At 37.4% G+C, this 62,487-nt stretch overlaps 2 protein-coding genes across 2 annotated transcripts; one reads left to right on the forward strand and one right to left on the reverse strand.

The window, feature by feature from the left end:
- Positions 1-897: 897 nt before the first annotated feature.
- On the reverse strand, positions 898-5,156 carry LOC120631794 (trypsin CFT-1-like). The gene is made up of 5 exons (XM_039901474.1): positions 5,108-5,156; positions 3,950-4,115; positions 2,212-2,473; positions 1,642-1,726; positions 898-1,103 (listed from the first exon to the last, which is right to left on the reverse strand). The coding sequence occupies exons 1-5, from the start codon at positions 5,154-5,156 to the stop codon at positions 898-900; spliced, it is 768 nt and encodes a 255-aa protein (XP_039757408.1).
- Positions 5,157-28,118: 22,962 nt separating this feature from the next.
- LOC120631796 (putative mediator of RNA polymerase II transcription subunit 26) lies at positions 28,119-50,346 on the forward strand. The gene is given in 7 exon segments (XM_039901475.1): positions 28,119-28,130; positions 30,098-30,236; positions 31,114-31,187; positions 47,309-47,434; positions 48,617-49,021; positions 49,719-50,243; positions 50,245-50,346. Coding segments are annotated over 7 exon segments (1,383 nt in total).
- The last annotated feature ends 12,141 nt before the right edge of the window (positions 50,347-62,487 follow it).

Below are 62,487 nucleotides of genomic sequence, written 5' to 3' on the forward strand. Positions count from 1 at the left end.
ATTTGTTTTTTTTTTCTTATACTTCCCACAGATAAAAATATTAGGAAATACAGAAACGACTGCTGTATAAGAAAACCCCCACTAAGATGTCACTAAAGTAAATTTTTAAAGTGGTATTCATCAATAATAGAAGATTACAAAATAACGAATTCAATCATTTTTAAACAAAAGTATCTCTTATATATAAAATAACACTTATTTAAAAATAGACTAGTTCATTTCAATATTTGGACACTATAAATTTTTAAACAACAGCAAATCTTAAATTTTTATTTTGATCAGCGTTTTATTAATTGGAGTTAAGAGACAGGCATTTTGCGACTTTGTGTACCAGGAATATAAATTCCAGTTGATGGGTTACAATTTTTTAAGCACCCTCTACATACTATTCAGCGTACGTCAAAAGTAAGTAAGTTTGTCAACGCGCCCTATTTTGTAGAATAAGGTAAATTTATTATGATTGCGTATTATGATTACTTTTGTGAATGGCGTGTGAAGTTCGCTATGGGGCCCGAGGAGGTGGTTTTATTAACTCTTTCGGGGTAAATAAATAAGACGTTATTAGGGACAAGTATAGTATTTGGTGAAAAGCGATAGTAGCCTTTGGAGTGGGAATTTATAAAATTTGTGAAACAAGTATTTCTTTATTTTAAATCGAAAACCTAAAATCAAAGTTTCATGGATGTAACTTGAAAAATTAATAATGAAGGATTTTATACAAACTTATATCCCCCATATAACCCTCTTTGTAATTTTGTTTTTATTTATTACAAGACATTTGTTTTTCTTCTGTGTTCAAGCATACTTTAGAGTAAAAAGTAATGAGAGATTGTTTCCATAATTACACAAATTTGAAAAAAGTTTTGGAGGATAGATAGTTCAGTTGTAACGATTTGCTTAAGCGTGGTTCCGGATCCAGGCCACGTAGCGCGACACCCTGGCGTACACGGTGGGCCAGTGGGCCGAGGCGCACCGGCTGCCCACGAAGCTGGCGATGCCCACCACCGTGCCGCGGAACACCAGGCCCGTGCCCGAGTCGCCAAAGCAGGCGCCGCGCCCGTCCACGTGCCAGCCCGCACACAGCATGTTGGCGTTGATGAAACCTGGTAAAAATGTATAAATAAAGAAATTAAAAGTCCCCCGACTATAGTGTACATTATTCTACTAGTCAAGCCCTTTCGTATTATGTATAATATCTAATCCGCCATTAGTTAGCCGGACAACTTGGACCGATTTTCATCAAACATAGCTAAATCACTGCCGACTACTTCAACTTTCAAACAAGTGAAAACAAAATTAAAATCGGTGCAACGGTTCGAGAACTACAATGCAAAAGACAGACACACACACACACACACACACATTGATACGAATAAATTGCAATACTATAAAATATGTATTATAGTATCCAATTTATTGCTCACTTTTTGGCTATAATGTCTTCCTCATAAAATAGCGAATGTGGGCGCTCCATCATCTACTATTAGTCAATGACGTAAATGGAACAAAAAAACTTTCAGCGATTATGAAGATTTACAACACAAACCCTTGACTTACATATATCGGGAGTAGAGCTTAGCTTATGAGGCGTACAATGGGTGAAACTGTGGAAGACAATAAACATTTTGACCAGATACTCACCTCCGAAGGCGCTATTGCATCTACTTTGGTTGACCGTCCGAAGTCCGACATGGCGTAGCTGTTCCGAAGTCGTTTGTGCATGTTGCTGCAGAGCATGAATAAGGAAACTTCATTTAAAAATGTAAACACAAAAATGTAAACTAATGGGCACGGATCTCCTCCCACCATGACAAGGGCTAGGTATATCAAGCAATTTAAATTAAATTAGTGTAATATGTTTTTGTATATATAGGTACAAAAATATATTTATATGCACCATTGGTTGCCTGAAAGAGATCGCTATGTAGCGATAAGGCCTCCAAAGCGTTACATTTTTTTTATATACAACTTTTCTGTATGTTTATGTGGTCTACGATAAAAGTGTATTTATTCATTCATTAAAGGTCGACTCTCCAAACCACGTATCGCCAAGTTATTCTATTGCGGGTCGTCGAAATTTCATTTTGAGCGGTTCTTATGTCCTTTGACATTATTGACATCCAGGTTTTTTTGCCTGTTCAATTTGCGTTTTGTCGCTTATACTAAGGGATCGATATATACCATGAAGCTGACATGTGATCGGGTACTCACGCTCGTAACTCCCCAGCCGATGGCGATGACGTCGGAGTTGTCTGGGATGTTGATGTTAGCGGAGGCGATTGAAGCGGCGCGCACGCTCGCGGAGCCGAGCTGGATGGCCGTGGCCATTCGGATGATGCCCACGTCGTTGTTGTGTGTGTTCATGTTGTGCTGCGGGTGGCTGACTAGCTGCGCCACGTTGTGCAGGCGCCCACCGCTGCTGGCGTTGGGCGAGCCGACGCGCACGCGGTACCGGTTCGCGGTGGGCGCGCGGCTGCGATCATTTTGTTACCTTTTTTTTATGTCGTGGTTGAAAAGCGTTATGGCTATCTCTGTCCTTTTGGGGAGGACAGAGGTTATGTGGGACTCGTGTACCCAAACTAAAAGCCACCACGCCATGTCCCTCTCGTTGGTTTTAGTAGACGTCCGGGGAAGTAGGGACTAACACCATTCATATTTCAGCCGCCAAGCAGCATGATGTTTCGGTCTGAAGGGCGTGTAGGTGCCGGTGTAAATACAGGCACATGGGGCTTAGCACCAACGCCTCAGGTTGATGGACAAAAGGCGGCAGGGTGCAGGACGTGTTCCTCGCATGCCCTGCAAAGTGTTGCCCTGTTTATGATGATGTTTTTTTTGGATAGGTGGGCCATATTCTTGGTCCGTCAATTATAACTATAAAAAAAATTAGGAAAACGGTTGACCTAAAGGGCATCTCTGCATGCAACTTCCTACTACTAAATATATTACATCATCGAAAGTCTGATAGAAGTTTCATAAAACACTATTTTTTAATTCTCTAATTGCTATAACTTTTGAACAAATCATCCGATTTTCACGTGGTTGGCGGCATTCGACGCAGCTTATTATGTTCTATGAAGCATTTTAGATCAAAAATCATTCAGACGAAAATTTTTAAAATTATTCTAACAAAACACTTATTTCGGAATTTTTGTTTTTGATATCTCTCAAAATTCAAAATTCAAAATTCAAAATTCATTTATTTCAAGTAGGCCTAATACAAGCACTTTTGAAACGTCAAGTCTGTCCGTGTGTAGTGACTCTACCACCGGTTCGGAAGGCAGATTCTACCGAGAAGAAGCCGGCAAGAAACTCAGCAGTTGCTCTTTTCCAACATCAAAAATTTACATTTTATATTTTAACATTCATTTATCTATCTTGTGAGAGATGAAAGCGGAGCCGGATGCTTCCAAGCAACCTTGTCATTAAGAAACTCATCAATAGTATAATAATCTCGCTGTAATAAATGTGTTTTAACACATTCTTTAAACTTATGGATTGGTAGGTCCAAAATTACCTTAGGAATCATATTATAAAAACGTATACTCAATCCCACAAAAAAAACGTATACTCAATCTCAAACGGATAAACCGATTTTGACCGGACTGGCAGCGATCGACGGGGTTTATCAAGCTTAAGAGTTGATTAGTTTTTGGCATCGATCGGTAAAGCCATATAAAAGTTATTCTAAAAAAACAGTTTTCAAAATTGTTATTTATGAGATTTCTCGGAATCTATCGGTCCGAATCGATCTAGAATTTGTAGAAAAGCTAAGTTTAGCCCTTTCGAATGCCGCCAAACGCGATCCAATCGATCGAGCCGTTCAAAAGTTATGAGAGGTTTACATACACACACACACGCATACATACAGACATGATGGCACCATCGCGAGAATAGTCTTTTAGATCGTTCCATTTTAAACAGGATAAAAGAGATATTATAGTTGCCTTACAACCAACAGTGAGCCGCTGAGAGGATGGCCCGGTTATTGAGGATGGTACCGCCGCACTGGTGCCGGAAGCTGACGCTGTTCTGAGTTATCTGGAGGCTGGCGGCGAACGGGTAGTTGTTGATCGAGGTTACAGAGCCCCCGATGATCCTCGTCTGCTGCGGCAGCGCTGCCATCATAGAAATCTTAGTAACAAGACACTGGAAATGTTCTTTACGCGTCACCTTGTCGCTTAACGAGTATAAATATACGATACGATAATTTTGCCTGTTCCGGGAATCGAACCCGAGACCTGAACTTAAAACCACCACCAACGATGCGCCAGGGTGGACTTCGAAATGCAGTTCTCTTCTCTTTGTAGCCTGATCTAATAAAACTTATGTCTCGAGATTATACTTAGTTCTTGACAGTTAAACCAATTTCTTTGAACTCACGAGATATTACTTTTATTTTTAATACAAAAAAAACACATTAAAACAGTACACTTTTAGGTAGCAAGTATATCCCAGTTACATTTTTTTAATCATTAAGAGATAAATTTAAAGAAGTTAAATAATGACGGTGCATAGTCTGTACATATATGAAAATTTCATTTATGTCCATAAAAATATAACAAAATTTAAAAAGAAAATGGACTGTAACTATATTAATATTGGAAGCAAAGATAAACTCGTTGGGCAATTGTATATTAAAATAATATACATATAACAGATTACCGAATGAAATCATTGAGATGTCTCTCAATAAGTTCAAAGTTTATATAAAACGTAAGCTTACAGAAAATTCATATTATAATGTTAAGGATTACTTAAACGATAAAAAAGCTTGGGTGTGAATTGCTCTTCATAGCTTAATATAAATTTACTGTGAGATGGTGATGACAAAAAAAAAATACTCGGCCAAGTTTGTTGTGGGCTCTTCTTAGACCAGAGCGCGTTTGGAACCCTCGTAGCTTTAGGTTTAAGTTGGCGCACAAAATTATCACCATCCCCTTACAATTATGTGAACATATATGTATGAACGCTTCATAAGAGTTTGTGATGGGCCTACATGACTAAAGAAAATTTGAATTTGAATTTAATCATTTATAACTTCAGCGTAATGTAAGTTTCATGGATAACTTAGTGTACTGGCAAAGCAAAACATAACGGTATAACTCACAAGCAACTGCTGTAAGGCATATTGCCAGTAAAGCGACGATTGTCTTCATTGTTCCAGGGTGTATCGCTTACTGAATTTTCACAGTAACTTGTTAATAATATAGCTTCGTTATATTAATAGAGATATAGGTAATAAACCTATATCTGTATTAATATAACTAGATTAGATAAGTTATAAATATTTGCATAGCAAACGATTTACTGTAGCAATATTTTTAAAACATAAATCATTGCATTTAAAGGTTTTAGATTAATTAAAACCGTCCACCCGCATTAGAGTAGCGTAGTGGGTCTAAGCTCTTAATCGCTTTCATTGATAAACAGAACATTATCACTCTTTGGGGCGTGACCGCTAAACTCAGTGTACATATTTAAATAGTATATTATGTACAAGCGAGGATGTAATATGTGCGCGAACCTCAGTCGGGCGCGATAAAAGAGCCGGGAGCGCAATAAATATTGTGAGTTTAAATAATAAATAATCATTGTTATCCTAAATTAAAGTAGCTATTCCTAAAATTTTTAATAGCCCAGTGGGCAGGACTTCGATTTCACTTACGGGGGACCGAGTTCGATTCCCAGAACGCACTTATAACATTTCGAAATATGTGCGTTTTAAGCAATTAAAATATCACAAACTTTAATGGTGAAGGAAAACATCGTGAGGAAACCTGCATGCCTGAGAGTTCTTCATGATGTTCTCAAAAGGTGTGTGGAGTCCACCAAACCGTACTGGGCCAGCAGGCCAGGTGGTGGATTACGGCCTTAACCCCTTCTCAATGTGGGAGGAGACCCGTGCCCTTTAGTGGGTCGGTAATGGGTTGATATGATGATGATGATGACAACTAAGATAGATTAATAACACATCTTAAAATAAAATCCATTTTATTCAAGTAGGCCTTCTTTATAAGCACTTTTCGAAGATAAATTTGTCTGTTTCTATCTGCAGTGACTCTACAACCGGGTTGGAACACAGATCTCACTGAGATACCACCAAGAAACTCAGCAGTTACTATTTTCTATAACATTTACTTTTTTCTATCTTAGAGGAGATATATATTTCGAGACAACACCAATGGCAATGACCAGTTGAAAGAGTTCAACTTGGCCCGATTATATCATCATCATTCACCGATTGACGTCCATTGCTGGAGTAGGTATTTTATACAGAGTTCCAAAACCCTCGGTCCTGGATTGGCCCCATTTGGCCCCTGGTTTCCAGCGGCTCTCAGCGACTCGCTTGAGCTCCTCTGTCAACACTTTTGGGGGTCGACCAAGGTTGACTTTTCCGGTACGGTCGCCATTCTAGCACCTTGCTACTTCAGCTTTACGACTAGTTGACTAGTCCTACGGATCTCTTCATCTGATACGATCACGTAGATATACCTAGTGTAACTCTCTTCATCGCCCGCTAAGTGACTCTTAATCTACTAATGAAGCCTATAATTAGCAACCACGTTTCAGAACCTTGAGTCATGACTGGCAACACGCACCGTTCCTACTTCTTCAAGCACTGAGGGATTTCGTAAAAAAAGATAATAATAATAATAATAATAATAATATCTTTATTTTATCAAAATAAACGTATACATTTCATGAGTGTGAAGCCCTGTCTCCTGCGGTAGTTAAAACTGTGTTACAGGAGACAGTGTCTTCCCTATATCTATGGTCTTATTAACAAACGTTTGACAATTTACAGGGAAAATTATATAAAGGAAAGAAAAGAAATAAATAAATGAAAAAAAATAAAATAAAAGAGAATTATGTAAATTTTTGAGGCGGGTGCTTAGGTAGGTACATTTGATTTGTTTGTGGGTGTGCGCGTGTTTGTATGCGTGTGTGTGAGCGTGTTTGTATGCGTGTGTGTGTGCGTGTTTATATGCGTGTGTGTGCCTGTGTGTTTGTGTTTAATTTGTAATTTGTTTTATTTAAATTAGATATTCTTATGAAATATTTTCTCTGTACCCTCATAGTCGTAATCTTTTAGCCAAGATTTAATGTATGTCTTAATTTCTCTATTGGTCATGTCTTTTAAGGTACCTTTTTTTAAAAGGTTGTATAAGCAGGGTGCAAGGAAGTTATAGTGCTTACGTGCAAAACTACTTTTTATAATAGGAATTGGGCATCTATCAATTCTCTTTGAACAGGTGGGTAGAAAGGGAACCGTTTTGCTATGGTATCTTCGCAATGTTTGAAATATATACAATTTCCTTACTGACAGCACATCACATTTTTCATATAAGCGAGTCGTGGGAAAGGTAAATGGATAGCACATAATAACTTTAAGTAAAGCGCGTTGAGCCCGCTCAACCTCCAGCATTAAAGTTTTAGAGGCACAACCCCATGCGCAGATACAGTAACTAAGAATACATTCACCGAGGGTTTTATAAAGTTTAATTAGCATATCAGTATTGCAAACGGTACGTAAGATTTTAAATATGTATATGAGTCTCCTAATACGCATACTGGTGTTAGATATATGTGAAGCCCAAGTCATGTTGTCGTCAATTGTTACGCCAAGGTATTTAACTGTGTTCGCTTGCATTAATGAACTGCAATCACAAGGAACGTTCAGAGTCTGATTACATGGGTAGCAATGTGCTCGTATTCCAAAGTCAGTTGGGGGTCTTCCACTTTTTGTTTTGCTGAAGCATAGATATTTAGTTTTACCAGTGTTGAGTGCAAGGAGACTATGTTCTAACCATGAAATAATAATTCTAAGACCCGCATCAGCATGTCTATTAATCTCTTCCCACGTAGAGCCATGAAACAAGAGAACTGTATCATCAGCGAACATTATAATATCACAATTACTAATTTGTTTATTACACAGTTCGTTAATGTAAATTAGAAACAGTGTAGGTCCTAAGGTGCTACCCTGTGGGACTCCATAGGAGCAATAATATGTATCGCTTATGGATCCTTCAACTCTCACTTGTTGAGTTCTATTGGTCAAGTAGTCTGAAAACCAATTACGTGACAAACCTCTTATTCCACAGTTCTCCAAACGAGACAGCAAAATTGAAATAGAAACAGTATCAAAGGCTTTCTGTATATCCAGGAATACGCCTACTACCTTTTTGTTTCGATCTAAATGTTGCGTGATGGAAGAAGTTAATTTTAACACAGCATCTTCGGTTGATTTATTTGTTCGAAATCCGTATTGATTTATTGAAAGCAGTTGGTTCTTTTCGAGATACAGCATTAACCTTTTGTTTACTAATTTTTCTAGAATCTTTGCCACAACTGGCAGAAGGGAGATAGGTCTATAATTAGATGGTACATTTTTATCACCTGTTTTAAAAATTGGAGTTACGATTGCCTTTTTAAATGGTTTGGGAAAGATGCCGGTACTAAGACTTTGGTTGCATAAATAAGCAATGGGATGCGCTAGTGAGTTGCCACATAGCTTGATGATGTCAGCAGTGATACTATCCCAACCTGGTGCACTATTACTCTTAAGACCAGATATTATGTTTTTAATTTCTAAATAATCTGTTAAGTATAGTGAGAATGAGTAACATGGGGAGACTGAAAGGTTAGCAGCCCTGTTTGCTAGATCAGATTCTGACATTTTTAGATTATTAATTATATTTCCAGCTACCTCACCTCCTACAGATGTAAAGTAGTTATTCACTTCGTTAAGCGACTCTGCACATGTCGGTTTAGTTTTAAGTAGAGGATCGGAGGAAATTCTATTATTACTATAACACAGTTCTTTAATAATGTTCCAAGTTTTTAACATGTTGCCGTTACTACATGATAATTTCGATTTATAATAATTTATTTTTAGTGATTTTATAATTCTATTACATATGTTTCTGTACTTTAAGTACTTCGTTTTAAGCTCGAAATTGTTGGGTAAAGACTTATGTTGCCTATGCATCTTGTTTCGTTTCCGTATGCACCGCACAACACTGACTGTTATCCAAGGTTTGAGGGGCAGCTTATTACTAGGGACTTTCCTAGTGACTTTATTATTCTGGATCAGTTCTTGCAAAGTACCAATAAATGTTTCCGTTGTGGAATTGACGTCAGTTATTGTATATAGCTCATCCCAAGATATATCAATCAAGCACTTTATAATAGCATTTTTATTTGTAATCGATTTGTGGAGTTGTGTACTTTTTTTATGAATTTTGGTATTTACAATATAAAGTAATATTGGCGAGTGATCAGTAAGCTGCTCAAATACCAAAGTCTGCCATTTTCCTATTGTTTTGACCATGAAGTGGTCTATGGAAGTGTTTATTCTAGTCGGTATATTTATACCTTGTTCTAGGCCATAGGATGCCATCAAATTTAGGTATTCGGACGGGTATCCTTTCACATTACAAGGCAAAATATCGATATTAACATCACCAGTAAGAATAATATTTTGTTTGAATTTTAAATTATGTATAATATTGTCCAAAGAATTTATGTAGTTAGTCGGGTTTGTAAAACAGGGAGGGCGGTATGTACATATAATTGAATAAAATTCACTAACTTCGAGTATTAAACAATTACCGTCTAATATAAATGGTTCGAATGCGTTTACCGCAAGATTATTCTTCACAAAGGCAACAATCCCATCATTTTGATTAATACTATTTTTGGTCTAATATGAAGTATAATTATTAATTGTTGACGGATTAAAATATTTGTTAGTCCAACATTCGGTCAAAACAAGAATGTCTAGGGTCAGATTTAAACTACTGACAAAAGCTAAGAGTAAGTCTAGATTACTGTTTATGCTTCTGATATTTATAGTAAGTATAGCTAAAGTATTTGCGTCGTTTTGTTTGTAGTTTTTTAGAAACCGGGTGCAATACGATGGATCATCACAATATGAACAGAACGTCGTTAACCTATGGTCAAGATCGATTAGAATATGCTTTGAATCTATACTAGTCACTGTGAATTAAAAAAAAGTAGATTTGATCCAGAAATGTGAATCTGAGGGTAGTCAGATAATGTATCGCAAATAAAAACAGAGTACTCTTCCCAGTTAAACGACCTGTGGCTGGGTTGAACATTGCTTTGTACGTTTATGTAATCGATAAAGAACCTGTCCTAGAATTTGCGTAGGAACATTAACATGATTTTTTTTAGTAGGGTTATAATATTTTGAGGCGATATCTTGTATGGATAGTATAAAGTAGACGGATTTGTGTAGAGTGTATATGTGTATAAAAATTTTGTTAATGTAATCAAGAAATAGGTTCTATACATTAACAGCAAAAAATATAGAAAACATGCAAAAACTTAATTAAAGTTAGATTAAAAATCCTTTTTTTACTTGAACATGGAGGACGACTAAATTTGAATTTATGTAGTCATTGACTTAGTAATATTTTCTCGAAATCATGTTCACTGTTTACAAGTATTTGTGGTGATCCTTCAGATCTTCTTAAATATACTTTACCGAAGGATGTCCAACAAAAAGTAAAGGCATTATTACGGCCAAATTCGCGGGCTTGGAAAAATAACTTCCGTGTCTTTTCTGTTAGGTTTTCCGAGATGTAGATGCGTTTCGGGGGCCCTTCGATTTTTAGTTTTGTTGTGTTAAATTTTTCTTTTGTGTTTTGTTGGTTATACTTTTTAAAACAGCTGATAAATTTATCTTTCATTGCAACAGTGGTAAAATCAGCTATTATCGGTTTTGTAGTGGATTTTGTATTAATTCTAAAAATATTCTTAATATCTGATGTTTGTACCGGTATATTCAAAGTACTACCAATTTTCAAGGTAATTTCAGTTAAAGCCACCTTAGATTCCTTCGGTTTCTGAGGAATATTTCTAATTTCCACACTTGTAATGCGGGTGTTTCGTTCAAGAGCCTCTATTTTATTTTCCAAGCCATTTATATTTTTTCTATAATCTTTTCTTTCCGCTTCTAAAAATGAAAGTCTTTCCAACATCTCATCGTATTTAAGAGACATAAATTCGACTGACTGTTTAATTTCTAAGTTTTGTTCCTTAAGTTCGTTTAAAGACTCTAGTTATGTCGAGAATTTTGTGTCTTGTTCGACTTGCCACCTTGTGATGAGAGCTTTAAACTCTTTGTTTGTCAAAATTACATCTTCTGTGTTCAGATGTCACGAAGTTTCCCGAACGCGAGTTGGATTCTTAGTTCATCTAATTCTCAAAATAGGATTTACCTAACTGGGTCATGAGTCCTAGGTATATAAACTTGTCTACAACCCTGAGTTCAGATTCTATAACATGGCTTCTCATGCCACTAACAGAAGCCGAAAGAGACAATTCAGTTCGAGATCTCACTAGACCACTATCTTCATTAATTAAGAAACGACCATAGAGAGAACAATCGAAATAACCACTGTAGAAGATTCAAGTACCCGGGAGGGGCCACCGATTAGCCGGATGATAATGATAAGTACTTTTATTATAGAAGAACATAACAAATTTACTTGTGAATTCGATACTCAGATAAATCCATTAGAAATCCTTAATTGATAACATGAATAATCTACTTAATCCATGCCAAATGCTATCGATCTCTTTAAATACAAATAAAGCTTCTATTTAATACTTTTATTTAGCCACGGTCCCGATTAGAATTTCTTTGACGTCAGCAGAGTTCAATACATCAATTAGATATAGGCTGTAACACTTCTAGACTAAAGGGGTTTGCTCATAATCACTACGCTGGGCTGAAGGGGAGGTGATCGCAGTTGACGGTAGTAGTAGTTCAGAGGACGCTGCTGCCTGTTGCATGAAGCAAACTCTTGAGCCCGCGAAACCTAATGATTTAACATGCCGTGGTATGATAAAATAGTGCAAGAAATTAGTTTAGTAGCACAGCTTCTGGTTACACAGCTCGTCCATGCTTGCACCAAGCATGGCATTGCTGTGTTCTGGTCTGAAGAGCTTGGCCATGGACATTCTACAAAGTCCCACGCCCTTAGATTCACGGGTCGAGCCACTAAATACCTAGGTGGGTGTATTTGTTATGAAAGCACACTAAGCCATCGGTTCCGATTATTATCACGAACAAGTGTTAGTTAGTAATCGTTTAAGTCTACAACCCTGCATACTAGAAAGGTGGTGAGTTTGTAATCTAAATCCCTCTCGTAATCGTTAAAAGCAGTGGGTTATTAATAGATTTAAGATTATGGAAAAAACATTTACTTCTAGCTATTGCCCGCGACTTCGTCTGCGTTTGATTTTGATTTTTGATGTGGCATTCAATTTAGTTGTAGTTCTTAAAAAAAATTAAAGTATTCAGTATCGCTAAGCCTTAAATGAGGGGTTTGCTGCTGCCCGTTGAGGAGTTCTGTCCTCTATCTCCAACCACATTCATCAGATCTACACGAAGTTTGGGCAAAATTAAACACATTATAATCTCTATAGTACAAAAATAATTATTTAAATCGGTTATAATTTGTCGGAGTTATGGTGTAAAATCGTCAAACACTTTCATCCCCTCTCCCAAAGGAACCGAGCTTAATGTACCGGGATAAAAGTTTAAGCTATCAGTTAAGCAGTTTTTGCGTGAAAGCGTAACAAACAAACTTAAATTGACATTTATAATATTAGTACGGATATTCAATTGGTTTCGTCGAAAAAACATTATTTTTCAGTATTGACATCTACAATTAGTCGATAGACAATAAGTACATTTTTTGTAGTTCTTATTGACTTTGCGGTTATGAGGGCCAGTCTCCTCAAGTCTATACAAGCACTGCTGCTGGCTTCAGACGTCTGATTCGTTCCAGAGTCAGTAGGTCGAAAACATACATAACTAAAAATAGTTTTAACATAAATCGAATTCGATACTGTTGTTACTGTGTTGGTCGCTTAAATAAAGAGTCCCAGAGTCACTCAGCTGGCGATGGCGGAGAGCTATGTTCACACAAGACACGAGGAGATCAGTGGAAGAACTAGAGTAACCAACATAGCTGAACGCGGTCGCAAAGCTGAAGTGGCAATGGGCGGGGCACATAGCTCGGAGAACCGATGAACGTTGCGGGCCCATGGTGTCAACGAATCACTGGGAGCCGCTGGAAACAAGCGGCCCAGGACTCCCTGCAAAAGACGCACTGGACGTCAATCGGTTGTTGATGCTCACTTGGAAAAATAAAAGTCCTTTGCCCAATTCTGGTCTTTAAAAAATAATAGTTAAGTATACGTAATGGCCTGTCTACTTAATTCCAGTCCTTAGCTATGCGAAGAGATTTAATGGAGATATTTAGTAACATTGCCTTCTAATTTTATAATCTATTTTAAGGATTTAAATTATCATTTCTACCCGTTATTACCGTTATTTATTATCATAGACTTCATAGTTCTTCAATTCCTTTATAAATTGAAATTACCGGACTTTTATGAAGTATGAATGTGGAATGCATTGCTACATTTCAATATACCACTTTATTATTTAACCCTCCTATGAACATAGGCCTTCTCATTTTATCGAGACAATTCAGTGCCATATTACAACTGAACAGATTTAAACGAATGTATATCTAAGTGATCAAATCAGGAATTTGGAGATCCGTGGAAAAACCGAAGTTACCGACATAGCTCAAAGAGTCGCGAATCTAAAGTGGCAATTTGTGAAACTATAATTTTAGAATTTTCTCTGCTCTGGTCTGGTGGGAGGCTTTGGCCGTGGCTAGTAACCACCCTACTGACAAAACTTGCCGCTAAGCGATTTAGTGTTCCAGTGCGATGTCGCGTAGAAACCGATTAGGAATATGACTATCATACTCCCAAACAGGTTGGCCCGCTACCATCTTAGACTGCATCATCATTTACCACCAGGTGAGATTAAATTCAAGGGCTAGCTCGAAGAAGAATACAAAAGTCTGCTTTATTGCAACTGGAGTAATGTGAATCAGCCATAACAAACATCAATATATGTAACAATTTAATATCGGCCGGAAGCCGGGCATTTTTCTCTTAACATTTGGAGATGAGTGACGTAACACGGCACCTGTGGCTACTTACTTGCGGCTCGAAGTGAAAGTTGATCTTATTCGGACGAGCATGGACTTTTATACTAGCGCTGAAAATATCGAGCGTTTTATAAACACCGTAGCACTAAACGCTAACGCCGTAAACTGGAGACAGAAATAGAAGATCTATATAAATCGTGTGATACGCCTTTTAACGTCCCACTGCTGGGACTGCTGGCATCCTCTCTCATAGGAGAGACGGGTTTAGAGCATAGACCCACCCCACCACGCTATTGGGGATAAGCCCCATCAATTGCCTAGTTCCGGAATGGTACTAAAAATTCTATAACAAAAATAAAATACCTAACAGTTTTTAGCCCGACCTGAGATTTGAACCCCTGACCGAGGTCCATCCGTAGATGAACATGCTTACCACTTTCCAAAATTTAAAGGCCAAACAAAATATATAATTCCAAAATAATAAATGTGTTGAGTAAGAGACTGTTGTCTTTTTCGTTATAAAATAACCTATGAGTAGCCAGATTATGTCATAAAAAAGCGATAACTGTTGTTTGCGTAGAATTATTTTACGAAGCAGTGAAAAAATAATTAATCGTAACATTCTTTACGTCTACTTGCCAGTATGCTACTGCCAGGATTTATGCAACTGAGCCGGTTTTAACCCGCTAGTGTAATACAGTTAATTTAAAAAGTAATCCAGCGTATGACCTATGAGCCACAAGCAGTCTCGTTACGTGCTGTTACGCAAGCGCAGTGTGTCCGCCCGGAGCGCCGGAGCCCGCCGCGCCACTGTAAGATAGACAGTTGGGTCAGTTCCCTACATTTTTACATTTTGTTTTACAGTTCAAAATCTTCACAAGTACGTTTAACATATTAGCCTGCCTATAATCGTACCCGGAACTTCACAAATTCTTAAAGACACAGGCACCCGCTGCGCCATCAAGATGACCTCTCTGAGTGGGAGATGTTTAACCATCAGTTTCTGGTCACCAAAATCCTATAACACTGCCGGACTGAAGGCCTCTCACAACGGGCGGGTTCGCTGTTCGCGATGGTTTTCAGTTTGGATATACCCCTACGCCCAAGGGTCGGAGGTAGCAAAAAGTTTTCCCCGTTATCTAAATCAGCACTTACCACTATTGGTGTAGCAGTTGTAGAGGAAAAAAAAAATGATTACTTCTTGACCTTGATAACTGGATAATCTGAAATATCTCGTTCGAAATACTCGTTGCTATGTAACTTGAACTCGTAATCGAACCCGGCATCTCGTCTTACGGAGAGCATGTCGTCCAAAATAAATGACAGCAATAACGAGTTTATGTTAAAATAATTAATATGGAATCTGCTCGTTCCAATTTTTGTTCAATTTCATCAAAACTAGTTTCCCATAAAGTGACAAGCCCGCAATAACGAGATGATTATTTGTGATAAGTGCCCATAATTTTTATTTCAAAACGACATGTTTAGATTAAGTTTAATAATTAGGCCCCATGTACACATCAATGATAAAGAAGTCTGGGAAATGTGAAGTTATTGTTCTCAGTAAGATACCTTACCTAATTTAAGTGACATTGTGAGATTGTAATAAACCAAAGAACAACCAACTAAAAATGTTCTGTCCTCATCATTATTACATTAAAAATAAAAACAACCCACTATCCGCGGTCTACTACAGGACTCCTCGAAGACTGAGACGGGTATAGGCAATTGTTCAACACGCTGGAAAAGTGCCTATTGGTAGACTTCACACATCTTTACACGTCTTCTTCTTCTTCTGTTCCTGGGCCTTTTCCGCACTTGGTTGGTCTGGAACCGTCCGTTGTACGTATGGTCACTGATGCGGCTCCCCGCTGGATCACTCCAGCCCGCCGAGCTCACTCCAGAAGTTTAGCAGGCCGCCCAGGTCACCGAGTGCTTCCTGGAGTCATGCTGAGGAGCCAAGGTAAGAGGTCTTTAAAAAGGTTCAGAAAAACTCTTAGGCATGCGGGTTCGTCACGATATTTTTCTTCTCCGTTAAAGCAAGAGGATCGAAGTCAGTCCGAAAGCAAGGCCGCAGCTTTGACCACTAGACTATCACCGTTCTAAACTAACAATTTGTTGCGGGCTTCTATTTAGAGCGGCGCGTTTTATACTCGTAGCTTAAGTTTTAAGTTTAGAGGAGTTAGAAGAACGGAGAAGCGGGCTTCGGCTTACCTTTCGTGAAGACGGAGTTCGAACCCCGGCACGCACCACTGACTTTTCGGAGTTACGTGCGTTTTTAATTTGAGCAATTTAAATATCACTGGCTTAAAACGGTGGAGGAAAAACATCGATAGGAAACCTTCGCGCCTAAACGTTGTCCATAATGTGCTCACTTAGCCTGCCTTGTAGTGGGCCGGTAATGCATTGATGAGAATTATCATGAAAGAAATAGGAAAATATGAGGCTTCTTATATAGAGGGTGATGATAATAATAATAATAATCATTTATTTGCACGAACGTTTGTACAATATCAAGATTGTTGGTAAACAATATAGTCAGTTTAGAGAGCATAACATTCTACTAAATTAATAGTGTGCAAAGTTGTGCATGGATATTAAATATACGGTAGGACATCATGGACAATTAAAATAAATAAATAAATATATTACGACAGTACACACATCGCCTTCTAGCCCCAAAGTAAGCGTAGCTTGTGTCATTGGTACAATATACATAGATACTGATAATATACAGATGAACATTCATGTTCGTCACACAAACATTTTCCAGTTGTGGGAATCGATCCCACGGCCGTGGACTTAGAAAGCAGGGTCGCTGCCCACTGCGCCAGTCGGCCATTATTTGAAGAAGTAGACTTAACAAACGTGTAAAATTTTAAAAACCAACCTTTACCTTTAAATCGATGGATACAGCAATAATACAGCAATGTACCTAGTTAGTTGCTACTGAGTAAATAATGTGTGCACACAGCTTTAAAAGGTCTTAGTAAACCCTGTACTTTATGTAACTATGCGGCAATCGCATTAATATAATTAACCTTTTTAAAATCTAGACGTCTAAGGAAATATTTACTTGGCGCTAATTTTCCTCGTAGAGATTTACATGTCACTAGGTCCAGGTTTCGAATCCCGGGTAATTGAACTAAATAAATAAATATACTACGACAATACACACATCGCCATATAGCCCCGAAATATAGCTTGTGTTATGGGTACTAGGATGACTGATGATTATTTTTATGAATAATTTACTTAGATACTAATAATATACGGATAAACACCCAGACACTGAAAAACAGTCAAGTTCATCACACAACCCTTTTTCCGTTGTAGGAATCGTACCGACAGCCTTGGACTCAGAAAGCAGGGTCGCTGCACACTGCGCCAATTGGCTGTCAAAACTGCCTCGTTGGTATATAGTGGCTAGCATGTTCAACAAAGATCACGAGTTCTTAGGCTTAAACCCCGTGTCGGACCTAAAATTGGTAGAAATTGTGTATCGAAGTTTAAATAACTTAAGTAGAGGCTTGGAGTAACAAATTGGCGGTGTGAACCCCGTAAAAGCCCACCAACCCGCATTTCTGGAGTGTGGTGGGTCTATGCTCTAAAACCGTCTTACCTATATAAGAGAGTGGCCAGCAGTGGGACGCTAATCGTCTGCGGATGATGACTGTGGAAGGAAGATACGAGTACCAGGCGTCCATAATCATGCAATAGAAAATCTAGGCCCAAAAGGTAAATGCCGTCCGATAGAAAAGCGCAGACTTGGAAAGGGTGTGGTAGTTTAATAAATCTGCTCGTAGGTAGGTTTATCCGTAATTGGTAGCGTTGAATCGCTTTGCGGTATCTGCCGGTAAGAACGTAACAAGCCTCGGCCGAAGTACAGATACGTCCATCCTTAGTATCTTAATCTAATTTGGTACTAACAAAAGATTCTTAAAGTTTCAATAAGAGAAAACACTTCCGCATGTCTGAGGGGACCCAGTTCAAATTTTAAGCAAGTTAATATAATTTTCTTTAACGGTGAAGGAAAACATCGTAAGAAAACCTTGCGAAGTCTACCAATCCACTCTTGCACATATTTTGCCTTGTGTTGACGGTAGATAAGAATACAGTTGTCACCACCCAACTCTTCCTGCCGGTATCGTACGAGGTGACTAATGGAATATAACAGATTCTTCTGTGCTACTTCTACCATCTACTGCGATCACCAACCCGTCTGCCCAGCGTGGTGACTATGGGCCCCCGATTGTCCAGTCCATCCTCTCATTCCAGCAGTGTACTGTTGACCGTGGCAAAATGATACTGACATATATTGAATATGTTAGATAGACATATATTCCAAAAACGCTCCTGAAAACGGCCACATTGTATTTAAATAAAAAGACGTATCTATACTTATGTACACGCGTTAAAAGTTATATCTACTTAAAACTACTACAAGAAAAAATCTTCCAAAATGTCATCTTTCGCCAATAGAAAAAAAGGTATTTAATACATTGAAAGTTTAATTTTAACGCATTATCTAGTATTTTCAGACCACCAAGTCTTACTCAACATTAAAATTCGAGATTTTTGTATAGTTGAATCAATTAAATCACAGGAATGAGCCCGCAGACTTTATAATTAAAGTGTACACTGTTAGATCCTTTTTAGAAAAACTAAAATGTTGACCATAGCTAACTTCATGGTGTCGGTTTTTTGTGACGGTGTGCGCGCACATCGTAACAATTTACACTCATCATTTTTCCCTAACTCGCTAAAAGAAGTATAACTTCAAAAAAACCTATACACAACTTTTCTTACAAACCGGTCTTTGCCAAATTTAGCATGGAACTGCTGGCATTATGCAGTCGACGAGACAAAAAATATTTTAAATTTTGGGAAAATTATCGGTCCCCTTAGTATTTTAAAGAAACCGACAAAACGCGGACGAAATCGAAGGCAATAGTAGTGCCATTCACATGACATTTTAGTCGGGTCGAATTCTACCTATGTCTATCAAAATCGCAAGTCACACACGCTCGATGTCGAAACCCATCAAAGTTCAAACTACACACGTCAGTCAAGTCCAGTAACTGGAGCAAGTGAATAGAATGCACCTAGGTTGCCGGCGGAGCGGAAAGTGTCGCAACTTGATACGTTGCCACCGGAGTGACCGGTGACCCGTGGGGCTGCCAACTTTGAAGGAAAACATCCTTGCTTACTGGTTTCAAGTTAACTTGATATGTTTACGACGTGAGAAAATAAAAATTGTACAACTTTACTGTTAAATCTATACAAATTTGTCTATTACAAATGAGAATAAATAACATCCATGCATCTGGACTTTTCGTTTACTTATTTCATTCAACTTTTAATGTTTAACTAACTCGTAATGTTTTCTAATATAAGATATCTAGCGTAGCGTTGGGCGATGGTTGATTAGTGAACGGCCTCGTTGCATAGTGGTTGGCATGTTCAATTTCGGATCACGAAGTCCTGGGTTGAAATCGTAGGTCGGACCAAAAGTCGTACCAGCCCGAAGTTAGGAAATTGGCAGTGTTAAAGTAGAGCACGTTAAGCCTGCATCTTCATCACCACTTTTTTTTTTCTTTTTTATATACTACGACAATACACACATCGCCATCTAGCCCCAAAGTAAGCGTAGCTTGTGTTATGGGTACTAAGTTAGCTGATGAATATTTTTTTTATGAATATAATACACATACATACTTATAATATATAGATAAACAGCCAGACACTGAAAAGCATTCATGTTCATCACACAAACATTTTAAACTTACACCACAAGGTAAGATTGCAGTCAGGGGCTAACCTTTAGTGGAAAAATAAAAATAAATAAAATTACCTTAAAGGTACATACTAGAAAAAAATCATCAAAAGCCCATATCAGTCCACTGCTGCATTAAAGGATTAAAGGCGTCTCCTAGCAAGTCGGTTTGCCCGTAATGCCACGCTGGGCAGACGGGTTGCTTATAGCAGTAGAAGCTAGAAGTTGCACAGAGGACGCTACTACCCGTTATCGGTAACATTCCCTTAGTCAACTCATACGATTAGTAGAAATACCCAACTTCTAAAAATTCTTTTGCTAAACCAGGAATCGAATCGATACAAAAGCTCGTGATTCGTTTCCAAATACTGTGCGTTCCGATGCACTATGAACCTTCATAGTAGACTTTGAGCATTCCTGTGATAAAGGGTTTTACGTGCTCTTACTTACAAACCATCTTATTGTTAGTATTTAACTGTTGTGCAGATAGATAAATCTACTGTGTTACTCAAAGCAAGCACCGTTTCAAAATATACGTAAAGACATTTGAAATACATATCTTGAAGCTTCCCACAATGGTCAACGTTTTCATAATCATTAACTTAGACGAGTTAGTAAATACGAATGTTGGAATTTGTCACCGTCGTTTGTATTATTTGAAAGCAGCCATTCTTCTCACAAAAAGTATCCATAAATCATTAGGTAATTTCAAATCGTCATAAATATAAAAGCGGTAAATGATTTTTGTTATTTCGTAATCCCATGAGCTATGTCTGCATAAAAAAGCTTCTGGAGTATCGACATTGCGATGGCAAATTTCAGTTTGTTCAGGTCAAAGTCAAAGTCAAAAATGTCTTTATTCAAGTAGGCCCTTTATATTAGGCCCAACAGGTGGCACTTTTGATGCGTACATAAGAATTACACGGCAGTGAGATGATGGCGATAACCACATTCGTAAACTTAAAACCAAACCTACGAGGTCTCCAAACGCGTCCTGATCTAGAAGAAGCCCACAACAAACGTAGCCGGGTGTTTTTTTTCTTGTTATCACCATCTCACAATGTAATTTAATATTATTAGTTTTTTAACCGACGTAAAAAAGGAGAAGGTTCTCAATTCGTCGGAATCTTTTTTTTTGTGTTTTTACCTGTGTGTTAACCTGAGGCGTAGGTATGAAGCCTCTTGTGCCTTCAGTGTTGATGTAGCTCACGGAAAGCGTTCGGTAACGATGACATCAGTTCCGTGATATTTGTTCACCCGAAAAGATCTCAACGCGCCTAAGGAAATTTCCACTTCAAAAACACCGACGCGTGAAGCCAGGGCCACAACTAGTAAAGAATTTTTGCATTTGATTATCTAGTAGTTTTATCATTGGTCCAGTTAATGGTGATTACTTCGCAATGCTATTAACAGTTCCAGCGCACTCTCAAAAAAGACAATCTGCCGATCATTTGCGTTGCGTAACCCAATAACGCACCGCATTCACCTCGACATTCGCTCACAGATTGCATCAATTCTATTAACGAAAAGATACTTATTATATGCATATAAACAGGAAGTTTGCAATAACTTATTATAGTGCTTCTTATAAAGTTTTGCGTTTTTTTTGTGTTCTAGGTCTCCTCGACTAGCATGTAGATAACAGCGCCTGAGTCTAAGTGCCAAAGGAACAATGAGCTGGCCGTAGCCTGTAAGGAGTACTTCATTGCTGGTCTCATACTGTACCTATCTTAGTCCAACCAGGGCAGTTAACTCGTCCACTACAAATTCTAGTGCAGATTGTGACGGACCTCTCAAACTCTCGACCCATGGTAATATACCTCGATAAAGTCTTAACTATGCTACCTTAACTCTTCTTAACTTGTAGCAAGGTCACTATTACTGTACGGGAGCTATGGTAATACACGAGCTGGTGTTCGTGCTCGGGGACTGAGGTCCAACCATTCATCTTTGTTTATATATATTATGGCCAGGTTTTATATATGGCCAATTGGTTAACACTTCGTTAGCGCGATGCAGGATCTTTGTGGCGCCATCTACTTTTGTAATGTGGAGAACGCTACAATAACCAAAGCGTTAAAAAACTTCAAGTGCTGTAAATATGACATCAAGACATTTCGTCAGTGATACCTCAACTAGAGTCAATAGCGTCAGTTCTACACATGACAGATTATACAGAGACGATATTTTTTATAATTTACCCGATAACCTATCTCCATCATCCTATAGTCCCACGACAGAATAGAAAGATAAAAATATAAATATAACTATAGATAAGTTGCAGACAACATGTTATAAATGCGAAAGTGCGTCTGTTCGTTTATTTATCTGTATTGATAAATAATAAAATATCTATGTGCTTTTGGCTGAATTGCTCCACTGATATTGATTATAACTACTACTACGTTACTTTTCGTAAGTACGACTTAGCCCAACCACAACGAAAAGATTGCTGGGTATAAGCTTCACCAGCAGTTGCAAACCTGGACTCAGCAGTGGGTAAGGTGATGATGAAATACGACTTAACAGCAAAATCAATCGTAATTAAATTTTACCTAAACAATTTGCATGCATGTGTCCGCCGAATATTACCTATTTTAAGGCTCGAGAAAACACAAGGCTCCTACAGGATCTTGAATAACCCAAAACAACATGGGCGAAGTTGCGGACATCAGTTAGTTGAAAATCATGTAAAACATTAGTGTTATAATATGACCTTAGTCTCCGGTGCACAATGGAGTTCCGCGCGAACGGGTTTCATTAAGAAAGCGTCTCAGGCTGTTACGGCAATCGTTAACCCACTAATTACCACCCATCACCCACCAGCCGACCACTTGTTATGTGTCGGGCCATCTCGAATCAATCAAACAATCATTATTCTAGTTACAAAGCTTTTTGTTTGTAACACATTGAACCTCTTAATAGTATTAGTAGTGCTGTTTGTGACAGAGCTCGTCCACAAACGAGCCACATTTCTGCAAACTCCCGCTAATTTCGTGCTTATTTTGTTCGTCGAGCTCAAAAGTCTGACAGAAGAAGAAGAAGTTTCATAAAGCAACAAACTCTCAGTTCCGGTTGTTACCAATAATATGTGAACGTGGGTGTATCCTCTAAAACCCTGTTTCCTATGAGCATTTTATGATGAAATTGTGACTTTCTATCATCGTTTTTCGTTTCTATTTCGTTTCTATTTCGTTTTTCGTCATGAAACAGTAATTCTAAGAAATATAATTTTCAAGACAATGTTTTTTTCAGTCAAGACAAATTCAGTCGCATAGCACTTTTCGTAAAGTTATCACCAGTAACTTAATCATTAGTCAGTCATCCCGAGTTGAATAGGATACTTTCTGTTATTTTATATTTATACTAGCTGTTGCCCGCGACTTCGTCTGCGTTTGATTTTGTTTTAGTTGTATGTCTAAAAAAGTTTAAAGTATTCAGTATCGCTAAGCCTTAAATGAAGGGTTTGCTGCTGTCCGCTGAGGAGTTCCGTCCTCTATCTCCAACCACATTCAGATCTACACAAAGTTTGGGCAAAATTAAACATAGATTATAACCTACAATATATAGTACAAAAATAATTATTTAAATCGGTTATAATTTGTCGGAGTTATGGTGTAAAATCGTCAAACAATTTCATCCCCTCTCCCAAAGGAACCAAGCTTAATTACGGGATAAAAAGTAACCAATATTACTTCTAACACTTCCAAGAATATGTGTACAAAGTTTCATGAGGATCGGTTAAGTAGTTTTTGCGTGAAAGCGTAACAAACAGACTTACATTGACATTTATAATATTAGTAGGGATAGGGATTTTAGTAACTTCTATTTCTTAGTCATTGTTTACTGTACTATAATTAGTACCTTTAGTTTAGATGTAGCTTAGTTAATCATAGTTGTCATTTAAAATTTAAATTTAAACAACTTACTTTTATAATCATAATTTGTTATCTCCGTTATTGTTGTTCTCTTTATGATTATTTACTGACTTTGAAAACTTCATAAATGAAATAAGCATGTAGTGTTTATCTTTAAATGGTTTTGCCTTCCCCAATGTAATTTATATGTAATAAGGAAAACTATTTTTATTTATGTAAAATCGATGGTATACCCAAAAAAAAAAAATGTTATATAGATAAACCTTACAGCATGATTTTTGTCGTTTAGGAGATAATGAACATTTTTTTACGTACGGTATATGAATAAGAATTCACATAGTCAATATAACATTACATTACGACCTTACGTTAAAGCGGGTGAAACCGCGGGGACAGCTAGTGCTATAAAATAAGCTTACATAATATAGGTTACCTGATAAAAAGTCAGTCTGCAATTTAAATTTCATTTCTTTGTATCGTTACGCGATTAAACAAAAAACAAAGTTAAGTTGAACTGACTCTTGAAAAAATAATAACAGGAAACAACTGTTAATTCTCTCTACTCGTTGGTCTAGTGATTTGAGTTTTCGACTATGGATCTCGAAGCCTGAGTTCGATTCCCGAGTTATAACAGTAATTGTTAAATATTGAGTTTTTTAACAAGAAATTATCATACCAATGTCAAAAGTCAAAGTCAAATATTTCTTTATTCAAATAGGCACATAGATGGCACTTTTAATGCGTACATAACATGTAAAATATGACATAGGAGTGAGTTAATGGCGATAAATAAATTCGTCAACTTAAAACTAAAGCTACGAGGGTTCCAAACGCGCCCTGATCTAAGAAGAAGCCCACAACAAACTTAGCAACACATTGTCATTTAAAAACTATTAAAGAAGCAACCTGGTTAGAGCAATAATTTACACCTATACATTTTTATCGTTGACGTAGTCCTTAATACTATAAAGGGAAGCGGTCGGATCGATGAGGGGGTGCTAAGAATCTCCGGGTAAAAGCCGGCTACCAAAAACAACTGACCTTGGCGACGTACAACGGAAGGACACTAAGGCTCGATGAAAGCATCGCAGAACTCGAGGAAGAACTGAAAAATGTAAGATGGCATATTCTGGGGTTAAGTGAAGTCCGTAGAGAGGGGGAGGATAATACAACTCTAGAATCAGGACACGTGTTCTACTATCGACAAGGAGACAGCCCATCTCATGGTGGCGTCGGATTCCTCGTCAATAAGGTCCTCATTGATAACGTTGTAGAGATATCCAGTGTATCGTCAAGGGTAGCGTATCTTATAATTAGACTCACCAAAAGATACTCTTTGAAGGTTGTACAAGTGTACGCTCCAACTTCATCACACTCGGATACCGAAGTCGAAATTATGTACGATGATATTTATAAAGCCTTAAACCACACTACTAAGGCCCACTTCAGCGTTATAATGGGAGACTTTAATGCAAAAGTCGGCACACAGAGCGGTCCCGAATTTGTTTTGGGTCAGCATGGGTATGGGAGCAGAAACCACAGGGGCCAGATGCTGGTAAATTTTCTTGAGATGAACAGTTTGTTCTTGATGAACTCGTTTTTCAAGAAAAGGCCACACAGAAAGTGGACTTGGAAAAGCCCGGATAACATAACCAAAAATGAAATAGACTTCATTATAACGGATAAACGCTATATATTTAGAGATGTTTCTGTGATCAGTAGGTTTAATACAGGAAGCGATCACCGACTTGTTCGAGGCACTCTAAATATCGATTATAAGCTGGAAAGGAAACGTTTGATGAAGTCTTCACTCCGGCCTACAATGTTTCAGACCCAGGCTGGCTCAGATCGCTTTCAGATGGAACTAACAAACAGATTTCAAGCTCTGGAACCTTTAAGCAATATTGACGAGGATTTTGAAACAGTTGCAAATATCATACGGGAAGAAGGCTATAAGTTCTGTGGTACAAGGCGTATGGGCAAAAAGTCTAAGCTCTCAGATGAGACTCTTCAGCTTATGAAAGAGAGGCGTGGAAATGTATTTAAAAGTCAGGCAGAACAACGAGCCATTAATAGAAAAACAAAAAAATCTATACGTAGAGATCTCCGGTGCCTAAATACTCAAAACATACAAAAAGCTATAGAGGAAAACAGGGGGTCCAAGGTATTTACACAAAGTCTTGGAAGAAGCCAAATGACTAAGCTGAAGACTTCAAGTAGTAGAATTGTTAGCACTAAGCCAGATATACTTGCTGAGATAGAAGACTTTTACGGTCGACTATATGAGTCCCAAGTTCCTCAGCCAGAGGAATGCAACCAAGATCCCAGAGCCAAGCTAACCCGCCACTTTACTGACGATCTTCCCGAGGTAAGTTTGGATGAGATCGTTTTGGCCCTGAAACAACAAAAAAATGGAAAAGCCCCAGGTGAAGATGGAATCACCTCAGAGCTAATAAAAGCTGGAGGTACGCCATTACTTAAGGAGCTACAGAGGCTTTTTGATTCTGTTATTCAGAATGGGAGAACTCCGAAGGCGTGGAATAGGAGCATAGTAGTTTTGTTTTTTAAAAAGGGTGACAAAACACTCCTCAAGAACTACCGTCCTATCTCGCTCCTAAGCCACATCTATAAGTTGTTTTCAAGGGTCATCACGAACCGGTTGTCACGTAGGCTCGATGATTTCCAGCCGCCGGAGCAGGCAGGGTTTCGGAGTGGATACAGTACTCTAGACCACATACACACGTTGAGGCAAATTCTACAGAAGTCCAACGAGTACAACCAGCCTCTGTGTCTTGCATTCGTGGATTATGAGAAAGCGTTTGACTCAATCGAAACATGGGCAATTGTGGAATCCCTGCAGCGATCCCAAGTAGACTGGCGTTACATCGAGGTGCTGAAATGCTTGTATAGCGCAGCTGTTATGTCTGTCCAAGTACAAGGCGCGTTTACAAGACCTATCCAATTGCATCGCGGGGTGAGACAAGGAGATATCCTGTCTCCAAAGCTATTTTCAAATGCTTTGGAAGATGTCTTCAAAACGCTAGATTGGAAAGGACATGGCATAAATATAAATGGTGAGCTTATTTCACATCTTCGATTTGCAGATGATATCGTTATCATCGCGGGTTCGCTGCAGGAGCTTCAACAAATGATCGATGGCCTTCATGCTGCCTCGCTAAATGTCGGCCTCCGGATGAACTTGGACAAGACCAAGATTATGCTTAATAATCTGATCGTTCCGGGGCAAGTCACTGTCGATGGGTCTATTCTCGAAACTGTTAAAGAATATACATATCTTGGACAAATCGTTCAGTTGGATAGAAACAGTTTCGAGAAGGAGATCGATAGAAGAATACAGCTGGGCTGGGGAGCGTTCGGCAAACTCCGCCGAGTCTTCTCGTCACCCATACCGCAATGCCTGAAGACAAAAGTTTTCGATCAGTGCGTCCTGCCGGTCATGACTTACGGTGCCGAAACGTGGACACTGACAGCGAGGCTAATTCACAAACTTCAAGTCGCTCAGCGTGCTATGGAAAGAGCTATGCTTGGTATTTCTTTGAGGGATAAGATCCGTAACGAAGTGATTCGCCAAAGAACTAAAGTAACTGACATAGCCTTTCGTGTTAGCGTACTAAAGTGGCAGTGGGCTGGTCACGTTTGTCGGAGGACCGATGGACGTTGGAGTCGAAAGGTTCTCGAGTGGAGACCGCGTGTCGGTAAACGGAGTGTCGGACGCCCCCCTACTAGATGGAGCGACGACCTCCGAAAAGTGGCAGGCATCGACTGGATGAGGAAAGCCGAAAATAGGAAAAGTTGGCGCTGCTTGAAAGAGGCCTATGTTCAGCAGTGGACGCACAATGGCTGATGATGATGATGATGGTCGGATCGATGGTCAATCCGGCTATCATTACCTACTCGTTATTACTGTGATCAACGCAATAACGGTTCTCTTTACGGGTCTACTCTCAGAATGAGAAATATTTAGGCCGTAGTCCACCACGCTGACCAAATATCTGTAATTATGTATATTATCATCTGTAAGTGTTTAAGTGACTTACCTTCATGCAGTCAAAATCTGCTAAATCTAAAAAGCTCCGTTTTTATGAATACACTTTTAGTGTACACCACAGAGAAAATTTTACAAAAAAAAATTAATATAATCGAGCGGTATGGAAGAATTTGGCGGTCATCGCAACATAGCGATCTCTTCCCCGAGACAAAAAGCGTTATAAGATGTTTTTATGTGTATAGAATGTTTTTAGCAGTCCTACCTATGTATAATATAAATCCTATATTGAGATTATGTTGATAAGTGAGTCCTCATTACTTGTACCCGCTGCACCGCCTCGCTCTACGAGCATATAAGCTCCGGATCGCCGACCGGCTGCGCATACGCAGGCTAGGAGTAAAAGCTGCGCGAACTTGCGCGTACATACTGACAGTGCAATAGTGATCATGAAGTTAGCGGTTAGTTCCACTGTGTTTATAAAGTGTAGTTGTTAATTTTAATTCATAATGTGTGTAAAATATGTGACCTATTATCATCAACAGCCCAATAACGTCCCACTGTTGGGCACAGGCTTTCATAGCAGACAGGGATTCGAGCTTAGACCTACCACGCTGCTCCAATACTAGTTCGTAAGCTCGCAGTGTTACCGATAGTTTAAAAAAAATTACCCTGATCGGTAAATAGATGGCTCACCGGACTTTTGAGGTCCCTTAAAAGGCTGTACCAAGAGTATTTTTACTATATATTGAGACATGTTATTTAATAGCTGTTTAGAAAGAAGATTTTAAAACAACTTGTTTCTAAAATAACTGTTTGATTTAGGTCTTAATAAATTTTTATAGCTCCTCGCGATAGCTTCTAATGACTCTACGATTTTATTGAAAATTAATTAAATGAAACTTCCTGATAACTTTCTTTTGGTAAAGGAATATATAGTTGAAATCAGTCCAGAACTTTCAGAGCCAATTCGTTAAAAACAAACAAACAAAAAAATCTTTCCTTTTTATAATATTAGTACAGATGTATGTGAAAGCAGAGATAGCCTAGTGATCGGGACTTCGGGCTCCCTTTTGGAGGTTAACGAGTTCCAAAATTCTGTATAAAGTTCTCTGGACTACGGTCTAATCACTTCTCTGGCCGGTACTGGTTTGATGACGATTATGATATATATGTTAAAAACTATTCAGAGCTTTACATATTATATTAGGTCTGTTCGATTAACAAGTTGGTAGGCAAGATTTTTTTATGTTTCTGAGGAGTAGAAACACGATTAAATGCAGTTTTAAGAATAGGATATTGTTTGTTTTGTGCATAAAAAAGAACAAGTTTGCTTTACTTGATAATCACAATTATTGAAATAAAAATCTAAAATATTTTTAAAACTTTAAGGCATATCTTTCATTTGCGGTTGATGGTAAAGTCTAGTCGACAAGTGGCGGGAAAAACTTTTTTTGCAAATCGATTAATATCTTGTATTATTAAAAGAAAAAATGATAAAGAGAAAAAAAAAATTACAACATTACTATGATTTTTCAGTTTTTGTTCAAGTAATAAAATTATTATAAACAAAGTTTAAATATTTTACTTTTATGGCACGATCTTGTTATGTATGTAAGTAAGAAAGACTCTACAAAGAGAAATTTATTTAAAAAAAATTTTTCACTTACAATTAAAACGGAAGTTCCAGAAAATTTTGGTAGTTAACATTTGTTTAACTTATTGAAAAATTAACTTTATACAACAATTTAAGAGCAGTATCTCTATTTTGTACCATTTACAACTGGTCGACTAGACTAGTACAAAAATATAGGTTTAGGTTTAAATACATTTATTCCCATAAAAAGACCGAAGTCACTTACATAGGAAACTTAATTTTCTATAATAAATTAATACACTTCGCCATTAGACTAAACTAAATTCAATTTTACTATTATCTACTCATTCAACGTATTCGGCTTTAAATTTATTGGTATTACTTAATATATAAGAAGCTAATTTAGTTTTGAATACATTGATGAGTTTACATTTTTTATAGGTATAGGTATTTTACTCTAAAATTTGGCACCTTCAAAAGTAAGGGATTTTTTACCATAATTTGTTCTAGTTCTAGGTAAGGTAAGGAAACAGGCTCGACGAGTTTTATTTTTCTTTTTTGTGAAAGTGATATTAGTGTGGATTGTTTTGTTTATTGATTTTCTAATAAAGATGCACGTGCTATATATATAATTGATGAATGTTAAATATATAGTCGTGAATTGAAAACTATGAACTATGAGGTTCAAAAGTATCTTAGTCTGAAACGCGAACAAACTAATCAGTCGAGAATTATTTTTAGTATCACCATCCACATAAAAACTAAGTACAAACCTAACCAGAGCAGTTAATTGCCAAGCTTGTTGATTAATCTATAACATTTTTGTGTTAGGTGTTAATAATTCTGGCGGCAGCGAGCCACGCAGCCAAAGTTGGTGCGAAAAATAAGAAGATAGAAGAGAAAACGGACAAACGGGAGCTTTCAGAGGGGAATGCTGGCTTGGAAAAGAGAGCGCCAATTTTACCAACAGGTAAAACGTTTTTACGGTGTGGTTTCTTAAGTGCGCCGGCGGAACTCTATTACTAAACGTTCACAGCCCGTATGTCGGTCTGTATCTCATGGGCCGTAAATTTGTTAGTTTTAGCGTTTGCATAAGCATAGTTTTTTCTATTGTTGTACTCTAATAGAGATAACTATCTTTGTCTACATCTTTTCTTCTTTATGATTATGTCACTCCATTTGGTTAATAGCTAATTTAAATAAGTACATTTCAAGATTAAGTACTTCTTTATTTAATTATTCTCCGTTTTAGATATTAGGTATTCGTCTTCCCCGATACCTATAATCTGGGTAAGGTACCCAAAGGTCCACCCAGAGGTAAGGTCAAGAGTAAATAGGCATCTTCTAGGCAAGCGCGCCCTATCTTAGGCTGCATGATCACTTACCATCAGGTGTGATTGCAGTGAAGCACTAGTCTATGTAATAAGCATACAATTCTGGTGGCAAGACCCATTATAAAACCATAGTAAAACAACACATCATAAATCAGTTGGCATGAGGCACTTTTCTTATTCCTCATTATTTTATAATAAATAAATAAACTACGGCCACCTAGCCCCAAAGTAAGCGTAGCTTGTGTTATGGGTATTAAGATAACTGATGAATATTTTAATGAATAATATACATAAATACTTAGAATATACACATAAACACCCAGACACTGAAAAGCATTCATGCTCATCACCCAAACATTTTTCCCGTAGTGGGAATCGAACCCACGGCCTTGGACTCAGAAAGCAGGGTCGCTGCAAACTGTGCCAATCTGCCTTCTGCCGTATTTAATAACGATATACATTAAAGTTAATGGATATTTATAAAGCGCATATTTATTTTCGTAAAATTTTCAGCATCTTCTACCCTAACCGGTGGAGTACAGTATGCAGAAACCAACAACGCTTTATCAGACCAATCTCCAACACAGGTGAGTTAACAATTATTTATCTAGTCATCATCATCATATCAACCTGTTACCGGCCCACTACAGAGCACGGGTCTCCTCCCACAATGAGAAGGGGTTAAGGCCATAGTCCACCACGCTGGCCCAGTGCGGATTGGTGGACTTCACAAACCTTTGAGAACATTATGGAGAACTCGCAGGTATGCAGGTTTCCGTACGATGTTTTCCTTCACCGTGTAAGCAAGTGATATTTAAATTGCTTAAAACGTACATTACTCAGAATAGTTAGAGGTGCGTGCTGGGATTCGAACTTTGACTTCACTTTCAAATTCAATCAATCAATCAATTTTTTAATTTGCTTGAATATCATAATTTCTTTATTCATGTAGGCCTATCACGGGCACTTATGAAGCGTTTATACATATATGTTTACAAAATTGTAAGGGTATGGTGATAACTTCGTTCGTCAACTTAAACGTAAAGCTACGAGGATTCCAAACACGCCCTGGTCTAAAGAAGAGCCCACAACAAACTCAGCCGGGGGGGCGCCCCGAAAGTGAAGTCGAAGTCTGGAGTATCACCGCTTCCATCTATCCAGTAACTGAACTAACAGTCAAGTTAAATTAAATGATACATGAAAGAAAGAATATTCTTTTTCCCAGTATAGCCCAGTGGGCAGGCGCTCGACTTCACTTTCGTGGGGCCAAGTTCGAATCCCAGCAAGCACCTGCAACGTTTCTAAGTTATGTGCTAAGTTATGTGTGCATCGTGAGAAAACATGAATGCCTGAGAGTTCTCAAAAGTGTGTTGATTTCACCAATCCGCACTGGGCCACTGGGCCAGGCCGTGGTAGACTACGGCGTTAACCTCTTCTCATTGCGGGAGGAGACCCGTGCCCCGTAGTTAGCCGGCAATGGGTTGATATGATGATAGATAATTTTTTCTTGATTTGTGAAAAAATACTGTATTATCTTAAAATACAGTTTTGTACACGTAAACCACTTCAACTCAACAAAAAAATTCAATAAGCAGTGTAGATACCTACTAATTATTTTTAATTAACTAATTATATATCTACACTAGGTCCATACGAGATTCTAAACAAAAGTCTATAAGAAATCCACTTTATAAACAAAAAAATTTGTATGTACTAGAAATGAATATGAGAAAACCTTATTAAGACAGTTTTGTCTCGCTTCCCTGTATCAACCGTACACTATGCTAAGGCCAGAAGTCCGAACTGAAGAACATCGTCTTTGCAGCTGGCCGGAACTGTATAAAGCACGTAGTAGTCACAGAATTATTAACATACAGAACCCTCATTCAACCATTATTGTATGTAACCACTATGTCCAGTGAAAACGCCCCGCGCAGATCTCACTTCACACCCTCGAAATGATACCAGCTCACAAACTTTTCCCATTTTCCATAAATAACTTTTTTAAATAATAACTTACAACTGCTAAATAGAATGTAGTAACTAACTGCCTGATTGGGAGACATTACTAAAGTGGAGTGGTCTTTGATGCTTCAATATTACCGTGAACTCGGTTTCTGTACGTTCTTTATTCTGTGGTAGTAGTTAAAGTTTATATTACTGACGGTACTGTCCGTGTACTCGTAGTTAAACTGAAATAGTTTACCCCACAAGTACCTTCCTTCTGCAGCTGAATCCAGACGATACAATTAATAAAATAAAGCACAATAATATTTCCCTTCGCATCCAAAGTGTAAAGCTTGTTTAATTGCCGGTCGAGAAACTTCGGATGAGAATCTTATAAACAGCTATTTTGAAGCTTTATGTACTGATTTTAGGCAAGTGGAAGTCGTACTTTGAATTAAAACTTGATAATTAACTAAGAAGCGGTGAAAGCCTAGTGGCTAAGAGATCGGCTTCACTATCTGGTTGACCGAGTTCAAAGCCCGGCCGCACCTCAAACTATTAAAAGTTATGTGCGTTTTAAGCAATTAAGGATATCTTTTTAACGGTGAAGGAAATTATCGTGGGAAAACTTGCATGCCTGATAGTTCTTCATAATGTTATTAAAGGCGTGTGAACGCCAGAAATCCGAACTTCGCCAGCGTGGTGGATTATAGACTAAACTAGACGGCCGACTGGCACAGTGGGCAGCGACCCTGCTTTCTGAGTCAAAGGCCGTCGGTTCGATTCCCACAACTCTAAAATGTTGGTGTGATGAACATGAATGTTTTTCAGTGTCTGGGTGTTTATCTGTTTATTATAAGTATTCAAAATTCAAAATTAATTTATTTCAAGTAGGCCCAGTTTACAAGCACTTTTTAAACGTCAAGTAAGTCTGTTTGTAGTGACTCTACCACCGATTCCGAAGGCAGATTCCATCGAGAAGAGCCGGCAATAAACTCAGCAGATTACTCTTTTTCAACATAATTTTACAGTTTACAAATAAATATATGTATAAAAATATTAATCAGTCATCTTAGTACCCATAACACAAGCTATGCTTACTTTGGGGCTAGATGGCAATGTGTATTGTCGCAGTATATATTTATTTATTATTTATATAAAAAAAACTCATTCTTCTCATTCTTGGAGGAGAACCGTACCCTGTAGTGGGCAGGTAATTGGTTGATATTATGATGAAGGAATGAAATCAATTCCTAAATTGTTCCTTCATTACTGCCTGACTGCGTATACTGCTACAGTTGCCTGTTGAGAGCGCTAAATTCCTCAGTGCGTTAACACCCCTCAATTTATTTGCGACATGCCTAACCTTTCAGAATGTATAGCGTAATATTTCACGCGATATGTATTAAATTTTTTCAACCCTCCCAATCTCATGTGAAAAAGGATATCCCTTTTAAGTCAGCGTGTTTACTTAGACGCGTCCGGAATATATTCGTACAAGCTTAACCCCTCAAAGTCCATGTTTATAGCACAATAATTCATTTTTCGATATCAGTATTAAGGATAAACAAACTGCAAGTTTTCTAGCTTATTTTAAGAACAAATCTTTATTAACGCTAGTCGTCTATGCAGACTTAAATTAGAATTGGAGTTATTTAGTCATTAGGACTTAGTTACAATTGTAAATTATATAAGTGGCCTAATCAAGCCTAAGAGTCTTTCACTTTTCTATTTTCCCCGTGGCTTCGCTAAAGTACATTTAAATCAAATTTAAATCCCCTATTTGGTAGCGTAAAAGGAGGAGTTTGAAAAATTCCTTTCTTAGCGGACGCCTATGTTATAATAAATATACTACAACAGTAAAAACATCGCCATCTAGCCCCGAAGTTTTACGGATACTAAGATGACTGATAAATATTTTTTTATTAATAATAAAAATAAATACTTATAATATACAGATAAACACCCAGACACTGAAAAACTTTCATGTTCATCACACAAACATTTTCCAGTTGTGGGAATCGAACCCACGGCCTTGGACTCAGAAAGCAGGATCGCTGCGCCAATCGGCTGTCAAATAGCTATCTGTATGCCTAATTTTAGCCGGATCTGTCGGTCAATCAATCATTATATATGCAGGGTAATACGCAAGAAAACGATAGTCGTTCTGCCCCGAGTAGTAGTATAGTTTTTGCCGCTTAGTCGCTGCACTAAGACCTAGGTAATAGAATTGGACAGGTGACACAGAACCGTCCTAGAGCAGGAAAATGTTACATGCGCTGACGTAACGGACAAACATGGACTATATGTTACATCTCGTCCGCTTAGCACTCACCGGCAACTTGTCGATGTAAGTGAACGAGTTAACTTAACTGAGGTTATGTAACATAATGTTATTTATATACCTTCTATTTCTATGTTGTTTATATACACTCAGTATGAATATGTAAAACTATTTGTGGGGATGGATATATGATTTCATAACATGATACCGACAGTAATATTACATCTACTTTTACCTAAGTTTAAACAATATATTAAAACACATTTAACCAACCGTGGTTACTACACGACCAATGAATTCCTTAACGAGAAGGCTGCTTGAAAGCAGGCCAATCCGCTCTCATCTCTCATAAAACAAAAAAAATCTAAAGATTTTTAAACTATAAAATGATGTTGGAAAAGAGCAATCTGCTGAGTTTTTTGACGGCTCTTCTTAGTGGAATCTGTCTTCCGAACCGGCGCGGCTGTAAAGTCACTACAAACAGAGTGACTTAACGTTTCAAAATTGCTCATAAACTAGGCCTACTTGAAATAAATTAATTTTGATTTTATTTACAATTTTTGTAGGACAAGCTAACAACATATTTGGTCGGGCAAGATCACTATCGTCAACTCCTATCAAATCACAGCCTATTTTTTTATTTTTTATTTTAAGAAACAGTTTCACTTAATCAGAAATTAAAATTAACATAAAGAAGTGGTAATAAATTAAATAGACAGTGTGATATAAAACTGACTGTAGACGATTGTATAGTAGTTCTCCCTCAACCTGTATAGTTTTACTGCCATACTTAATTTTAGTCTTGGGTAATCTTAATTTATGAATATTTCCTGTATTTAGATGTGATTTCGTTTTAAAAGTAATTTGTGTATGTACTTACTTCGGTAAGTATTTTTCTAAGTAGTATGAATCAACTAGAATCAAAAAACCCCAGCTGTTATCCGAGTTTCAAGACAGAGATCAATAGTGTACGTTGACTTTGCTTAGAGTTAAGATAAAGTTATAAACGATAAAAAGTTATGATATAAGTCTCGCTTTAACATTTAGTATAGCTAATGACAATGAAAAATCTAGTACAGTCTGAGTACAGACAAAGTATTCTCTATAGATCTTAGCCAGGTAGATACTATCATTCATTGCTCAAGAGCAGCCTCCAGGGCCTTCAACCTCCCGGAAACGGTCCACTAGCAATGCACTCAAACCGAGGCAAATTTATCGAATTCCGAAATTACTTTAAAATGACCGTAGTCCCGGTGCAGTTATGTCATTATGTTTATTTTCCGCCGTCAGCATAGTTTATTAAGTTTATCGGAATGGAGTGAATGCGAGTAAATTCGATAAATTACTCGCTCACTCGCTCCCGCCGTATAGGGTTGCCAAGCGTCCCGAATTGTACCGTAGTCCCGATTTTGGAAAAAAATTTGCGTTGCTTATTTTTTCATCATTGTATACGATTTCTTAAATAAAAATGTCTGTTTTGCAATACTTGAGATCCAATATATAATTTATTTTTAGATAAATAGAGGTAATTTTTTCTTTAAAGTTAACTGTTGCAACTGCCAATAGTCTTTGAAGCTATTAGTTTTCCTGAATTAGAGAATATGTTCTATCCGGAGTTCAAGGCAGAAAAGTCGAAGACCAGCTTATATTTATCAAATCCTTCTAAAATAAACGCTATGTACTTTCTCCGTTGACACAGTAACCTAAAGAGAACTATTGTCTCTTTATTTATTGTTATTGTTTTTTTCTTTTTTTTATCTCAACTCTTTTTTACTTATAATATTGTATTACTTAGAGGTAATCTCAGATGCGGGTAAAGGCCTCCCCCATTTCTTTCAATTTTTTTTTTTGTAGCTAGGCGTATTTGTGACCATCTATATACCATTCGGTAACTCAGACCTACATAAACAGTCAGTAGATCATTGACACTGGCGCAATCGTAAAACCCCTTCCGTGCCTGGAATTTACGTCACGCCTACCATCCCTGGCGATCGCCAACCGACACGGCGTGAAATAATCTGCGGAATTTTATGAGCCGGTGCGGAATATAGATTTAAATAACTGCACGAGAATGCTGTCGGCTTTGTCAATGGACTTTTTGGTCGGACTGTTTCATGAATCGTTTATATTGTCTGTGGTGTTTATTCAGATAAAATGCCCGTTTTGACTTTGCTTGTTTTAGTGACATTTAATAATTTTTAATTGGCTAAGAGAAAGCGAGCCATTTCACTAAAGCGTTTTATATTAGTCACAATTTTACATATTTTTTTATATACGATCTAGCCCTCACACCAGGCAAGCCCAGAGAAAATTCTGAAATCATGAATTCCCAAAACTTTCCCCTGTTGTGAAAAAAGACGTCAAAATCAAAAATTTAATATAACACTGCTATTGAAAATTAAACTTAAAGTTCAAGTTGAACTTACAATTTAAGATTGTCCTAAGAAAGCTAGTAGCTAGCTTCTAAATAAAACATAATAATTTAAAAAAAGTGCAAAAATCTAAATGACTGTATTTAAAGTTCGATAAAGCTTTTGTTCGTTAAAGATTTTTTGAATTTTAGCCTCCAAATGGTCTTTTGAATCATCTCATTTTGTTATCCGAACCGGTGGTAGAGTCACACCGGACAGACATACTTGCCGTTTAAAATGAAGTTTAGAATTTTGTTTTTTTTGGTCTGACAAGAACTGTAAATTTCACAATTATCTACATTAATTATTATTAACAAATCGCTCACCGTCTCTTGAGCTATAAAATCTGAATCACCAATTAATTTTATTTGTTTTTGCGCAAATGCATAACAACCGGCCACGGTAATCAGGTTCTATTAAATAATCAAACAACGTAATACGTGATTGCGAAACAACTATGTAAACAGTTCTGCACATCAAAAATGGTTCGCGACATCGATGTACTTACTTATATACATCGATGTAAATACTTACTAATCTTTGAAGAGTATACTTTCGTAGTAGTCACATTGTCACCACATTCTGATCTAATGAAGGGATACCAAGGAAAAGGAGGGAAATTTCATAGCCACGTGTCATCATCATCATCGTATTATCACCCCGCAGGCTTCATCTTTCACAGAAGTGACGAGGCCACCACGTTCCAGAAATGTAGGTGGGGGGGCGGGCTTTAACGACTAATACCACAAGAAAGTGATAATAACCGGGACCGGTGGCTGGCGTGCTGGCTGGGCGTGGGCTGACACCGCCAATTTCCTAACTCCAGGGTAGTATTGAAAATTCTTAAACCGATAATACACAACACCTTATAACTTTTGTCCCGACCCAGACTCAGACTCATCGGGTACCACAAGATCTCTCTATCGCTCGCTGAATGACTATGAAGCATTAGAACCAGTTACTAACCAGCCTAGCTAGTAAAGGACATATTTAAAGTATCAGCAGCATCTTTTAGTTCATCCTGTCAGAAAAAGAGGAGGAAGTGACAAATCAATTCATTTTTAAAGAGGGTTTTTCTGTTTGCGTAATTGAGATTGTTCTTAGCTATAAATTATGCATTCTGATGTTTGAAACTCATAAGCTTATTTCCTACGTGACAAAACATTCTACAGTTTCTCGATCAGTATTTCTAAGACTTTGAGATGATACTACAGTACGAAGTAGTCTGCGGGATCTCCAAATCCTCAAGAACTTACAGCAGATATACCGTATTTGAGCTTATTAGAAAGGTCTAAATAGTGTTAGATAGATAATGTAATTTTCCTTTTATGGAAAAACAGTTATGAGCCCAGTTATGAGTACTGTGCTCATAACACAACACAATTACCTTATAATTAATTGATAATTTGACTCAGGGCGTAATAAACAGCGCGAGCGAAAGGCGCTAATGTTGCAATTTGGAAGCTTCACTCAAAACGAAAGTGAAGTCTCTAATAAGATCGTATCAGCCGGTAATAGCCGGTTAACGCGCTTGATTACATTGTGGTGGGTCTCTTTCTTGCCTTCGTAACCAGCGTTATCTTACAGGTAATTAATATCTTTAGGTTACTCAACATATCCGGTAAATATTGAGAATGGTGTTGCCAGCTGCCATAATTAGAAACTTAAATTTTATTATTATTTATTTATTCAAATAAAAATATATACTTTTTTAAATAAACATAATAATGCATATTACGGCGTAACAAAAAATCCAATCGGGTTTATACCCTACACCGGTATTCAGCGATATTATGAGTAGGTAAATATTTTTAAAGCTACATGCAAAATACTATGGATGACTGAGAGTAGTTCTAAAAAATAATGATTGCGTTGCAACTAGCACTATTCATAAAACCACTTCCGCATATCGCACATCATCGTTTGAGTAAACTTTACATAAGAGGATGTTCCGGATATATATTATTATATTTTTTGCTTTGATAGAAAACATTCTTAAGTTTCCCTTTTTTGTTTTTGGTGTTAATTTCCTGCCTTAGTTTGTAAATCAATCATCATAAAATCAAATAAACCCAATGCTGAAGCCTCAGCTTGAGGAAACGTGGTCGCTTACCATTGGCACCAGAGTCACACAGCGGGCGTTGGGGAAAGAGTATCTTAACGTGATCATAAGAAGATCTGTAGAAGAACTAGACATGCATATATACTCGTAACTTAACGTTGGAGTCCTATGTTGTTTAAATGGCGACCCCCGCACCGATAAACGCAACGTTGATCGTTCTCAAACGTCATCACACAACATCAAACAAGTCGCAGGGAGCCTCTGGAAACAAGTGGCCCAGGACCATGGCTTTTGGAACTCCCTAAAAAGATCTGCGTCCAGTATTAGACGTAAATTGGTTGAAGTGATGATGGAGCTACATACAATTTTTAGTAAATATCTTCCCCGTGCTTGTCGAATAAACTCGGAGCACATCGTAAAAAGCGTAACGGGCTTATTATGCAGACGAGTCGCGATGAAACACTGCGTCCACACAAAAAGATTTAACCAGACGACAATTAGAAGCTTGAGGCACGAATTTGAATAACAAATTGCTGCACTAATAAAATTAACAAAGTAAACACTAAAAAGAAATAATATGAACATCAAGCTTAATTTGCTATATACCAAAGCAGAAGAATCTGTATGGTGTAATTAATAATTTCTTTCATCTTCATACTCAACACCAAACTGATCCGCAATGTACACGTTTCACTGCGAAATCGGTGCATCTTCAGGGGATGTTGACTTTACTATAATGAATCATTTTAATATGAAGATTTAAGAAATTATAAATAACACCATACAAATTCTCCTGCTTTTCGCGGAGTATGTTTTCAAATGTGAGTGCTACCGCAATCTGCACTCGGCCTGTTTGGTGGACTACGGCCTAGTAACTATCCACGACCCTAATCCTCCCACCAGACCAGACAAGAGAAAATTCTGAAATTATAAATTCCCAAATTGCCCCTGGGAATCGAACCCGGGAACTCCTAGTTAAATTCACATCGCTCACGTTGCGACAGGGAGGTTATTGTACCCATAACACAAGCTACGCTTTCTTTGGGGCTAGACGGCGATGTGTTTTTACTTATTTATTATTATTTCTATGAAAAGAAGATCAAATGGTAACTGATTACTGACCCCTACCATCTTCAAAGTCAAAGACAAAAATATCTTTATATTTTTGTTATCACCAGCTCACATTGTCATTTAGAAGAGCAACCTGGTTATAGCAATCATTCACAGCCATGTTTTTTTATCGATAACGTAGTCCTTTATACAGGATAGGAACTTCGTGAAACTTATGTCATAGGCTAGCTTGCAGTGTAATAAAAAAAAGGAAACTTATTAACAACTAAAGCTAGTTACGAAGTGTTCGCGCAACCTATTTAGAATGTACAAAGACCCGTTTAATTTCTCGCGACCCGTTAAATTTTCCGGTCCCGCGTCGTTCATCGCGAGGCAATTTGCTCGGCATAAATTAAAAAGAATTGACTATTTCAGTATTTCGGTGGTAGTTATCTTACGTTGGACGTTGGACAATTTGGCTAGCTAAATGATTCATTAGATAACAAAGTTACTGACGAGTTTATAATTATAACACAACTAATTATTTAACTAGTGTAAAATTTGAATTAATCTGCATTTCTGTGCCTGAGATTTGATTTAACTAAGAAATAGCCTCATCATCAAAGTAAATGTCAAAACTATCTTTGTTCAAGTAGGCCCATAGATGGCACTATTGATTCGTACATTACATAAAAAATCTGTACATGGTTGTGAGAAGATTAGACCAGGGTCGATAATTTTTAAAACCAAAAAAAATAATAGTATGATTAAACCCATTAGAAAAGGAGGGGAATATTAAAAAAATTAAAGGAAAAATAATTTACGGGCGATCTGAGGTCGGGAAGGGGATGGGGGTGAGTTTTTAAAACGACAAAACTAAAAGTCCTACCGAAAAAAGTTAAATGGCAAAGTTGTAGGTAATAAAAAGATCTAAAACTTTTGTAATTTTCACTTTTTTCACATAACCTCAAAATTTATGTGAAAAATTCAAAAAACCAAGATTTTGGATTTTAATTTTTATCTTTTACAATTTTTTTTTTAACGAAATTTGGTGAAAACTTACCTTTTTATCTCCCAAATACGCTATAATTTATTTGATAAAAAAAATATTTATTTTTTCACCTTATTTTGAATGAATATCGAAAAAGCACCCTAATTTTTTTTCACTATTTACTATTTTTAAAGGCTTATACGCTGGTCTAGATAGCGATAATCGGATTTGTAAACTTAAAACTAAACGCGGGTTCCAATCGCGCCCTGGTCTAAGAAGAAGCCTACAGCAAACTTAACTGGGTGTTCTTGTTGCTATCACCATCTCACAAGTCACATTGTCATTTAAAATTATTGAAAAAGCAACCTGGTTAGAGCAATAATTCACGTCCAAGCTTTTTTATCGATTACGTAGTCCTTTATACTATAATAGGACTTTTCTATAAGTTTAGGTTTAATACAAACTTTGAACTTTTTAGAGACAGCCTAGTATATTGCTCTGCATCATCATCATGATCACATCATTCGTACGACGTCCACTCATCATGGATCATTTTATTTTATTTATTCCACTACAAATTGCTCTTGACTTGACTGATGATCTCACCCGGATGATGAAATCTAACATGGTAGCGGGCTAATCTGTTAGGGCCTAGGGGTACGGCAGTTATACCCAGTCGCGTGCATTGCATATATGCAAATAAGCAGTGCATACCCTACCCTCAGGGTCTTAAAGAGCCTTCAGATAGGAACATTAAAGATTTGTAATTAAAAAAAACCCCTAAGTAAAAAATATATGAAAGCGCCATCTAGTAAAGAGCGGTCAAACTTTTAGGTCAATTGTCGCTAGAGCGCAACCAGCGCGCGCGAGGCGTATAGCGTACAAAATAAAATCTTCTACTTCGTATTTTAATTTTTAACCGTAAACGCTAAACATTTACTTTTTAAAACACGTAAAAATACCTATATTATTATTTAAATCTCATGTTATCGATTGCAGGGTAAATCAATTATTATGAACACCCGACATATGACGCCCTCTACTGTTGCATAGAAATATCAAATAAAATAAGCACGCCTAAAGAAATCGTTCTGCTAGATATGTGCGTGCAAGTTAGTAGTGTGTGTCGTGTAATGTTATAATCGTGCGCTTGTACTTACAAGATTAGCATCGAACAGTTTCATTCATAAATTCCTTAAGTGTGGGTGTCTATAAGGACTGCTTACGGAAGTGGATAATCAATTACGTGTTTGATTTTTTTATGAATAAAATGATTTGCTTGATTCGTTATTGTTGTTAACGGTCAGTATTCTTTTTTTAGAATGAAAAACATTATTCACAAATGTAAATACCTCGTAGTGTCTTTTAAGAAAATTAAGGAACTAATATTATCGAATTAGTTTTTCGTTTTAAAAATAAGTTGTGAAACCAAACGCTGTCTAAATTTTGAAAAATAAATACTGGGTCCAAGGGCTATACACGCCACTGGTTATACCCCAGTTCTATCTAGCGTCGTTGAAATGTCACATTTCCAAATTTCCCCCGTCGTGCATCGCACCTGGGACCTCTTACTTATAATTCCATAGCTCTCACCTCTGAGCCTGGGTCCTCGTATTTTGGTTATCATCTCAGTTTTACTTTATATAACAGACTACTTCAAATACCGGAAACATTCTAAGATTCCGCATCCTGGTATTTCGACAGGTATTTACGCGAAACTATAGTACAGTTTCGTGTTTATCAAACTAACATGAAGTTTGTTTGTTTGAAACCTGAGTAAATCCATTATTAACCCCCAGCTGTATAAACGTCAACTACAAACTCAACCAGTCAACCGATAAGGCGACCGATAAATCGTCCGACGCGTTTAACCCCGTATTTAATTGTAATCAAAAAGAAATTAAGAGATCCTCTGGCACACGTGACATTGATATATTGTTGCCAAGATGGCGATTTATTCTTTGGTTTTTCGTTTCAGTTGTTTGGCTTTCCGCAGCCGTAATCTGATTTAGGTTTACCGAAATAAAGAAAAATAAATAAATACGAATATAAATTTATAAATCGATACAAAGAATGAACATTAAAATGTATCTGTATGTTTTTGTGTACCTAATACAATTTCGAAATAACTGTCTTTCATTAGGCTCATAATATTATGATTATTAGAAGCTGGTTTATCCAATTATTCGTTTGTAGGTTTATAATAATGTTACAAGTAGCGAACTAGCATGGGAAACAATTAATTACAAGTAAAGTACTTTGCACACTACTCGTTTGATAATTTCTTATTACAAGACCTGATATCCAAAGGACTGTAAAAGTTTATTTTTTCTTTTATTGATCAAAAATGTGTAATATACATACCTTACCATACTACATACATACATACATAAACGAATACAATGCGCCATGCTTAGAAGCATAGCGAGGTGGTTGCATCTATAATCCTGAGTGTAGCGAGGATTTTAGGGGCGCCCAAAACGAAGGCAGCTTTAATCCGAGTTGAATACTCTAATTTTCACACCTCACGTGGCAATAAAATAAATTTTTGCAGGGATTTTGTTTCCAATCTATATATACTCTATATAGGTTCGCGCTTCACAGGTTCTGGTGAGTGACAGGGACGCCATCATACGATAGATCAAGATAGCAGTATTAGAATGAAGTAAAATATTGAGTGCACGTTATACCACAGACTATGTAAGCCTCAGCCAGTTCATTTGCACAGGCTGACCGGAGGTAATCGCTGCACAGCCACAGTCCGTACTAATTCGCAGCCGACCGCAATCGCTACACAATTTAATCGGATTACGGCGAGCGCTGCAAAGATCGATCTCCCACAGTGCCACTGCAATCACGCCGAATACCTCCTAGGTTTTCCTGATGCCCTGTTATTTAATCACGCAAAAATGCTGAAACTCTCAAAAAGAAGAAGCGATAATAGAACTTCCATAAAACTAGATATATTCTAGAATGCCGTTCGTTTATTTTTTTGTCCTTTCTTCTACCAATAAATTTGATTGTTTGATATTTTTTGTTGAGTTGTGAGTTGGGTTGCTTCTCAATATACCAACTCCAACTACTGGTAGAGTCACAGCTAAATTAAAACTTTATGAACAAAGCACATATCTTAATATATTGTAAACCTTCTCATTTAATTGACCGTTTTCTTCGATATTATCAGGTAAATGCATGAAAAACTAACTATATTTTTGCAATAGAAATTCATAGTATAACCTGTACCAGACAGACACAGAAGGCAGGCTGATGCTAATGGATTAAAGCGAAGCAAGCTTAACCTTAGAGATAAGAACCTAGTAGATATGACTTGATACGCTCGACCGCAACAATAGGAAAATCTTCTTCCGAGCGGGTGATCGTGCTCGGGGACCAAGGTCCGAACTTTCAATTTTAGAAGTTGTATTTTCGTGAACTCTTTTCTAGCGCGATGCAGGATTTTTGTGGCGCCATCTAGTTCTGTAATGTGGAGACCGCTACACTATCATTCGGGGAAACCGACTTAGATGTTTGGCTGCCTAACATTTCTGAGTCTAATGTGCGTTTTAAGAAATCACATACGAGTATCACTTGCTGAATAAGAATATATAGTTTGTAGAAGTAGCAAAATCTATTCCCACGCCTTTGACAGTCTTTCCTAATCCCTTACTAGCAGTAGTAGTGGTTTATGAGGCAGAGCTCGTTCGGGGAAGTACTTCCGCGATGCTTATTTTTGCCGCCACGTAGCATTGCTTGGTTTCAGTCTGAAGAGCGTGGTTGGAAATGTATTTTAGGCACATTACGCTTAACAAATGCGTCTTAGGTTGAAGGATACAGGGCGCCACTTTCTAGGACTGTTCATTGCATGCTCTGCGAAGGGTCGCTTTATAAGTAAGTAAGGGTATAGTTTTCCATCTGCTTGTCCGTCCTATAATTATAACTATAAAACCCCCTTCTGTCTTTCTGAGAGGATGGATGGTAATGGATTGATAATGAAGCGTATCCTTCCCTTCCTTGTATTGATCGAGACCTCTACGTACAAACAGAACTATAATTTTCAACAGAAAACGACAACGCGAGCAAACTTCAAAGTGCGCTGTTTACATTTATTTCGTGTAAAAACTTTGGAAGTACGCTAAATGGGGTTAGCTGACTTTGGTTTATATTTCCACTTAGCGTTGGGTTGCGTCGCAAAAAGGTTTACAAAGTTCTGCATCGTAAGAAGCTCCGGATTTTCAAATGTCATTAGCCGGGGAGCGTGATTCGGGACGCAGTTTGCATTCCTTGATATCTGGAAAGAAAAGAAAAAGCTTTTTGTCTCCTAACTTTCCTTAAATGTAGAGTCACTTCTACGCAATTGGCACACAAATCACGAAGCGGTGGCGTAGTTGTGCGCAAATCCTGCTTTCCTATAATTGTATTTCTTTGTACAACGTGTAAGTAAAAGAAAACCGTAACCGTAAAGAAAACCTTCACAGGCTTTAGAGGTGCATTATGTACTATCTCTGAGACTAAATCTGAACTAAATCAAATAGGTACAGTCTTAACCATCACTTGCAAAATAAAAACAATGTAACTCCTGTCACTTTATTATTAATATTTTAGCGTAGGTACTATGCGCGTGTCAGTCTGTTATCTTTAATAGGGTTGTCATAAATAAACACTTAGAATGTTATAAATTCGTTTGTATGTAAAATTAAATATGCTTCTTTAGATTCAATATTTATTCAGGGTGATTCCTTATGAAATATACGTATGCGTCCATCAATATTATTTCGTAATTATGTTACACCTAGTATATTTAGAAAGTATACACTCCGCAAACGTTTCTTGCCTTGGCTCAATGCATGCTTATGTATGCAACCATGCCTAATCCATTTTGGCCCATCGTATGTATGCCCATTCTATAATGCCCATAAAAGTGCTCGTAAAAACAAAGTTAAGCAAAGTCACCTTCACCGAAAATTAATCAAAATTATTAAAAATGAAAATTTTTGAAAAAAACTGCGTAGGAATAAAAGAAAAATTCCACTTGCTATTAGTGAATTAAACATACAATATATATTCTGTATTACAATATTATTAAATTAATAACTTATCGAGTTCTTCGTATCCCATTTTGTTTTTCTCTCACGTCCAAATTTTTACCTTGTAGAAAATTCTTTAGAAACAACTTATTAGAACTGCTATTCTTATAATCCAGGCATATAAGAGAAAAAAATCCAATTATTTTAAGGTGCTGACTATAGATACGAACGGCTTACCCGAGGCGCGAAAAAAATATGCTGAAAAAATTGGTTACAATTTCGCTAAACTCGCTTAAACATACAAAAATAATAATATTACCGTTCTTGAGGGACAATGTTGATTATTTTCTAGCACTTTTGCACAAAAAGATCGTAAAGGTAAATATTATTACAATTAATGTCTCAGGATGAACATCTATTAATATATAACGCTTAATGCCATTTTTTTTCCACTATAAGTTAGTATTATGGTAGCGGGCTTACCTGTTAGGGAGTATGGTAGTTATACCCCTAATAGGTTTCTACGCGACATCAGCCCGCCCACCGTAATTAAAGGTTTGCTGTTTAATACAAGACTGAATACGTTAAGATAATAATTGAAACGCATTTCTAACTTCTACTATACATCATCTAACTTTACAGACAGCAGGTACTTAATTCTTTTTATACAAATTGACTAAGATCTTCGTCGTTACATATATTTGTTTGTCTTTAGTTTTCGTTAAAAATATTTATTTGTTAACGCCTGTCTAAAAAATAAGAGCAATTACAGGAATGTACACTTACACTAAAATGTATTTGTTTTTAAAATGAACCAAAATTAAAAAAAAAACAATTCTGTACAATATTTTTAGTAATACAAATCGCTCGTCAAGCTTCTTTTGTATACGAAGTTAAAACATGGATAGAAATCTTAAATTTTGATCGTTTCCGTTTCAGCAAATCTACGCGACGCCGGCACCCCAGTTTTCGAAGATATCCGACCTGCTAACGGGACAAGTTCCTTCATATCAGGCCGCCATTGCAAGCCACCTTTATTCACCAGTCTCTCTCTATCAGTCAAGGGTACTTTCATCTGTACTATTATTTTATTTCATAAGAAAACATACCCCGATGAGACCTTATAATAATAATAATCATTTCATTCAGACGTTTCCATACCTAGATTGTTAGTATATTAGTAACAATTTTTCCTTAACCACTAAGTTAGTATTGATTAGTTTAAATAATAAAAAAAAAAATAGGTAATTGCTGCCAGATTCTACTATATAGTAAATAAAATATTTTATAGACCTAAGAGTACAATTCGTCTTCTCAGGTCCATAAAAAAATTCGCTGAATTACATAGAGTATTAAAAAGCAAAATTATAATAAATAACTCATAAAATAATGATAAGTTGTGCCGTGCGGTGCGGCGGATCTGAATGCAGTTGTCAGCCTCCTCTTCCCTTGTTTCTCGTACGAGGCGACTAAGGAAATAAAACCGACAACGAGCAGCAGCTTTCTCTGTGCGAATGCTATCTTCTACTGCGATCACCAACGTCTGGCCAACGTGGTGATTATGGGCAAACCCTCCTGTTAATGGAGACCTTTAGTCCAGCAGTGGGCTGCCGTAGGCTAAAGATGATAATGACAATAATACTTTATACTTATTCTACTTTTCAATAACATTTATTCGCAAGAAGGGTTGACTTTACACAGGCCACTTGTCGTAAAAAGTTTTGCAAATTCCAAAGAAAAATTTCAAGTTAGAAGAAACATGTAGTGCCGACCCCACATTACGTGCAATAAGGTCAAAAAGAAGAGAAGCGGAACTAAGTCGTGGCTCGATGTCATTTTTTATACTTATCGTTACAAACTACATGATCATCATTATCAACATATCAACTCATTACCGGCCCACTACAGGACACGGGTCTCCTCCCACAATGAGAAGGGGTTAAGGTCCATCACACTGGCCCAGCTAGGTTTGGTAGACTCCACACACCTTTGAGAACATTATGGAGAACTCTCAGGTATGTAGGTTTCCTCACGATGTTTTTCCTCCACTGTTGAAGCAAGTGATATTTTAATCCCGAAAGTGTAGTCGATGTCCTACCCACTTGGCTATCACCGCTTCAAAAACTTCATGGGAACACTTTATTGCCCTATTTCCTATGAGAGAGGAGGTATCTGCTCAGCCGAGCACTATTACCAAACAGTTGTCATGGTAGGTTATTAATTTATTTTTTCTCTAATTGTTTCAAGTTTGGACAACCAACGACATACGAAGTATCAGCACCAGTGCCATCCAACCTGGCGTACACCGAGCACAGGCTGTCCCTTCCATCACCAAATTCCATACCCTACAACACAAAGCCACAGAAACTAGTTAAGCCACAATATGAACAACCTCAAGGCCTTATCCAACAATCATATGAACAAAACTTGGCGCCTATACAATCAACTGCACTTAACCAGCAAGTTCAATATAATCAAATCCCTCAACAGTTCTATAATAGCCAACCTTTGCAATACGTCCAGCAGCCTAACCAGCTTCCAGCTGCCACATACCACCAGGAACAGTTGAGGAATCATCAGCAACCTGGACCTAGGGATTTGAAGAACCAACCGGCTGCTTCGCAGGTTTTGGAGAAACAAGTTATTCAACAGGTACATATTCACATGACTCATCCCATACTTAGGTTTTCCAGTCAGTCACTTTATTAGCTTTATTATGCATTAGAACTCATTATTTTAATGCAAAACTTTATAGATTCTCTTCTGGAGCTATTTAACATTTCTAAAGATGACAAGCTTAGACTACATAAAGCATATAATTTCCCACCAACTTGCACTACAACAGTGGGTATTGTTTAAGCTATATAGCATAATAGAAGAAGCATATGTCCAGCAGTAGGAAACCAATTAATTTGAAAGTCCTGACGATGCTAAATGGTAACAACACTAATAGTTAATACATGTTCATTTAATAACCAATGCGCGTGGTCTTGTCATCGTTATATCAACCTTTTACCGTCCCAATACAGGACAAGATCTACTCCCACAATGAGAAGGGGTTAAGGCCGTAGTGGCCCAGTGCAGATCGGTAGACTCCACACACCTTTGAGAATATTATTGACAACTCTCAGGCAAGCCGGTTTCCACACGATGTTTTCCTTCACTGTTAAAGCAAGTGATATTTTAATAACTTAAAACGCACATAACTTGAAACGCAACTAACTTAGAAAAGTTAAAGCTGGGATTCAATCTTGGCCCCCTGAAAGTTAATTCGAAGTCCCACCCACTGGGCTATCACCGCATGGTCGTGTAATGGACAACAATTGATTCTTATATTCTATCCTTCCAGGTTTACAACGACAAACAACAAAATGCTCTCAGCTTCGCAAGATTCAGCGTGAACCAACCAACACCCGCCTACGACCAGAATCAGCTGCAGCAAATTCACCAACAACCGCTGCCACAATCTCAACTCCAAGCACAACAAGTAATCCAACCTCAGCAACAGCATTATCAACAATTGGTTCAACCACAACAATATCAACAGCCTCAACAACTTATCCAACCTCAGCAACAGCAGTATCAGTTGCAAGCGCAGCCTTTACAAATCAGTTATCAACTTCAACACCCCACTCCCCAACAGTTACCTCAAATACAATACCAAGGTCAACACCAAGCTTCTCAACAACCCTTGCAGCAACAGATACAGTACCAACCTCAACAACATCAGATACAGTACCAGGAACAACCGCAATATGTGTATCAACAGTTGCAAGAGCAGGCTCTACAACAACAAGCCTTGTCTTATCCTCAACAAGTGCAAGATCAATCTCAGGCTCAATATCAAATCCAAGATCAGCCCTACCAGCAACCACAATTGTTTAATGTCGAAAAATCTGAACCGATCCTATCGAAGCAATCTATCCCTGAGAGACAAAGTTTATTCAAACAAGCGTCGAATATTCAACCCAAGTTAAACTTTAACCAACCACAAGTTCAAAGTTTGGGTCATCAAGGTACGCCCGCTGCTTTGCCAACTTTCCCACCGGTACAATATTTTGGGAAATTTGCGCAATCTCTCTTCGGAGACTATCAACATTAAATCACTGCTATCTAATTAGAACATTATAAACCATTTCAATGACTGAGTATCTGCTCTTAAATATTGTTATAATTAAAAGCATATTGGGGCTTAATTTTCAATAGTTTTTTAACTTAACTAAGAAATAAATATGCAATGTCAAATGATAAATTTATCTGTCAGTCAAAGACTAAACAAAATAATTATTTATTTAAATATGCTACTCGTAACATTTCTATAACGTATAATATTGTAAATATTATTAAGAGTGCCAAAAAGTATCTATTTAAATTAAACTAGCACTGTTATGTACTTACTTATTTAATTTTAAAATAATACTCTTGCATGCACATGCATATAATATGTTACCCTAAGAATTATGATAAAGTTAGAAACTAAAACCCTACTAGAAATCAATCCGTATTAGAGTATCATTTTAGGTCTAAGCTCCCCCTCATTTATAAGAGAGAAAGACTATCTATTCCCTTCCGATCTTTTGTACTTATAATCATGTTCAGCATTTTTTCAGGACCTCATAATATTATGTTAGCCCACTTGTAAAAATAAAAGTAAAACTATTAATCAACGCCAATATTTGAGACGTATGAAATCAAAATAATTGTATTAAAATAGAAATTATAATAACTCATTATGTTATGTCATAATCTACTCGTAACTACTTTAAAAATATGTGTAAGAAATATATCTTATCTGTGATGCTGTACCTACTAATACTTAGCTTCTTACTTATCGCTCTTTATTTTTGTTGTAGTAAATATAAACATTAATTAAATCAACTGTATATTAATTTTCCAAACCTCAAGATGCAATGACTAAGCGAAGTAGACAATCTTTTATAACTTCTATACTTCTGTCTAAATGCAATTACAAATTGTTTTTATAAAAAGTCCTTTACAAAATGACACTTTAAATTCTGCTCTACAATGCAAGACACTTATTTCGTCAGGAAATGAGGATATGCGCAAGCTATTTATATCACTAGTAAGTATCTTACGGCAGTTCCCTAATATTCTTTACTTATAGCTCGAATACGCATTGCCTAACTTAATTATTTTTCAAAACTCTTAATAGAGATAAGATGACCGGTGATAGCCCAGTCGACATCACCTTCAGTGGGCTGAGTTCGTATCCCAGCACGCACTTCTAACTTCTGTAACTGACGTGCGATTTTAGGCAATTAAAATATGACTTTCTTCAACGGTGAAGGAATCCTGCATGCCTAAGAGCTCTCTATAATGTTCTCAAAGGCGTTTTGAGTCCACCAATGGGCCGGTAATTTGTTGATAAGACGATGATGATTGTTATTTTATCACTTGCGTGCAATTTTATCGATAATATCATGCCAATTAAAGGACATTTAGGCTTAAATTTTTTTTTTTTTTTTATTAAATAATAAATAAATATACTACGACAGTACACCCATCGCCATCTAGCCCCAAAGTAAGCGTAGCTTGTGTTATGGGTACTAAGATGTCTGATGAATATTTTTATGAATAATGTACATAAATACTTAGAAAATACATATAAACACCCAGACACTGAAAAACATTTATGTTCATCACACAAATATTTTCCAGTAGTGGGAATCGAACCCACGGCTTTGGACTCAGAAAGCAGGGTCGCTGCAAACAGCGCCAATCGGCCGTCGAAAATTACAAAGGTAGGATGATATCTCGATATTTAACGCCAGTGATGCCATCTCTAGAAAACCATAAAACCCAGCGATGTCGATACTTGACAACAATACGCGGAGCAACAATTGCTATACATAAAACATATAATTGATTACGTCAAGGTGACGTCACGGACGTAGCTAGTTTCTGATTTGCATTGCGAGGTTTTTACTAAAATAAAATTGCTTTACACTGATTTAGGCTCAGGAAATTTTCTTAAAGTATAGTCTGAGTCTGTCTTGACGTGAAGTGATCTTAAGTGAGGTTTTTGTGACGTTTTTTTGGAAAAATTTGACGAAATTTCACGTAACGTGAGAAGTGATTAGTTGCATACCCTCAACTCATCAGTGCCAATAAAAAGTGTTGCGTTTAGTGGCTGGCTATCATATTATAGTTTCTAAAAATGGAATAGGCCAAATTTGGAGTGTGTGGGTTATTTATTCACGCATTAAGTCAATATTATAATCAATAATTGGTTATAGCGCCATCTATTAGTTCAGCTCTGTACTACTAAAGGAGTTGGCTATTAATATGAGCAAGAACTGTGTCCAGTGCGGGCGTTTTGTAGCCCCAACGTCACATGTCGTAGCAAAATGTACGAAGTGTTCTTCTTTGTTCCATCGGGAATGCGCAAAATTAAGCCCTAGCGGCCCCATTCCCAGGAAATGGATTTGTTGTCCCTGTATTAAAGGCAAGGGAAAAGTGGCGACCTCAAGAATTCCAGACACTCCGAACCATCAATTGCCATGCTCCCCTAATCCATCGCAGGCTGCGGCTGCCGTAGCCCAGGCCGTTGGGAACCCTAGTATGCACGATGATGTTGCAAGTAGCATAGTGGCCGAGCTCAGACTTTTGCGAAGTGAAATCTCCTGCTTTAGAGGGGAGATGGCACAACTGAATGCTAGTATAATCGAGTTTAACTGTCGGGTGGAGAAAATGGAGGCTAGGCTCTCACAATTGGAGGAGCAATCTACGTCGCGCGAATTAGGTGACCAGGATAATGTGCAATCTGTTATTTCACATCTTCAGGAACAACTAAATGAAAGGGATCAAGACTTACTATCAAATAATGTGGAAATATCGGGTTTGCAAGAAATTGCCGGTGAGAACCTTATAAACCTAATTAGCCTGGTAGGAAAAAAATTAGGAGTCGACGTGGATGATCGTGATGTGGTCTCTGCGGAGCGCGTGGGCCCGCGGCGCGTCTCAGTAGGCTCCGGCGTCGGCGATGCGGACGGGCAGTTGCGCCAGCGGCCGCGGCCCGTAGTCGTGCGTCTCGCTCGGCGCGCGGTGCGAGACAACTTGTTGCACGCGGCCCGCGTGCGCAGAGGGGCTGATACCTCGGGCATTATATCTGACTCCGCTCCACGACGTTTTTATGTTAATGAGCATCTTAGCCGAATGAACAGGCAACTATTTTATAAAGCACGCGAGGAAGCCCGCAAAAATAACTGGAAATATGTGTGGACCAAGGGGGGACGTATATATATTCGGCATACGAGTTCAGCGCCCGTACATCGTGTTCGCACTGAAGCAGATATTGAGCGTTTTTTTGGAAGTGTATCTATTTGATTTTAGGATGCGATAAGGCTATATCATTGTATATAAATAGACTATGGCGTGTTTTTTCATTTTTAGATAATAACAATCCACAATTGTTGTTTTTTACAAAAGTATCTATTAATTATTATGAATATTTTAAAACCTATGAGTATAGTAAAGCAGCAATGCCTGATTTTATTTATATTATAACGGTATATATTATGTGTGAAAGTGGATGTAAAATGATCGGAAGTAATAATAATTGTATTTTATTTTTTATTTTCTATTATATGAATCTACATTTTACAATATATTACATTATTTTATTTTTGTGTGCTTATAGGATGACAATGCTTGTATACGTAATATATTCTTATAAATGTTTTGAAATACCATAATAATTTTTTAAAAATAGGTTTCCTCAATGCGGGGTCTTTAGGAACTATGCACGATGAATTCTTAGTTGCTATGGGTCGTGTTCAGGTTGACATCATGGCAATCAATGAAACCTGGCTTCATGATGGCGAGGAAGGCCGTGCGCCCTCTGTCCCCGACTATAGACTTTTGCATATTCCTCGTCCGGTCACAGTGCGCAGTGGCCGTGGTGGAGGCGTTGGTTTTTATATCAGAAAGGGACTCAAGTTGAGGCCCTGTCCGTTCCCCAGGCACGAAACTGTTGAGCAAATGTGGCTAGGTCTCGCCGTCAACTCGCTTAATATTGCTATTGGTACAGCCTACAGGCCCCCGTGGTTAAATGTTGATCTTTTCTTGGACGTCCTTACAGATACTATTCAGGCATTGTCTAGCTATGAGCATATTATACTGCTAGGAGATTTTAATATCAACTTATTGAACAGTAATGAAACTAAAAGCATTAAGCTGACAGACTTTTTTAATTATTTGCAATTGACACAATTAATTACTTCCCCGACACATTTTACTGATTCCAGTGAAACACTTATAGATATTATAGTTACGGATCTCCCTGTTAGAAGTGTAAATGTAACATCTATCCCGTCTTTGAGTAGTCACGCCCTTCTAGACTGTGTTTTGTGTATCAAGAAGAGAAAAATTCGCCCAAAAACTGTTGTGTACAGGCCTCTTAAGAGTGTATGCATGGATACTTTTAATAGGGATCTCGATGCTATGCCATGGGTTGACGTTTCGTCTGCGGACAGCGTCAATGACATGCTATCGGTTTTTAATAATTGTTTAAATGAATTGTTTGATAAACATGCACCAAAAAAATCAAGAGTTTTCAGAGAGAGATACAGTCCTTGGATTACATCTAACGTAAAACTTATGATGAAATTGCGAGATGATGCGCATATTCGGTGGCGGCATGATAAATCAGACGTTAATAAAACATCTTATAAACAATACAAGCATTTGGCTGTGGAGGCTATACATAATGAGAAATGTTCTTTTTTTAAACAAAACATTAACAGTAAGCTTAAATATCCAAAGATCCTATGGCAAAATTTAAAAAGGACAGTCTTGCCTAATAATCCGAACCAATTGCCGGCACATTTCACTAATGCAGATGCTATTAATGCACATTTTCTTAATGTACCAGGATCGAATCACGTCTCTTTCTCTCAATTAACTTTTTATGAGTTCAATAAACTATATGAGGACACTTTTTCTCTTAACACAGTCTCTGATACCGTAATCTTTGAAATACTTAAGCGGTTACATTCTAATGCTGAGGGTATAGATAAAATAACATTAGATATGATTTTTATGTCACTTCCTCAAAGTTTAGATAGCATTCGATCCATTGTTAACGCGTCTATAACTACTTCTGTTTTTCCGAATGACTGGAAAGTTGCACTAATTCGTCCACTCCCGAAAATTTCTAACCCTCTCACGCCAAAGGATCTTCGTCCTATAAGTATTTTGCCTTGCTTATCGAAGGTATTAGAAAAAGTTGTGTGTTCTCAGGTGTCGGCTTATATTGAGAAGCAAAAAATTTTGCCGGATTATCAATCAGGTTTTAGGGCTGGTCGTGGTACTGTTACGGCACTGTTGGATGTGACTGACAACATTCTTAGAGCACAGGATTTGGGTATGTGCACACTGTTGGTGCTTCTTGACTTCTCTCGGGCATTTGACAGTATCAATACAGCACTTTTATTATCAAAGTTATCGCATTATGGCTTTACTGTTGATACTGTCAAGTGGTTTGAGAGTTATCTTAGCAAAAGAGCACAAATTGTGGAAATTGTACTCGAGGATGGTAAGGTGCATCATTCGGCGCCGGTGCCAGTCAATAGAGGCGTGCCACAGGGCTCAGTCCTTGGTCCTCCTCTTTTTATATTGTATTCTGCTGATGTTGCTAAGCAGATCTTACACTGTAAATATCATATGTATGCAGATGATTTGCAACTCTACTACCATTTCAAGGCAGAAAACCTCGATGACGCTGTTCGTTTTGTTAATGCAGACTTGGGCCGAATAGGGGCTTGGGCAGACCGTAATTCTCTTGTACTTAATCCGTCAAAGTCGAAGTATATACTATTCGGTTCTGCAAAGCAACTATATAAGCTTCGTTCCGGTGTTAGTATAGATATTGAGGGCTGCGCCATAGAGAGAGTCTGCAAAGCTCGAAATTTGGGATTGCTCATGGATGCGGATTTGAGGTTCGAGGAACACTTAGCAGAAGTAGTTCGCAATTGTTTCTACAGACTAAAGATACTCTACAAGGTCCGTCAGTATCTTTCAGTAGAAGTGCGCTTACAGCTAGTAGAGGCTTTGGTGCTGTCTAAACTAAACTACGCGGATGTTGTGTTCGGTCCTCGATTGCTGTGCCGTACGAAGCGTCTCATCCAGAGATTGCAGAATGCATGTGCGAGGTTTTGTTTCGACATACCTCCTAGAACCCATGTAACTCCTTTCTTAAACAATCATCACTTGTTAAAAATGGGTTCTAGAAGGAAGTTGCATCTTGCAGGTCTTCTCTATGGCGTAATAAAGCAAGGTAAGCCTTTGTATTTAATAAATAAACTGAATTGGGTTAGTGACGATGAAAGGAAGCTTCGAAGCAGTCGAAACCAGCTTCGCATCCCACTTCATCGTACTGCTGCGTTTAGGGGCTCGTTCACGTACTCCGCCACGAAGTGTTGGAATAATATTCCTCCGCCAATCAAGAACTTTAAAAGTAAGTTTGGATTTAAGAACCAAATTAAACAATATTTATTGGCCAAACAGGTGGAATTCCAAGAACATGTGGCGGAGTCATCTTTTCTCTAGAGACAGTCTGTATACTTTACTATACTTTACTTTACCACTTAATAATTTTATCACTATTATATTACACTGTGTATCTTAATAAGTTTATGATATATGTACGTTTTTATTTTCAAGTTTATATAAATATATGTTACTTTAGTTTATTATTATTATTGTTGTGGATTTATTTAGTTAGTTTTTTTTTTTTTTAACTAAGCTTAAAATGTGGTCAGTAGATGGCTACGTATTTCCGTGGTGTTACCTGGTACAAGGTGCCAACTGAAAATCAGCGCTGTATGCTCCCACTGGCGCATGCAGCACAATGCTGAGCTGGCACCTTTTTTCAAGGTTGTGCCACACATAACATATGTGGTGTTGTGAATATTGTAATGTGTGGCGCAATGTAAAAAATAAATGTTTCTTTCTTTCTTTCTTTCTTTCTAATTTGAAGAAACCCTACGGAGTGAATTGTTCTAAAGATAATGTTCGCAAGTTTAATCAACAAATGAATGTCAGCAAGTAGTTGTAGAAATGAGCACTTCATTCGAGCATATATTCTTCGATCCCGGTCCAAACGGGTACAAGATAACGGGCACACTCATCCAAACAATACGCTTCTTCGAGCTTTGTTTGAACAGGCAACTTCACTTGGAATGCTGGTAAACAGGTCAATAAAAATATCAAAAATATTTATACCGTGAAAACTTCTTAAGGCACGTTTGGGACAAAACAACTATGGAACTCGCGTCATCCATGAGCTATATGTAAACTGTGTACATATAATCTGCAGTCCACGAAGACTGTTTTTATATAATATGAAATATTTTTTTCATATAAAAAGTAGTTTTTTTGAAACAATATATTAAATCTTTAGGTCATGTTTCTTGGTCATGTTATCAAAAATCTTGGTCTCAAGTAACAAAAGACTTTTCTTTGCTGCATATAATTTGGACGAATGGTTAATGCGAGAAAGCTTTGGAAACGCGACAATGTAATCAATGAGTGATATTAATTCCAATTTAAAAATAATCTATGTTAGCTTATGTCGGGTCGGAACCCCTGATGGAGATATTGCAGTCAAGGGCTAACTTGTGTTGTAAAAAAAGGACCGTATAATACCAAATATATAATTTAGTACCAAATAATAACATTACTTCTAATATAGTATATAGAGAAGTTTTGAACAATAAAAATAAAATTTACTTATCCAATCATAATCATTTCATTCACTCATTTGAAACCTGGTAATATTTCCAAATTGGTATGCAAATACATACACACATATGTAGTTAAAATATAACCCTCCTTTTGGAAGACAGGCAATAAATCATATATTATATTAAGGGTGGTGCAAACATAAGCACAAAGACACACAATCCAATACCGTATGCGTTCCGCGGTGGATAAAAATAGCTGCACTAGTAACATTATTTACCTTGCTTTTTTTGCCATTGTACCAGCAAAAAAGCTTTTGTTTAACTGGCTTTATTTGCTGTATGTTATTGCTTGTTTTCGTAGTAAAAAAATTAAATCCATTTTCAGGCACTTCAGGTTAAGGTTTCGGCCTGCCTTTCAGTTTTCAGAGTTATTATTTATGCAATTAAATATCACTTCCCGGTAGTGTCCTCTGTAAAGTAAAGGTCTACCAGCAACTCTGCAAATTCTGTATCTCATTTCACACCAAATTTAGCTAGCTACTGTGGAGAATTTCCACCGAATGACCCGCTAAATCCATATTTTCTATTTAGCAACCAAATTTCAAGCAGATTCCACACACATACAATAACGTTATGTACCTATAATAATTGTTGTCAACTGAGATACAGAATAGCCTTCAAGTCATATGGCCAGTTGTAATGTTAATGGGATAGTAATGGTGAATTTGTTTTGCCTAACGTAAAAAAAAATGATAAAAACATCATAATAAATGGAGAAACACTTAAAATAGAAAACTCCACTGTTTTTCTAGGAGTGACCGTAGATTGTAAGCTACAGTGGGCCTATAGAAAGCCTAGCGAGTACTCAGCTCAGCTGCATATGCAATCAGGAAAATTAAACAGCTTACGGATGTTGAAACAACTAGGCTTGTTTATTTCGCATACTTTCACAGTATTATGTCCTATGGGATCTTACTGTGGGGAAAAGCTGCAGATATTGAAAGTATATTTATACTACAGAAAAGAGTCGTACGATCAATATATAAACTTGGATCACGCGAATGGCTTCGTTAAAAGTTTAAACAAATAAGTATTCTTACAGTAGCTTCGCAATATATCTATAATAATATAGTCTTTGTGAGACAAAATATTGCTCTTTATAAACAAAAAGCTAAAATTAACAATCGACTTACCAGAAACGGACATAAATTAGTGATATCTGCATATCGTCTGCGAAAGGTGCAGAACTCCTTTGTGGGGTTGAGTATACGCTTTTACAACATGATTCCTAAGAACATTCTTGACCTACCAATGCATACATTTAAAAAATGTGTAAAAACGAATCTAGTACAGCGAGGTTACTATACATTTGATGAATTCCTCAATGACAAGGTAGATTGGAAGCAGCCAGCCTCGCTCTCATCTCCCGCAAGATAGTAAAATGATTGTAAATGTTTATGTTGGAAAAGAGCAACTACTGAGTTTCTTGCCGGCTCTTCGCGGTAGAATCTGCTTTCCGAACCGGTGGTAGAGTCACTACAAACATACATACTTGACGTTTCAAAAGTGCTTCTAAAGTAGGCCTCTTGAAATAAACGAATTTGGATTTGAATTTGATGATGATAATGATAAAACGGCAACAGAAGCTTGTAAAATATATACGATGTTGTAAAGAGCACAGTTTAAAAAATCTCCATTTAAAATTTTAGTCGAATTGAATTAGAAGTTTTTGCGTGAAAGAGTAAGAAACATCTATGAATTCTTATAAACTTTCTCATTGATATTATTACTAGCTGTCGTCCGCGACTTCGTCTGCATTTGTTTTTGAGAGACATGTGGTGTTCAATTCAGGTGTAGTTCTACTGAAATTTATAACTTGTGAATTCTTATAAAAAAAAAAACTCGAAGTTCTTTTAAGAATTTTTTGAATGGAAATAATAAACCGTATCTAAAAAGAACTGTTTGATCAGTCCCAGCTCCTCCTATCACTTACAAAGAATAGTAATCATTAAAGGTAGAATCCAAATCGCCTTGTTAGTTAATTTATATGGTTAACGAAGAACATTTCTAACATTCTTATTTAGTCCCAGTACTGAAGTACTGAATAAATGTGGCTGCATCATATGTATTCAGAATCGCTAAGCCTTAAATTAGGGGCTAGCTGCTGTCTGCTAAGGAGGAGTTCTTTCCTCCATCACCAATCATATTCATCAGTTCTACACGAAATTTTGGCGAAATTCAACAGATATTATAACCTCTATAGTACAAAATTAATTATTTAAATCGGTTATAATTTGTCGGAGTTATTGTGTAAAATCGTCAAACACTTTCATCCCCTCTTCCAAAAGAACTAAGTGTATTTCGGGATAAAAATTATCCTATGCTACTTCTGATACCTCCAGGTATATGTGTGCAAAGTTTAATGATGATCGGTTTAGTAGTTTTCTCTGAAAGTGTAACAAACAAACTTACATTCACATTTATAATATTAGTAGGGAGTAGGGATAGGGATTAGGAAGTAGGATAATATTGTAAAGGCAGCACAGGATTAAGGATGAACTCAAAATATTTGGATGCTAATTGCGGAACCCTTGCTACAATGGCGGATAATGTTATCGTATGTACGGAACACGGTGTTGCTACGCTTGTTTTGGACCTTTGAGTTGTGCAAACTTTACGGAATAATTACCTTTTTGTTTTACATTACGCAGGCTTTTGTCCGCGAAATCGTGCGCTTTATTTGTTTTTCCGGGATAAATATCACGTTTCGCTATCTTTATGCAAATCTTTAATCCATTGCTCCACTGCTGCGTGAAATTCTTTTTTGTAATATTACTTAGCATCCTCAATAAGGTCAAGCGGTACTTCATGCCTGACCAGCTTCTCACCTTGTACCAAGCTCAGGTTCGATCGTGATCGTGAATGGAGTACTGGTCTCTACCGAGTATCAGCTTGATCTCTTGGATTCAGTGGGACACTGTTAAAATGCTCATCGATGAATAAAAGAGAGGCAATAAAAAACTTCAGAGTTTAGAGCATCGTCGCAAGGTGGCCTGCCTTTCGGTATTCTGTAAAATTTATTTCAGATAGGGTGCCCAAGAACTGTTTGATCTAGTTCCTCACCTTTTTACCATCGAAACGCAAGGCATCGTAAGGAGCTGCATCCCTACGTGGTTCATATACCATGGAGGCGTACGAAGCCCTTTGCATCTTCGTTTCCGCTTGCCACCGCAAGAATCTGAAATGCCCTTTCAGAGTGAATAGACATAAAGAGTGAATAGGCCCACGCGCTCCACCTTAGGCTGCCTCATCACTTACTATCATGTATGATTGCAGTCATACAAAAAAATAAGTAGTAAGTACATAATATATAGTAGGCATAACAAAATGGTGAGGGCAGATAAGAATACAGTCGTCACCATCTCTCCTCTTCCAGTGAGTGTCGTACGAGGCGACTAAGGGAATATTTTAGAGAACTGGCAGCAGCGTCCTTCCTCTATGCTACTTCTACCATCTATTGCGAAGTATACCCTTGAGGCATGCGAAGTCTACCGATCACCTTAACTCTTTTCACTGTGAGAGCAGACCCGTGGGCCTAAAATTGGTTCTTTATATATTTTTTTTTATATACTACGACAATACACACATCGCCATCTAGCCCCAAAGTAAGCGTAGCTTGTGTTATGGGTAACTAAGATGACTGATGAATATTTTAATGAATAATATACATAAATACTTATAATATACATATAAACACCCAACCACTGAAAAACATTCATGTCCATCACATAAACATTTTCCAGCTGTGGGAATCGAACCTACGGCCTTGGACCCAGAAAGCGGGTCGCCCACTGCGCCAATCTGCCGTCATTGATGATGCTGGTGATGATATGAAGACATTATAAATTATTATATTTTGATTTCCGATGTTATAATGGAGATATTTATATCCACAGCGAGATGGGTAAACGACAAGCGAGTCGCTGCAAGCCGCTGAAAACAAGTGGCCCATGACCGTGGATTTTAGAACTCCCTACAAAAGACCTAAGGCCAGTAGTAGATCTCAATCGGTTGAAGTGATGATAAGGAATCAAGAGAGTTTACCTTTCGTTTAAAACTTTCTATTATATCAGCATAAATACAGTTGCGAGAGGGATTTAAAGTTCAGACCTATCATACCTACTCAACACGGCTTAAGTTACGAACTTAGGCTCGATAACGATAAGTTATACCTTCGAGGCAAGTCGAGCGGTACACACCAAAACGAGTGAGGGCTCCAAAATATACACCTTACCTATCCAGTTATTAACTGGCCAATCAAATTCCACGCTACTGGCACTGCATTCCTGAAAATTATTAATAATAATATAACGTTGTATAATGAACATTAAGCTTAATTTATTATAATCCGCA

The sequence above is a fragment of the Pararge aegeria genome, chromosome 18, assembly GCF_905163445.1.
Source record: "Pararge aegeria chromosome 18, ilParAegt1.1, whole genome shotgun sequence".
NCBI classification, from domain to species: domain Eukaryota; kingdom Metazoa; phylum Arthropoda; class Insecta; order Lepidoptera; family Nymphalidae; genus Pararge; species Pararge aegeria.

Coding starts and splice junctions, on each gene's coding strand:
- LOC120631794 (XM_039901474.1), bottom strand. CDS start 5,156: ATGAAGACAATCGTCGCTTTACTGGCAATATGCCTTACAGCAGTTGCT. Junction 4,116..5,107: donor ATGCCTTACAGCAGTTGCTT/GTGAGTTATACC, acceptor CTATGATGGCAG/CGCTGCCGCAGCAGACGAGG. Junction 1,104..1,641: donor ATGCAATAGCGCCTTCGGAG/GTGAGTATCTGG, acceptor CATTTTTACCAG/GTTTCATCAACGCCAACATG.